Here is a 71833-nt window from a genome sequence, read left to right as displayed (position 1 = left end):
GTTTCTAGTATCTCCTGGGGAGTCCGTGGTGGAGACATGTATTCCGTTGTGTGCTTGAGGTGGAGCTCTGACACTAGCTTCAGAGGGGGGATGGCGGTGCATATTTCAATGAGACTGATAGTCGTATATCATGTCCACAATGGTGTTGATGGTGTCACGGTCCAGATGGTACGGGGTGTGGTTGTGCTGCGAGTTTGGGTTGGAGGGACTGGCTCTGATGTTTGGGATTGGGGGCTGCATGCGTGGTTAAGCTGGCTGCACTGGTGGGGCATGCAGGGCCTGTCTCATCATCCTTCTCCTGCTGCGTCCCCTCTGTGGTGCCTGCTGTTGTCGTTGGTGTTGTTGCTGGTGTTGCAACGCATGCATGTCCTCCAGCTGAAGTGTTGATGCTGCTATTGTATTGATCTTGGTGTGGTGAGGGGTGTGGTGTGTGGGTGTGCTCATTTTGTAGTGGGGCAAACTCCCTTGCCTCCACCTGTGCTGATTGTGTGCACCTGTGGCATGTGGGATCACTGCACATGGCATTTTACGGTAGGTTTGCGATGCCGGTATTTACGACATGCCGGTAGGCCCTTTTAACGCCTTCATGAAGCCGTAATTTGCATGTCTGCTTACCTTGTGATCTACTCCAGTTTATGGCATGCCGCTATTGCCGGCATGATGGGTCGCATGTCCGCGCCCAGACCGCTATTAACGGCACTGTACTTTACAATGCCGTTAATAGCGGTCGGGCTGGTCAGAATAGCCTGTAGCGGTATTCGATGCTGGTATTCCTTTACCGGCATCGTTGTTCCCTTAGCACCAACCTCGGAATGACCCCCTTTGTGTTCTGGTTACACAGGTGCTGTATATTGTATGAACATACAGCATTTCTCATGAGTCCTGGGCCCATGATATTGTCTGGGATTGTATAGAAAGTGAAATGCTAATTTCATACCAGAATGCGACATCCAAGGAAAGCCTGAATGGAACATTTGGGATACTAAACATGCATGTGTATCTTTGGCTGATCAGAGGGTGCATATACCTAGCTATAAATGTAGGAGGGCTAAAGAAGCCATTGATAATGATGGAGCCACACACCTACCCGGCCTCCTGGGAGGGCTGAAGAAGCCATTGATACTGGTGCAGCCTGACACCTACCCTGCCTCCTGGGAGGGCTGAAGAAGCCATTGATACTGATGGAGCCTCACACCTACCCGGCCTCCTGGGAGGGCTGAAGAAGCCATTGATACTGGTGCAGCCTCACACCTACCCGGCCTCCTGAGAGGGCTGAAGAAGCCATTGATACTGATGGAGCCGCACACCTACCCGGCCTCCTGGGAGGGCTGAAGAAGCCATTGATACTGATGCAGCCTCACACCTATCCTGCCTCCTGGGAGGGCTGAAGAAGCCATTGATACTGATGGAGCCTCACACCTAACCTGCCTCCTGGGAGGGCTGAAGAAGCCATTGATACTGGTGCAGCCTGACACCTACCCGGCCTCCTGGGAGGGCTGAAGAAGGCATTAGGACTGATGGAGCCGCACACCAACCCGGCCTCCTGGGAGGGCTGAAGAAGCCATTTGGACTGATGGAGCCTCACACCTACCCGGCCTCCTGGGAGGGCTGAAGAAGCCATTTGGACTGATGGAGCCGCACACCTACCCGGCCTTCTGGGAGTGCTGAAGAAGCCATTGAGACTGATGGAGCCTGACACCTACCCGGCCTCCTGGGAGGGCTGAAGAAGCCATTGATACTGGTGCAGCCTCACACCTACCCGGCCTCCTGGGAGGGCTGAAGAAGCCATTGATACTGATGGAACCTCACACCTACCCCGCCTCCTGGGAGGGCGGAAGAAGCAATTAATACTGATGGAGCCCCACACCTACCCGGCCTCCTGGGAGGGCCGAAGAAGCCATTAATACTGATGGAACCTCACACCTACCCGGCCTCCTGGGAGGCCGGAAGAAGCTATTAGGACTGATGGAGCCCCACACCTACCCGGCCTCCTGGGAGGGCTGAAGAAGCCATTGAGACTGATGGAGCCTCACACCTATCCGGCCTCCTGGGAGGGCTGAAGAAGCCATTGAGACTGCTGGAACCTCACACCTACCGGGCCTCCTGGGAGGGCCGAAGAAGCCATTAGGACTGATGGACCCGCACACCTGCCCTGCCTCCTGGGAGGACTGAAGAACCCATTGATACTGATGGAGCCTCACACCTACCCGGCCTCCTGGGAGGGCTGAAGAAGCCATTGATACTGGGGCAGCCTGACACCTACCCGGCCTCCTGGGAGGGCTGAAGAAGCCATTGATACGGGTGCAACCTCACACCTACCCGGCCTCCTGGGAGGGCTGAAGAAGCCATTGATACGGGTGCAACCTCACACCTATCCTGCCTCCTGGGAGGGCGGAAGAAGCCATTGAGACTGATGGAGCCTCACACCTACCCTGCCTCCTGGGAGGGCTGAAGAAGCCATTGATACTGGTGCAGCCTGACACCTACCCGGCCTCCTGGGAGGGCTGAAGAAGCCATTAGGACTGATGGAGCCTCACACCTACCCGGCCTCCTGGGAGGGCTGAAGAAGCCATTGAGACTGATGGAACCTCACACCTACCCGGCCTCCTGGGAGGGCCGAAGAAGCCATTGAGACTGATGGAACCTCACACCTACCCGGCCTCCTGGGAGGGCCGAACAAGCCATTGAGACTGCTGGAACCTCACACCTACCGGGCCTCCTGGGAGGGCCGAAGAAGCCATTAGGACTGATGGACCCGCACACCTGCCCTGCCTCCTGGGAGGACTGAAGAAGCCATTGATACTGATGGAGCCTCACACCTACCCGGCCTCCTGGGAGGGCTGAAGAAGCCATTGATACTGGGGCAGCCTGACACCTACCCGGCCTCCTGGGAGGGCTGAAGAAGCCATTGATACGGGTGCAACCTCACACCTACCCGGCCTCCTGGGAGGGCTGAAGAAGCCATTGATACGGGTGCAACCTCACACCTATCCTGCCTCCTGGGAGGGCGGAAGAAGCCATTGAGACTGATGGAGCCTCACACCTACCCTGCCTCCTAGGAGGGCTGAAGAAGCCATTGATACTGGTGCAGCCTGACACCTACCCGGCCTCCTGGGAGGGCTGAAGAAGCCATTAGGACTGATGGAGCCTCACACCTACCCGGCCTCCTGGGAGGGCTGAAGAAGCCATTGAGACTGATGGAACCTCACACCTATCCTGCCTCCTGGGAGGGCTGAAGAAGCCATTGAGACTGATGGAGCCTCACTGTCACACCGCGGCCGTGGAAACTCTGGGCAAGATGGAGGCGGTATCGAGCCTCTGTGCCGGTCCGCTTGACGCGCTAGTCGTCTTGGACCGGCAGGTATAACAAGAGACCACGCCCCCTGCAACTCGCGTTGCAACTCGCTTTCGTTAGTCTCTTGGCTTTCGCCCGCGCAGCAGTGCCCCGTCCAGGGTCCTTTATTTCTCTTGCTCCCTCTGGCCCTTTGCCTTCCTGACCGCTCCGACTGAGTATTTCTTATGCTCGTATTCCCTGTCACCCGGTCGCGGTGTGTTCTGTGTCCGCGACTCCTTACTACATTCGTGTCTTTCACTCTTTCTCTCTCTCCCGCTCGCTCTCTCTCTCTCTCTCTCTTTCTCTCTCGCTCTCCCTCTCTCTCTCGCACTCGCACTCTCTCTTTTCTCTCTCTCTCTCTTTCTCTCTCGCTCTTCCTCTCTCTCGCACTCGCACTCTCTCTTTTCTCTCTCTCTCTCGTGCTCGCACTCTCTCTCTCTCTCTCCCTCACGATCTCTTCCTCTTTCATCGTTCACTCTTCTCTTACCTTCCTCCAGAGTTCTATTGTGGCAATCCTTCCTCTTTTAAGCCTCCCGTCTGGAACAGTTCCTCACTTCCAGTGATAGGGCGAACCCCATTCTCTACCAGAGCTTCGCTTGGAACAAATCAGACCTTCTGTTTACTTACGGTATCCGCCGATACAGGACAACGCCAGCCTCTCCAGTCTCCTATCTCCAATCTCCAGTCTTCAGTCTCCAGTCTCCACATCGGATTTGCCAATACCATCAATTGACACACAGGGTTTTTTCTGCCATAACAGGCTTTTTCCCTGTTTGAGGAGCGGACTCCCCTGGGTTCACCTGACTGCCAGATCCATCGGCGGGCAAGGTGGCCTCGGGGGGAGACCGTCCCTATCTCTTCGAACGGAAGAAGGGAAGAAGGACTAACCAGTCAAACGACGAAAGAGGGAGTTCCCAGACAGAAAGAAGAAGGAGACCAAAGTCACCAAACCCTGCTGAAGTACCAGGTGAGGAGTCTCAGGGGGACGGAACTTTTACACACTCTGACAGATTGCAACGCCCAACTACCGGTATGGCCTCACTGGAACAATACCAAGAGATGGTGACAGCAATTCAGGGCCTTCAAGCCGAGGTTCTGAATCTCCGAACCGAGAACACTAACCTACGCCAACAAGTAGGAACACGAGAAGAATCCCGAGGCGACTTACCTCCCCTGGCTTTTTCTTTTGGGAAGTATGATGGCAATCCGAAACTCCTAAAGGAATTCCTGAACGCCTGTATGGTTTATTTCACATTTCGACCAAGGGCATATGAACTAGATAGAACTAAGGTAGGATTTCTTGTTTCCAACCTTGCTGGTAACGCACTGGCTTGGGCAACTCCACTGATAGCCCTCGCAGATCCTGCCTTAACGGATTACTCTCAGTTTACTCAACTGCTGCGTACCAGATTTGAGAGACCAGAGGTCCAATATTCTTCTTATGAAACCCTTCTAGATCTCCGTCAAGGTTATCATGATGTACAGACTTATGCTTCTACTTTTACCAGATTGGCCACAGACTCTGGATGGCCAGATACGGCCCAGCAGACCCTATTTCGCCGAGGCTTACAGGATGAGCTCAAGGACGAGCTAGCCAGGATGGCGCGTCCCACCTCCTTTCAGGAGTTGGTTACTTTATCCCTGCAATTGGAGTACAGATTGCAGGAACGAAGGTCAGAAAGAAGGAGATTCAAACACCATCCTCCAGGAGGGATTCCCACTGCAGGTTCTCCTAACCGACCACAACAGGAGGAGCCTATGCAAATAGGAACAACCCGAGGCCCGTTGACCCCCGACGAACGCAAGAGACGCAGAGACCTAGGTCTTTGCATGTACTGCGGATCCTCGAAACATTTGCTCCGGAATTGTCCAGAAGTACCCCCGAGACGTCCGGGAAACGCGCCTCCCCGGTCTTGAGCAGGGAAAAGAACCGGGCAGAGTCGAAGAATCCCTGCAATTCCACCCACCAGGATCCTTCTGCGGACAATAACAGCCTTATGGTGTTTTCTGTGCACCTTACATTTGAATCCTCTCCTTCTGTAGAAGTCCTAGCAATGCTGGACTGTGGTGCGGCCGGAAACTTTATTGATATCCAGTGGGCTAAAGAACAAGGTATACCCCTACGCCGGAAGGCCTGCCCTTTGCCTGTAGAAGGGGTAGATGGAGCTCCCCTTTCATCCGGTCCCATCATTAAGGAGACAGTCCCGGCTAACATGTCCTTGTCTCAGCACCAAGAACGGATTGTCTTTGATGTTATAAGAGCAGCCCATTTCCCAATCATCCTGGGCATACCCTGGCTACGTAAACATAATCCCAGGATTGATTGGTCAGCTAATACCGTCTGTTTCTTGTCACAGTACTGCACGAAGGAATGTCTACCACAACCCTCTCCTTTGATGAGGAAGGGGATCACACTCTCGACATCCACCACAGTGATCCAAACGATTCCACCGCATTATCAGGAGTATGCTGGAATCTTTGAAGATAGGCTACCTCGTACTCTACCCCCACACCGCGCCGAGGACTGCGGTATCGAGCTAAAACCCGAGGCATCGGTACCTTTTGGTCGTATGTACCCTATGTCTCTCCCAGAAAGAAGAGCCTTGAAGGAGTACTTGGATGCCAATCTGCAAAACGGCTTAATACAAGAATCCCGTTCTCCGGCCGGAGCCTCAATGTTCTTCATTCCCAAGAAGGGGACTACGGAATTAAGACCGTGTATAGACTACCGTGGGCTTAACAGCCTGACCATCAGAGACAGGTACCCTATGCCCCTCATTAAGGAGGTACTGGAAGCAGTGGAAGGAGCCTCAATCTTTACAAAGCTAGACCTGCGAGGAGCCTATCATTTGTTGAGAATAAAGGAGGGAGACGAGTGGAAAACGGCATTTAGAACTCCCTTGGGACATTTTGAGTATAGGGTAATGCCCTTCGGACTTGTGAATGCTCCTGCCGTGTTCCAACGTTTTGTAGATAAAATCTTCTCAGATATGCTATACATCTCAGTGGTGGTCTATTTAGATGACATTTTGATCTTCTCTTCCTCCCTCTCTGAACATCGAAGACACGTCACGCAAGTCCTTCAAAGGTTGAGTGAACACCAACTACTGGTTAAACCCGAGAAATGTGTTTTTGAAGCCTCCTCAGTATCATATTTAGGATTCATTCTTTCTAAGGAGGGGGTACAGATGGATTCGGAGAAGGTTACCGCAGTTCTTCTATGGCCTACTCCCAAGAATCCCAAGGATATACAGAGATTTCTGGGATTATCTAACTTTTACAGAAGATTTATTCCTAGCTTCTCGGATATCGTTCTACCAATCACCCGTTTGCTTAAGAAGGGTCAGAAGTTCGAATGGGATAAGGAGGCGGATCAGGCTTTTCTTTTACTTAAGAGGACTTTCACCACCGCTCCTATCCTAGTGCAACCAAATCAGTCTCTTCCTTTTGTGGTAGAGACGGATGCTTCAGGAGGTGCCATAGGAGCTGCTCTCCTACAATCAGGCAAAGATGGAGCAGAACATCCGGTAGCATACTATTCCAGAACTCTTACACCTAGTGAGCGGAACTACTCCGTGTTGGAACGAGAATTACTAGCGATTCGTCAGGCATGCATTGAGTGGAGGCATTTACTGCAGGGGGCGGCTCATCCTTTCCTGGTTCGCACAGACCACCGGAATCTTAAGGTATTACAACAGATGGAATGCCGCAATTCTCGCCACGCCCGCTGGGCGTATTTTTTTTCCCAATTCGACTTTGAAATAACCTACCTTCCAGGAAAGGAGAACACCCTAGCTGACGCTCTGTCCCGCAGTCTGGAGCCCAAGGAAGAACAGGGCCTGGGTGAGATACTCTCGGGTAAGAAGATCCTAGGAATGATCAACTCCTTCCTACAAGAAGTAGAGTGCTCGACCAGACCCTCTGAAGTCTCTCCCGACCACATGACCCTCATGGAAAGGAGAGGGAAGCTATTCTTTCATCAAGGATCACTGTATTTACCATCTGAGAAACTCCAGACGCAAGCCTTGTTCTGGTGCCATGACCTTCCCTCGGCTGGACATAAGGGCCAAGAGGAAACACTCCATCTGATATCCAGATACTTCTGGTGGCCAACTATGGATCAGGACGTCAGAACTTATGTGAAGGCATGCCCGATATGTGCGGCTAATAAACCCATTACTCATCGACCCATGGGGTTGCTCCAGCAAGAACCTCTACCATCACAACCCTGGGAACACATTTCCACTGATTTCATCGTGGATCTCCCTCTCTCTATGGGATCCACCGCAATTATGGTTACGGTGGATACATTGAGCAAGATGGCTCACTTCTCTCCCTTGCCTGGTTTGCCTTCTGCATCCGAAACCGCCGAAGTGTTCCTGAGTGAAATAGTCAGGTTGCATGGTCTACCTCGGACCATAGTTTCCGATAGGGGTTCCCAATTCACATCCCGATTCTGGTCAGCCTTATGTAGCACTTTGGGTATAAGGAGAGCCTTATCCTCTGGTTATCATCCCCAAAGCAACGGACAAACAGAACGCCTCAATTCCACCCTCGAACAATATCTCCGTTGTTTTTGTCATCAGGAACAAGAGAAGTGGAAATCCTTTCTAACATTAGCAGAATTCACCTACAACAACACCAAACATTCGGCAACGGGCTGCAGCCCCTTCTACTTCACCTACGGTTATCATCCGAGGCATATACCTCTCTTTGGGGTTCCTCCAACTTCAGTCCCTTCGGTAGACCAGCGCCTGTTTGATCTTCGATCCATCCAGAAGGAAGCAACTCAGAAGCTGGAGGCAAGTAGAACTCGATACAAGAAGTATGCCGATAAGAAGAGATCTCCAAACCCCGAATGGGAGGTGGGAACTAAGGTCTGGTTATCTACCAAATATCTCCCACGTTGGGTTCATCCAGGTAAATTCTCAGCCCGCTTTATAGGCCCTTTTCCCATTCTATCTCAAGTGAACCCAGTGGCCTTTCGACTACGTCTGCCATCCAGTCTGAGAAGGATACACCCTGTTTTTCATACCTCTCTCTTGAAGGCTTATTTCCCAGATCCCAGGGGCCGTCGTGTACCCTTTTCTATACTCCAAGATCCTGAACCGGAAGAATATGAGGTGGAGAGGCTGGTGGATTCACGCTACAGGCATGGAACTATACAATATCTAGTTCAATGGAAGGGATATTCTGTCGCTGAACAGTCCTGGGAGCCTAGAAGTCATATCCACGCCCCAAGACTTCTAAGACAGTTCCATCGCCTACATCCGGGGAAACCTGGGGGAGAGTTGATGAAGAGAGGGCATACTGTCACACCGCGGCCGTGGAAACTCTGGGCAAGATGGAGGCGGTATCGAGCCTCTGTGCCGGTCCGCTTGACGCACTAGTCGTCTTGGACCGGCAGGTATAACAAGAGACCACGCCCCCTGCAACTCGCGTTGCAACTCGCTTTCGTTAGTCTCTTGGCTTTCGCCCGCGCAGCAGTGCCCCGTCCAGGGTCCTTTATTTCTCTTGCTCCCTCTGGCCCTTTGCCTTCCTGACCGCTCCGACTGAGTATTTCTTATGCTCGTATTCCCTGTCACCCGGTCGCGGTGTGTTCTGTGTCCGCGACTCCTTACTACATTCGTGTCTTTCACTCTTTCTCTCTCTCCCGCTCGCTCTCTCTCTCTCTCTTTCTCTCTCGCTCTCCCTCTCTCTCTCGCACTCGCACTCTCTCTTTTCTCTCTCTCTCTCTTTCTCTCTCGCTCTCCCTCTCTCTCTCGCACTCGCACTCTCTCTTGTCTCTCTCTCTCTCGCGCTCGCACTCTCTCTCTCTCTCTCCCTCACAATCTCTTCCTCTTTCATCGTTCACTCTTCTCTTACCTTCCTCCAGAGTTCTATTGTGGCAATCCTTCCTCTTTTAAGCCTCCCGTCTGGAACAGTTCCTCGCTTCCAGTGATAGGGCGAACCCCATTCTCTACCAGAGCTTCGCTTGGAACAAATCAGACCTTCTGTTTACTTACGGTATCCGCCGATACAGGACAACGCCAGCCTCTCCAGTCTCCTATCTCCAATCTCCAATCTTCAGTCTCCAGTCTCCACATCGGATTTGCCAATACCATCAATTGACACACAGGGTTTTTTCTGCCATAACAGGCTTTTTCCCTGTTTGAGGAGCGGACTCCCCTGGGTTCACCTGACTGCCAGATCCATCGGCGGGCAAGGTGGCCTCGGGGGGAGACCGTCCCTATCTCTTCGAACGGAAGAAGGGAAGAAGGACTAACCAGTCAAACGACGAAAGAGGGAGTTCCCAGACAGAAAGAAGAAGGAGACCAAAGTCACCAAACCCTGCTGAAGTACCAGGTGAGGAGTCTCAGGGGGACGGAACTTTTACACACTCTGACACTCACACCTACCCTGCCTCCTGGGAGGGCTGAAGAAGCCATTGATACTGGTGCAGCCTCACACCTACCCGGCCTCCTGGGAGGGCTGAAGAAGCCATTAGGACTGATGGAGCCGCACACCTACCCGGCCTCCTGGAAGGGCTGAAGAAGCCATTGAGACTGATGGAGCCTCACACCTACCCGGCTTCCTGGGGGGGCTGAAGAAGCCATTAATACTGGTGCAGCCTCACACCTATCCTGCCTCCTGAGAGGGCTGAAGAAGCCATTGATACTGATGGAGCCGCACACCTACCCGGCCTCCTGGGAGGGCTGAAGAAGCCATTGAGACTGATGGAGCCTCACACCTACCTGGCCTCCTGGCAGGGCGGAAGACGCCATTGAGACTGATGGAGCCTCACACCTACCCGGCCTCCTGGGAGGGCTGAAGAAGCCATTGAGACTGATGAAGCCTCACACCTACCCGGCCTCCTGGGAGGACTGAAGAAGCCATTGAGACTGATGGAGCCTCACACCTACCCGGCCTCCTGGGAGGGCGGTAGAAGCCATTGATACTGATGGAACCTCACACCTTCCCGGCCTCCTGGGAGGGCAGAAGAAGCCATCAGACTGATGGAGCCGCACACCTAACCGGCCTCCTGGGAGAGCTGAAGAAGCCATTGAGACTGATGAAGCCTCACACCTACCCGGCCTCCTGGGAGGACTGAAGAAGCCATTGAGACTGATGGAGCCTCACACCTACCCTGCCTCCTGGGAGGGCTGAAGAAGCCATTGAGACTGATGGAGCCTCACACCTACCCGGCCTCCTGGGAGGGCGGAAGAAGCCATTGATACTGATGGAACCTCACACCTACCCGGCCTCCTGGGAGGGCAGAAGAAGCCATCAGACTGATGGAGCCGCACACCTAACCGGCCTCCTGGGAGGGCTGAAGAAGCCATTGAGACTGATGAAGCCTCACACCTACCCGGCCTCCTGGGAGGGCCGAAGAAGCCATTAAGACTGATGGAACCTCTCACCTACCCGGCCTCCTGGGAGGGCCGAAGAAGCCATTGAGACTGTTGGAACCTCACACCTGCCCTGCCTCCTGGGAGGGCCGAAGAAGCCATTGATACTGGTGCAGCCTCACACCTACCCGGCCTCCTGGGAGGGCTGAAGAAGCCATTGACACTGGTGCAGCCTCACACCTACCCGGCCTCCTGGGAGGGCGGAAGAAGCCATTAGGACTGATGGAGCCGCACACCTACCCGGCCTCCTGGGAGGGCGGAAGAAGCCATTGAGACTGATGGAACCTCACACCTACACGGCCTCCTGGGAGGGTTGAAGAAGCCATTGAGACTGATGGAGCCTCACACCTACCCTGCCTCCTGGGAGGCCGGAAGAAGCCATTGAGACTGATGGAGCCTCACACCTACCCGGCTTCCTGGGAGGGCTGAAGAAGCCATCGAGACTGATGGAACCTCACACCTACCCGGCCTCCTGGAAGGGCTGAAGAAGCCATCGAGACTGATGGAGCCGCACACCTACCCGGCCTCCTGGGAGGGCCGAAGAAGCCATCGAGACTGATGGAACCTCACACCTACCCTGCCTCCTGGGAGGGCCGAAGAAGCCATTGAGACTGATGGAACCTCACACCTACCCTGCCTCCTGGGAGGGCCAAAGAAGCCATTGAGACTGATGGAACCTCACACCTACCCGGCCTCCTGGGAGGGCCGAAGAAGCCATTGAGACTGATGGAACCTCACACCTACCCGGCCTCCTGGGAGGGCTGAAGAAGCCATTGAGACTGATGGAGCCTCACACCTACCCAGCCTCCTGGGAGGGCTGAAGAAGCCATTGAGACTGATGGAACCTCACACCTACCCTGCCTCCTGGGAGGACCGAAGAAGCCATTGAGACTGATGGAACCTCACACCTACCCGGCCTCCTGGGAGGGCCGAAGAAGCCATTGAGACTGATGGAACCTCACACCTACCCGGCCTCCTGGGAGGGCCGAAGAAGCCATTAGGACTGATGGACCCGCACACCTGCCCTGCCTCCTGGGAGGACTGAAGAAGCCATTGATACTGATGGAGCCTCACACCTACCCGGCCTCCTGGGAGGGCTGAAGAAGCCATTGAGACTGATGGAGCCTCACACCTACCCGGCCTCCTGGGAGGGAGGAAGAAGCCATTCAGACTGATGGAACCTCACACCTATCCTGCCTCCTGGGAGGGCTGAAGAAGCCATTGAGACTGATGGAGCCTCACACCTACCCTGCCTCCTGGGAGGGCTGAAGAAGCCATTGATACTGGTGCAGCCTGACACCTACCCGGCCTCCTGGGAGGGCTGAAGAAGCCATTAGGACTGATGGAGCCTCACACCTACCCGGCCTCCTGGGAGGGCTGAAGAAGCCATTAGGACTGATGGAGCCGCACACCTACCCGGCCTCCTCGGAGGGCTGAAGAAGCCATTGAGACTGATGGAGCCTCACACCTACCCGGCCTCCTGGGAGGGCTGAAGAAGCCATTGATACTGTTGGAGCCTCACACCTATCCTGCCTCCTGGGAAGGCTGAAGAGGCCATTGATACTGATGGAGCCTCACACCTACCCGGCTTCCTGGGAGGGCTGAAGAAGCCATTGAGACTGATGGAGCCTCACACCTACCCAGCCTCCTGGGAGGGCGGAAGAAGCCATTGAGACTGATGGAGCCTCACACATACCCGGCCTCCTGGGAGGGCTGAAGAAGCCATTAGGACTGATGGACCCGCACACCTACCCGGCCTCCTGGAAGGGTTGAAGAAGCCATTGATACTGATGCAGCCTGACACCTACCCTGCCTCCTGGGAGGGCTGAAGAAGCCATTGAGACTGATGGAGCCTCACCCCTATCCTGCCTCCTGGGAGGTCTGAAGAAGCCATTGATACTGGTGCAGCCTGACACCTACCTGGCTTCCTGGGAGGGCTGAAGAAGCCATTAGGACTGATGGAGCCGCACACCTACCCGGCCTCCTGGAAGGGCTGAAGAAGCCATTAGGACTGATGGAGCCTCACACCTACCCGGCCTCCTGGGAGGGCTGAAGAAGCCATTGAGACTGATAGAACCTCACAGCCTCCCATCACTACTGCTGAACTCACTGGGATTTTGTCCATTGACTTTGAAGGTGATTGAGACTTCTTTCATCTCAAACACATCCTGCCTTCACTTTGTTTTGGGGACACTGGGCCCTCATTTTGAAGTTCCAGTGAGGGGGGGGGATCTCATGGATTTGGTATCCGTGCTTTCTTATGGCAGCCCACCACCCACTCTATGGGGTGTGCTGCAAGTAGCCGTTAGGGTCCCTTTTGCAATGTTTTTCTGGGGGCACTTGGCAGCCCATGTTCCCACCAGTACCCTGCAGTGGTCTTGGCCGGAGAAAAGGGCTGGGGCTTTGCCCTGTATTTGAAATCTTTTGTGTCTGTAACACATTCTGGGCGTGGGAGATAGGGTCTAAATGGTTAGGGTTCGAACATCAATCGCGTCTTATTGGTTAGGGTTAGAACATCAATCAGGAAACAAGGAATACCATCTCCAAGACCATCTGGGCGGGGCCAGCGCTAAACAAAAATGAAAATAAAATAAACTAGGATAAAAGAGGAATCAGGAAGGTGTGTTTTAGTCTGGTGAGGTTAGAGGTGGTGGCAATTCAAGACCCCAGCAGGAGGAAGGATAATTAATAATAAGTAGCAGCGTTGGCCATTAAATGAACACAGGAGGTTTATTAAGTTAAATCCTTCAGACAACAGCTGGAAAATAACCATTGAAACTCAATAACAGCACATATGTTGCAGCGAGAATAGACCCTTGCATGGCTGGTCTTGGCAGGAATGGGCCACAAGTGGCCTGAAAAAGATTGCCTTTAATCATGCACATGGGTGAGCACCATATTGATCAACACACTTGATATTCATGGGAGACTCACAATTTTTTAACCCAAAAGTTGCTATTATACAACTATTTGTTTACTTTCTCCCACCAAAAATGTGCTTTCCTCCAAATCATTGTAGAAAAAGCAAAGCTCCCCATTCCTGGTGCTGAATCTCCCGCCCACTTAACAGATCATGAATGTTGAATGGTATAACAAGTACTGGGTGGGGACACCTTCAGGCTGTGTGTTCCTCGTAGCATTCTAACTACCTCCTAGTTTCTCTTCCTAACTCAATAGTTTTGGTTTATATTGGACACTATAGGGCTAGCACTAGCCAAAACTAAAAACATGCATGGACTATTATGTGCACTGTGTCTTATACTTAAACGTCATCAGAATCCCAGACCTGTATTCTTACCTCGTAGGTAAGACTCTAGGTGCTTTGTGCGTGTTAACATCACTGCATCCATTTTTGCTTTGAATCTAGGTGATTACGCTTTACATCATTCACCCTTTATCTGTACTGCATTCACTGTGATCCTTTTTGAAAACATACCTGGCACCTCCATCTATTGCCCTGCATTTGTGCCCTCCTTACCCACTAGTCCTCCTTCGTGTCCTGACCAGGACAGTGCAGTACAGCCAACCCCCCTTCTTTTGACCTTCCTTTTTCACCTATCCTCTGCCAGCGTGATGGCACTCACCATCTCTCCTATCTTCTCTAACTGCTATTCTATCACCTATCCTCCATCTCTCTCCAAGTCCGGAAGAAAAAAGCACAAAAAATACATCCAAGTGCAATCCCTGGCCTTCCCATCGAAGACACCGATATCAGTGCATCTTCCAGAGAGGTCTTCACCAACATCCTCTTCTCTGTCCTCTCTTCAGATCTATGGACTCATCTCATCTCCACTCTGTCCCCTTTCACATCCTCTCTCATTAACGGTGGCACCAAGTGGCCGACTTCTTTTCATCACGTCGCATCATTAATGTCTACCACACAGGCACTATCCTGGTTCAGGGTCCTCAGGCCAATCTCCTTCTCTTTGACTGGATCCTGCCATCCCTCATTAACTTTCTTCCCTCTCCTGACTCCACTCCCTATGCCCCCGCTCTGACTGAATTACCACGCACCACACTCATGTACTCCACCTCAGAAAACCTTCAAAGGGAGGGACTGGCTCTGGTGACTTTGAACGCCCGCTCAGCCAACAAACATTCTGCAGACATCTGTCTCCTTCTTGAAGACACTGACCTCAAAACTCTCGCTCTTACAGAGACATGGTTCAGTGCCAGTTCAGTCACTGCTTTTGACTCCCTCCTCCCTGACAGCTTCAAATCATCTCCAAGCCTCGACCTTACCGTGCTGGGGTTGTCTTAATCTTCCCTGAGTGGGTTCCCGCTTCCATCTTACCCACTCAGCCCTACTCATCCTTTGAGAGCCTGGTATGCATGTTGGTCATCTGGCCCTCATCAACTCTGACCTCATTCTCTCATCTCCACTTGTCAACCCTCTCTCCTGGTCAGACCACTCTCTTCTCTCCTCCCACCTGGGTCCCTAAGGCCTTGTGACCGCACCTCCAAAGTCCCTGCCAAACTTGTTCATGAACATCTGCCCGATGAAATGAGTGTCAGCTGCTGCCTTCACTTCCACCTTTATCCCCCTTTGCTCCCCAACTCACACTCTACCACTGACACTGCTCTGAGCAGCTTCCACATGTCCATCACCAACACCCTTGACATTCTTTCCCCAGACATGAGGATCCGCCTGAAACCCAACTCTAAGCGCAGCACCTGGTACAACTCCGAACTTGCAGAGCTGATACAAAAGTGCCAAGCTGCGGAACAGAAGTGGCTAACTTCAGGCTCACCCTCTGATAAACGGGCCTGCCACCTGCTCCAAAGGCAATACAGACTCTCTATCTGTGCCAACAAAAGGGCCCACATTCAGGCACGGGTATCTGGTGCATCCAACAACAAGGATGAACTTTTCGAAATCTGTAGGGAACTAGCCAACCCTTCTGCAGTCTACTCCTCCCCTATTCCTTCTCAGGCCCTCTGCAACGCACTCCCCACTACTCACTTCACCACCAAAATACAGGACATCCTAAACAGCCTTGTTACTCACCCTCCCAACCCATCCCTCACCCCCTTACCTTCCTTGGCCACTCACCCTCCTCCTTCCTCCTTGTCACACCTGAAAATGTCACCAGAGTTGTCCGCTGCATGGAGGTCTCTTCCAAACAGGTTTCCCCTTGCTCACTCAGGGCCATTAAGGACATTGACTCTCTTGCCCCTGCACTCAATGATCTCTCCAACCCCTCCTTTACTACTGGTTCTTTGCCCTGCTCCCTCTAGCAGTCCCTTGAGCGCCCCCTCCTTAAAAAACTGGCAGCAGACCCTACCTGTTCAGCCAACTACCACCCTATCTCCATCACCCCCTTCCTGTGCAAACTGCTGGAGAAATGTGCCCTGCCCCAACTCAACTCTCACACTGAACTTGTTGGTGGTCTCCATGAACATCAATCTGGATTCCGAGCATCCAGAGGCACGGAAACTGTTCTACTGAACACATGTGAAAAAATGCTTGCATCCCTGGATTCCAACTCCCCAGCTGTCCTCATCCTTTTTGATCTCTCCTCTGCATTTGACACGGTCAACCACTCCATCCTCATACAAAGGCTCCATGACACCGTTGGTATCTCGGAGTGGGCAACGGACTGCTCCTCCCAAATCATCCTGGCCACATTCTCCTCTCCTACTTTCTTCTCCACCTGTGGCGTCCCCCAGAGTTCTATCCTCGCCCCTTGGCTCTTTAACATCTACCTTGCTCAGCTGGCACTCCTCATCTCATCCATCTCCCCCAATTTACAGTGTTATGCAAACTACACTCAAAGCTTTTTCCTTGCCCTTATGTCCAGGGACTGCATCTCTTCTGCCCTAAAAAGTCTTCTCTGGCTCCCGGTTGCTGCACGGATCAAATTCAAATCCCTCTGCATCATCCACAAGGCTGTCTTGGGCCGGGGACCACACTATCTGCAACTCTCTCTAACTAGATACTCTCCCTCTATACCTCTCTGTTCCACTGGCACCAACTTTCTGTGTCTAAAGCGTTTCGCTAAACAGATGGTTGGCAGTCAATCTTTTTCCTCAGCTGGCTCCCTTCTATGGAACAGTCTCCCTCCCCCTCTGCGTCTTGAACAGAACTTTCTTAAATTCTGGAAGCTCCTCAAGACTTTCTTTAGCTCCTCCTTCCCTTCTTCTCTCCTCTGCTAATCTCACAGCTGCTGTGATTGGTGTACAGGGCCCTTATACATGTTCGGGGCCCTTTACCTCGCACTCCCAATCGCCTAGCTTCTGCTAGCCTCCAGCACTTACTTCTGCACACCCTCTGCCCTGGAGGCTCGCACTTTGCTATCCAACTCAGCTCCATGCCGTGTAGCACTTTCCATACCTGATGCTTCTTATTTGTCTCACCCTCGAACACGGACACCCCAGCACCTACCCCCACTGCCGTCATCCTTGCTGCACTTGCACGATCTGAATACTCACAAGGCATTGTATGTTCGTCCATTGTTCCGCCCTCACTGTACTTTATGTTTCTTTATATAGTATTGTGTTTCTTTCCCATATTCCCTCCATGTTGCCCTGTGGACGCTTTGAAACAGTATTCACCTCCTGTATAAGCGCCTAACAAGCGAACAATAAATAAATAGAATTCACTTCTACCAGCCCAATCGGCCTCTGCGAATGCAAGCATACAGAAAGTGGAGGGAGCTCCCAGCTCCTCTAATGATAGACACTGCTCTGCTGTTTTAAAGGGAAAAGCTTAAAACCTTCCTTTTTAACGCACATTGTGTTTACTTTCCGTAGAAGTACCCTGCCAGTGGCACTTTGGTATGGTTGCGGCGCCTCTCCTCCTCGATAGCGCCAAGATGCCTCTGCGCCCCTTTTGGGCGCTATAACATCTCCATATACATACATACACATTGACACCACTCCCAAGTGGCATGGGGGCAGGTGGTCAGGAATGAAAGCTCCAAGAGGGCATGCAGCTATCAGACGCAGCTTATATACAACACAAGATATCCTCACCTGGCATCGCTTTTAGTAACTATGGTGCAGTGTGCTCTCAGGTAGACTTACAGTGAAGTATGACACCGGCAGGGATGGGGTGCTGGGGGACAGCTTGAGGGGCTCTGGGTCTGCAGTGGGGCGGGTTTAGTGGATTGGGGGACTGAAGAACCCCTAGTCCTGAGGGCACTGGGCTATAGGTGGCGTCTGGTTCCCATGGGAACAGCGCACTGGCGTGCACAGACACAAAAGAAGGACGTCAGCTCCTAATGACATTTAGAAAACAGAACGATTTTCATGAAACATGGCTTCTGCTCATTCTTATCCATTTTGCAGTAAAGTATATACTTCCATAAATGTTTAAAAAGGATGGACCCATCAAAGCAGTGTTTTAGGGCACGTCTCTTGTAGAACTGTCTCCATTCCAACATGGCGGCCAAACACAGTGGCATGTATTTGAGGGGCCTTGCGCGTGTCCGTTGTTTGTGTTTATGGCGGCCACTTTATGCTTTCCCCAGCTGCAGCTTTGTACCTGTCAGTTCCTCCTCCGTAACCAAGGTAAACAGAGCAGCTGTTCCGGAAGTGTTTACTGGTGACCTTTCTAGAGAAATTCTTATATCCGTAATTCTGGGGTCCGTCGCATGGTTTGCAAGTCCTTACGAATTGCAAATGACTAAAATAAATCCTTTCTGCATGGCGCAACCAAAAAAAAGCACTGCTTGGTAGCTGTCACTGTCAAGTGTTACAGCCAATCAGAGGCAGCCACGCTCCCGGGGCAGGAAGCCGTACACGGAAGGCTTTCATTGGTTCACGTCGGCAGCGACACCCCGCCGGAGAGCTTGCGGATTGGTCGGCCGGTTTGCGTGGTGGGAGAGGATTGGCCGCTTCGTGTTGTTCTTGCCCCCGGCCTGCCTCGATCTATATTAAAGAAAGTGAAGTGGGCGCTGAGGCTCTTCTGACTCAAGACATCGAAGTCCCGGGAGCCGGAGACTGACGGGCCGCTCACTCGCTTCCAGCCGCCGCCGCCGCCGCCGCGTGAGGGACCATGAGGAAGGCGTGGGCGATCGCGCTGTGCTGCGCCCTGCTGGCGTTCGGTGAGTGTCGCGCGGGACTGGAGCTGGCGCGCGCGCGCCGCCAGGTGAGGTGAGGTGCGCTCGCGCTGTCCCCGCCAGGTGATCTCGCGCTCAGGGAGGCGCGCGCCTGACAGTTGCTGACAGTTGGCGGCGCGCGCAGCCCTCCTGGGAGCGGGGGTCCCCTCGCGCCGCTTCAGGAAGGTTCTGTCAGCGGCGGCCCCCGGTGACGGGGCCACTGGGGGCCGCGACCCCTTCTCATGGAGTAATAAAGCATACCCCCCCACACACCTCTCATTACGGGAGGGTTGTGAAGTGCGTAGACCCCCCCCCCTTCCCGTGTGTTCACTAGTTGAGTGTCGGGCGCTGGCGCTCTCCGGCCCCCGCCCCCTGAGAGGCCTCGGAGCCGAGTGTCCGGTGGGAGACTCCTGGGGAGGGGGCAGTGCCCTGGCCCCGCGGGCCCTGTCCCCCTCTGGCGGGCTGCCAGGGCCGCCTCACAGTCCCTTCCCCACCTCAGCTGAAGAGGGCGCTGTGCCCTGCCTCCTGTCGCCCCCTGGGAAGGCTCCGCACGAGCGGGGCGAGGGCAGAGGTCGCCGCCCCCCTTCATTCAGCAGTATGGAGGGGCAAAGATGACCTGTGCCACATAGAGCCCCCGCCCCCTCCAAGGAATCGCGAGGCCGGGCTTTGGGGCTCTGCAGTGGGAGCGAAGGGGGTTCTGCCCCCGCCAGCTGGAGGCTTGAGGGAGGGGGGGGGGCTTGCATCGCAGCCTTCCTCTGCATGGCCACGCTTGCCTGCCCGAGGCTGGGGGCCCTGGAGGCCCCCCCACTTTCAGGGGAAAGGCTGCTTTATCATTCTGATCCCAAGGGCTAAAGCTCCCTGCCATGTGCACGGCTCGTCCGTCCCCACCTCTTCACTCCCTGAGACTGGGGAGTGTGGTGAGCCCCCGCCCCCCGGGCAGCTGGGGTGCACGGGCCGCTTCCTGGCGCGTGTGTCTGTCCGTGTGTGTTGGGGAGCCGGAGCGGCCCGGCCCCCGCGCAGGGCGCTGCTCTTGCCCCCGGGACTGGGCTCAGCGGCCGGCAGTGGGGTGCACTCCTCGGGGGGTGGGGGTGCCGGTTCCTCTCTGCACCTGCCCTGCTGACACTCGGGCCTGCCTTCTGGCACACTGCTTTACTCTGCACAGGCAGCAGGCGCCCCCCCCCCCCCAGCATTGGGCAAAAGCCCCGTCCACTCATGGCCAAGACGGCTCTCCAAAGGAGGGCTCCAAAGTGAGCTGCTGCGATGGTGGGGGGGGGGGGAGCCTGCACCTCCCGCGGAGGCGCCCGCGGCTTACCCCCTAACCCGCACTATGCTTCTATTCACGCATGCCAGCCTGGCCTGCCTATGAGAAGGGCAGCGCCTGCCCACTTTCACATGTTCCTCAAGACGTGTCGGCTCTGTACAGGACTCGTGTGATGCTATTCATTGGGCTCGCACTGGATGTGCGAGCCCACCCTAGCATTGAAACTGGGCACAAGGGGGTTCAAGGTCTCTGCACGCGCTTACACTGGGGCTGCCAGATCTCTCACACACACAACAAGGTGTCCCTCGCCATTAGAGAGTAGAAACCTGAAACATACTGCCACAGCCCCGAGCCTGCTCTCACCTGCAACCATGAGTGTGTCATTTCATTCTAGAAATCCGCGGGGGGGGGGGGGGCATGAGGGGTCTGCGCAGCCGGCCTGATATAACTCAGGGCCCGTGTGCTTTTGCTCAGGGTGCAACCAGTGGCAGTTGTACTTCCTGTACCTACAGGAAGTAACGGCCTGACCAATGGCACCAGCTTTAAAGTGTCTTCAGTCTAATGAGGCAGATATGCATTGGGGATTGCCCCGTTTTACAACGTGCTCTTTGGGGGCTACTTTTCCCTTCACTTGCATCCTCTTCAGGGGTGCTGCAGTACAGTTCCCTTGGGCCCCTTCAAGCCCCCCAGACTAGTCCCTGGAGCGTAGTTTCTTGTCGCACCTCCCTCTTGTGCACGGTCAGTGGACCATAGGCGCCCCCCTAATCCCCACAAGGAGGTCTGTGTGATGATGAATGAGTGGCTTGCGTTTAGCACTGATCTGCTGTGAGCATTGATGCAGAATACCACGCCTCCTACAGCAGGAGTTTAACTTTCTCTGTTGCTTTAGCATCTGTTCGCGCTGAAGATGACTCGGATGCCGATGGTACTGTGGAAGATGACCTTGGCAAGAGCAGGGATGGGTCCAGGACAGACGATGAAGTTGTGAGCAGGTTAGTACTATACTCTGTACTACGGGAATGTGTTTACAAATGTCGATTCCGGGTTTTCGAATGTGCCGCAATCTCAGTCTCGAGGTGGAGTGGGTGATGCAGCGATTGCATGTCTGCCCACCCCTCCCCGTGACTATGATGGCTCTGTGTAGCATGCACTCTCGCAGGGATTGTATTACCTCGGGGCCTTTTGCCAGTCACCCTTGTTAGACAGCTTGGGACACTGGAAGGTGCCTCTGCTACCAGGCACAGGACTTCGTACGTTCTGCCGTTCCTCGGAGGTAGTTCAGCAGCCACCCTAGGACTGATTGCATAACTAAATGCATCCCTTTTGGTGTCTCTGGGGCCTTTCGTTTTAGGGAATGACTTGCACCTGTCTAGCTACAGAAAATTATTTTGTGGAGACCCTTTACGTGCGTTGTGACGAATGGCATATGCACGGGTAGGCAATCCCAGGTTTTATTAAATATAACCGAAAACTATGCTGGTAATTCTGCCTCTAGGGAGCTCTACTAATCTGGCTAACATCGGTCTGAAAAGCATAGTGTAAACGTGTATTGCTGATGAGTCTGCAGACTATAGTTTGGCTTCATGGAAGCCAGAGTAGCATGTGCATTCCTGTAGACGGCCTACTGGAATCCTACTTCTAAGCACTGGCTTCCTTGTACACTGGGCACCTGTGAACCAGCATCGTAGAATTAAGCATCCGTGGGGCTTAGTAGTAGCTTGAGAAATCTAATCCATGTCTGGTTCGACATGGCAGCTGCTGATTAATGGAGGACCAAAATGCTGCTTGTCGCAAGCCAGGACTGGACATGTGCACGAGTCTTGGAATGGATCAATTTGCTGTGGCCATCTGGCAATAAAAAGTACTTCAGACTCCTCCAGCCCCCCACGCCCCCCTTGGAAAAATCATATTTAATCGTATTTGAAACTTGTTAGGGAGAATTCTAATTTATGTACTAATTCCCTTCAACCTTGGAGATCCCCAGCTTTTTTTGCTGGACTTTAGACTCTTGAATTTTAACCCCCCTGGAGTGAGACCCCTTTTCTCACTCTCATAAATTATGACCTGAATTGGATTAGGTTGCCTGTTATAGGCTAGGGGTGTCACGGTATTAGTTTTATGACAGTACAATAACCTTCTTGCCAAATGATGGTATATCATGGTTATCGCGATATAGCAGGTGGAGTTAACTAATCTTAACAAATATTTTCTAAAAGGTCATAAATTGTCAGATTTATCATCGCAAACAAAACCAGGCACCCAGGGCCAGAATTGGGCTTTTCAACATACTTTCCACTGAAATGCCACCCCTTGCTTCCACCAAACACAAACACACACGTGTGGAGAGGAGGAGGGAGGGGAGCCCTGGTGCAACTGGCAAAGCAAACTGAATAGCTTTTCTTAGTTTATCATTTTTAGGCTTTTAGCTCCCCCACTGGCTACTAGTGAAGATGAACATGGTGCCATCTTGATAACCTGCATGCCACAGATCAATGGATTCTGATGGTAGTATACGCTTGTGCACATAGACGCACACATACACACACATGCACACGCACTCTCTCTTTACTTTGCAGCCTTTAGTTTACTTCCGGGCCAAAAAGTGTTCAGTAATCATGGACATGTTACCCTTTGGTATGGCAGCAGGGAATACCCACAGAGATGAGTACATTTCGTAGTGTGACTTATTATATGTAAATTCAGTGATAGAACCAGGGAAATCCCCCATTGTCATATGTTTAGAAAACACCCATTATAAATATATAAACCCCAAAGCCGCCAACCCAAAGTCCCAGGAGGATAGCTCAGCGGCAACGTGCGTGCATTGGAAGCAAGACGACACAAAGCAACACAGGTTCGATCCCCGGGTCCACGCTTAGAAACCTCTGGGTGTTTAAGCGCGTTATAAATACGCAACTAAGACGAAAACAAATTCCTTAACGGTGCCTCGATGCCCGCGGGCTGTGTGAGCGCTTTAAAAGAAAAATGTAAATAAAAAAAAAAGTAAACCCTTTTCCTTCTTGGCACTGTATTTATTCTTCCTGTTGCTAACATACTGATTTTGTGTCAGGCACGTGTGGTTTTATGGAATGGCATTAAAAACCACTGAAACTACTTGGCAGACGGCACATCCAACAGTGCCTTACCAAGACTGTACAGCACTTGCTTACTGCAGCCTTTCCAAATCAGATTGAAAAGCACACTTAACGGTATGAACGGTATACCGCTATAAACAATGTGACGGTTATTATTGTTCAATTAAGTGGTTCACGGTATCTTTAACGGTATACCGTAATACCGTTACATTCCTATTATAGGCATCTACTTTTTGTATGGTGACACATTCAGTGAATTGTCACAGAGAAATCCTTTAGATTTCTCAAAAGATTTAAATACCTTTTCTTGTGTTAACTACTGTTCCCAAGAATTGTAAAGTGAAATTGACTTTACTTTTTCTCTGTGGGTCCCGCGCACACCATCTTATGTGGAGTGCTGGAGGATTACTTAATAACCCCTCAGCCTACATTCTCGTGTAACATTTTTTTTGTTACCCTCAGTTCTTTTAATGACTTGTGGCAGTGGAATAATTTTCCTACCATTGTGCTTTTCTAACAGTTTCCTCGGCTGCATTTTAGCAGCAGCCATGAGTGACCATTTTGTCAAAATGGCCCAGTCTTCTTTTTTCGTCATTTTCTGTTTGAGTTCGGTCTTAGGTTTTACTCTGTGCGCTGAGCCAAGTTTCAGCCCTTTGTTCGTTTTGCCTTTGTCGTGCTTCAGTCCTGAAACCCACCTCAGGCTCCAGTGTCTGGCAAGGCAGGATGTGAGGAAGGTTCCCTAAACTCCCCTGTCCTTTGTCTCTAGGAGTGCATGAATGCAACCAGTCCTGCTTGGCTGGCTGTTCAGGACAGCCACACTGCTGTTTGACAGCCTAGGCTGTGCATGACTGGGAGAGACCTGCTTATCCTATATATGCCTGTAACACACGTTTTCCAGCGGCCAGTTACCTAGGGGTTTGGTGCGCGATACAAATAAAAGTGAGGGTTTTTGAACTGGTCAGTCGACCACGGAGAGAAACGCCCGACGAAGAAACCGCAATAAGCCTGCTGCATCCTCCTGGACCTTATTCCCAGTGATGCTGTGCTGAAACTCCTTTTTCTAATGGACAAGAGAAGCTCAGGAAGGGATAATTTCTTCCCTTCGGTTAGTGGGGCCAACTAACCCCCAGATGAACTCCACAGGACCACCTTCCCCGACTGGTTGTACTTTGCTGCTGCAAGAACCGAATGCCAGGAGTCGAGAAATCTAGTCTAGTGCAACGTCTGCAATCTGGCCAGAAGCTCCAGGAGTCTCCTAAGGACTCTTAAGAAGCAGGACGACCAGAGCTTGAGTCCCCTTAAGAGTGCAGGACTCAAGGAAGCCCATCTGAGATCTGCAGTTTACTGCGCGCTGAAACCACAAGTGCCGCTGATCCAAAAAGAGCCTGTAGCTGCCGACTACCTCCAAATTTGCTCTTATTGACTAAGTGCCTCAGCTCCATAAACTGTGCTTCAATTCACTTTGGCTGTCCCGGCTCTCTGCAGACTCTAGCCTATTGACTGATATTGCTGTCCCTCTTAGGTGGTAACTTGTTTTAAGAATGTTATTGCTGGGAAAGTTTTGTCTAGACTTCATTGGCAGATTTAAGTATACTCGCATGCCCTGATACCTGTTTAACCTTTTTTCCTCAGTTAACCTTCTATGCAACCTCCATCTATATAACTAGTAATATATAAATGCCATTATTGTCCTTGTGAATGAAGTTGCCTCAGGGTGTAGGAAGTGTGTAAAAAGAGTATCCACTGACTTGTGCTGATTCTGGAAAAGTATTGTTATATATCTTGCCCATTTAAAAATTGATAAATTAGAACTAAAACCTTGATGTGTTACTTGGCTACTTGTATTGGCGAATTTAATTGCTACAGCTCACATTTACCCCTCTTGAGATCTTAACAACTTGTGTAGTACAGACCTATACCAAGCAGGTAAGTGTCATGCTGTCTGGCCAAGACCTGCTGAGACCACTGGTACCCAGGGACTTGCGCTGACAGCCCCTACTAGTGCTCTTTGGCCATTGCATAACAATGGGCCACCGTGCCAGACAAGGTTCCCTAGCAACCAGAAGTCCAACGGCTCAGAATACTGGTTGCCTGGTTTGATCTGCTTTTGAACCGCATTTTCTAACACGTCATTATTTGTCCATATGCTGCGGGCGCCAGAACTTGCGTGACGCACCACTTTTCGATTTACTCTAGAGTCGCGAACTCAATCCCAGCCTGCCTGGGGTCCAGCTGTTGGGAGATACATCCACTGCTCCTCATTGCACTCTGGCAGAGCAGTACTAGTTAGCGTTTGGCATGTCTCTATTGAAAGAAATAAACACTTGGGAGTGCTGAACCAAAACTAAAAGGCTGCAGTGTGAGGGCCACTACTTTGCTGGAAGCATGTAAGAAGGGTTGTTGCATTGCTGCACGCCCAGGGCCAGTATTGCTGCTTGCGTGTGCAGTGTTCCTGTGTGGACTGTGTTCCTTTTGACAGTTTTTCACTATCTTTCATCATCGGCGCTCGCTTGGATCAGGACTGCTCATCACTTGAGGGATCTGACTGCAGCTAAATGAGTGCACCTGCCTTTAGATTTTCTAGTAAGTCTGGACGAGGAGCTTGCATGCTTACCATTCCTCTGGGGTGGGAATGAAGCGGGCAGCTTTTCGCTCACCGACTGCCCCTGCGACGTGCATGTAATGCAGGAGAACTGGGTAGACTGGCTGATACCAAGAATACAGTAAATGCATGACTGGAGGCAATTCTCTGCATTGTCAGCTAGGTCTGTAGCATTTCAAAATACCCATTAGAGCCGAGGCAACTAGAAGTAACTCAAACTCCCATGTGTCTGCCCCACTGGGGCCGTGCTCAACCGGACACTGCTGTGTCCTGTCTGAATTGCTTCCATGCTAAATTTGGCACTTTATCGCACACATTAGACTGATTTTTTTTTTTATGGTTTCAAGCTATGCCAAGCTTGAACTATAATTTGTCTGAAGGGCGTTTAATGCTTTGTACTAAAGCAGACTAGTCTGTTGCCCTGGCGCAGTGCATTTGGGATGGAGCCAGTTTGGCTTTTAAGCAGCTTAATCTCTGCATAAGTAACTTCTTTGCCAATAGTACTTTATCTTCATTCTTTTGCCAATAGTACTTTATCTTCATTCTTGGCGCAACCAGAAGTCCTTTTAACAACTAAGGCAATAGGACCGTGCACATTCAAGATAATATGAACACAAACAACTCCTTACTCCCTCACCCATTACCACTAATGCATGAACGTACCTCCATTAGCCCACTATAAACCTTGTAGCTGTTCTCTGCAGCGCCCAATAGCCATCCTCCGCTCGGAAGATAATGCACTTATTCACATGGCGATTAATTTGGAACAAGAGGTTTCAAATATTAGCTCTGCTTAGCCTCGTCTTGGAATGCATGATCAGAGCTCTAAAAATTCCCTTGTCCATATTTGAGACCACCTTTTTTCTCCCTTTGGATTCTGGGACTTTTGATTCATTTATTTCAAATGGTGGGGGAGTCCCAGAGAGGAGGGTCCGCCGGATTTAATTTTAATTTTGTTTAAAAGAAAATTCGCCCCACGTAGCGGATTTCTGCTTGGTGTGCACGGCTTTGTGGCGATTGAAGGTTCAGGATACCAGGCTAGAGCACCTTATATTCTGAATCTGCCAAGGCTTGTGGCTTTTCTTGAATGATTTTTTTATTTTACTTTGTAACTTTTTTGGACTCCCGACGCTCCTCCCCGAAATGTCTGATCTGGCCCAATGACCTCCAACCACCTAAACCTCAGGACTTTCATGCAAGTGGTTTTTGTTGTGTGATGCATATTTTAACGGAACGTTCAAGTCCTGCTTGCTGTTTCTGCTACAGATATTTAAGCAGTACTACATTTCCCTGAACGTTATGCATAATCCAACCCTTTGAAATGGATCCTTTCCAGATCTTTCAAGGATTTAAACACGTGATTGGATGTGTTTGATGGTCCCTGCTCCCACTGAACATATTCAACTTTGAGCATTGTGGTGTCGAATTAGCAAAGCGACTTTATTTTAAGACCTTCCTTGAGTGTCTTCAATTATAAGAAAAGGTGAGGGGCTGCCAGTGTCCTCCCTTGCTACATGACTACATGCTAATTGGCAACACGCTCATCTTGGAAACAAGACCACGCAGAGCAACACAGAATCGAATCCCAGGTCCGCGCTTAGAAACTCCCAGTATTAATCGCGCTATAAAAAAAAAACAATTATACATTTTGGGGTTTGTTATCCGTTCAGATTGTAGTGCGGTGGCAGGCATGCTGGAGCTCCAAGCAGTAGACTGCCATCTTTCGGTTCAGTTTGCCAAATAGTATTTAAATTGTAATGGCAAACTATTGCACTGCAGAAAAGACCCACGCGCTCATACACACTAATGCTAAACTTAATTTTAGGCGTACATTAAGTTCTAGACAGGTCGCAGCAGTGTATGAAGTGGGTATACCTCCCAATACTCCACATTAAGAAACATGAACATATAATTTGAGTTCCAGGTCAGCCTGACACGTCTTTCGAACTGCTTCTGAGGCTGAATTGATACATCACATATAATTGACAAAAGCATCAATACTTTTGCATGAAACGGCAACACAAACCAGTTGCAAAAGGTTTGTATGTCAACTAATTAACACATTCATTAAGGGATTGAGTCACTCAATTGGTTGGAATAGAATTAAATGAGTGTCAAGTTTTCAAATAAAATAGTCCTACTCAATTGATCAGATCGAGTCCAATATTAAAGTCCATAATGGACGAATACAGTAAATGTACAAACATACAGAGAGAAAAGGGAACCATAAAGTATGCAGCATGGCCAGAGTTCCTACTACCACCACACAGCATAATACATGGACTTCTTATAAGATGCAATGCAGACGGTCAAGAGATTTATACTGTTAAGTCATTGGCACCTACTCCAGCTGGACAAAGACTTGCGCAGGTGGTTAGACCCCAATACAAGTATTCTATATAGCAAAGCATGTATATTGAAGAACATATTGTGTCCCTCTCATGTCCAACCCCAAGAGTTGTGAAACGTGGTTAAATCAATTAAAGAACATTGGTTTTACAAATGGGGAAAACCCACAGAGGGAAGTGGTGGGGATTAAGTTGCAAGCAGCGGCAGCGATCACTTGGTAACAGTGGTCCACTGCCAATAAATAGTGCAGGCTTGTGATGGCACAGGCCGGTGTGCACAAGGCAAGTGCTGGGAGCGGGCATAGGCTGGGGGTGGAAGGCCAGGACCCAGGTGGACACATGGGCCCTGGTCACCAATCTGACTGTGGGGTTTGGCGAAAGGAGGAGGTGAAAAGGAAAATCTTGTGGAGATCGGCTCAAGAGGAAGGGGAGGCTGTTGCAGAAGCAGGAGCAAGCCGAGGAAAGAATCGTCCACCAGCTCGCTGTTTAGCGAAGCGCTTTACAGTGCAGAGGAACATAAATATCTGGAGGGGTGGTATTTAGTGAGAGCCAGTTGTACATGGCGTGGTGCCTGGCCCCAGACAGCCTTATGGATGATGCAGAGGGATTTGAATTTGATCCTTGCAGCAACCGGGAGCCAGTGTAGGGATTTTAGGCTGGAGAGGGGGCGGTCCTTGAGGTTAAGGCCAAGGATAAGTCTTGCAGCCCTTTTCTGGATTAGCTGGAGGGTTCGTAGAGAGGACGGTAGATTATGGAGGCTATTGTAGTAGTCTAGCCTAGAGAGAACCAGAGCTCTAGAGACATTGAGTTTCTGGGGCAAAGTGAGGAAAGGAAGGATTCCTTTGAGGTGGTGGACTTGAAGGTGTGCCGCCTTGGCAAGGTCCAGGATGTGAGAAAGGAAGGAAAGGGAGGAGTCGAAGAGGACTCCAAGGTTTTTGGCTTCAGATGAAGGAGATTGGGGAGAGCCCATGGAGGGTCCGAGTGAGGAAGAAAGAGGGAGTAAGAGTCTCAATGGTAAGGCTCTCAATCTTGTTGGCATTGAGGCTGAGATCATTGGAGGCACAACAGGACTGGATAGCAGATAGGCAGTCAGGAATGATGGAGGAAGTAAGGGGATCGGAGGGAATGATGGAGGGTTACTTCTGCATAACACGAAGTAAGGGGAGAAGGTGGAAATTGGGTGTGCAAGCCGAGCAAGCTAATGTTAAAGAGCCAGGGGTGTAGGCTGGAGCCCTGCGGGATGCTGCGGGTGGAGGTCGGAGGAAGAGCCCAGGAATAACCTAGGAGGGATGGTGATTGAGCAAGGCCAGCCAGTCCAGTGCCCGTTCCGAGATACCTAGGGTATTGTGGAGCCGTTTTATGAGGATGGAGTGGTTGACCATATCAAATGCTGAGGAGCGATCAAGTAGAATGAGAACAGCTGCAGAGTTAGATTCAAGAGATTTGAGCAGTTCTTCACAGCTGTTCAGAAGAGCAGTTTCTGTGCCTCTGGATGCTCGTAATACAGATCGAGGGTCGTGGAGGCAACCGGGTAAGTTGGGGGGGGGGGGGGGGGGGGTACCCAACTTCTTCAGAATCTTCTCAAGGAAGGGAGTGAAAGACAGGGCGGTAGTTAGCAGGACAAGACGGGTGTGATGCTTTTTTTTCGGGGGGGGGGGCACACGAGTGCTTGAGGGAAGAGGAGTGTGGGGGGGAGATCCAGTAGCAAAAGTGATTGCAGAAATCAGCAAGTGCCGGGTCAAGAGAGCCAATGTTGTCCTTAATGGTTCTGGAAGAACAGGGGGAGACTTTGGAGGAGAGCATCATAGAGCAGACTACTCTAGTGAGCTCATCAGGAGAGCGAGGTGGGGGGGTGGGAGGCCCTAGGAGGCAAGAGGGGTATGGGAATGCGAGGGGTAAAGGGAAGCAAGGGTGCTCAGGATGTCCTGAGTTTTTGCAGTGAAGTGAAATTACCCTTGCATACGACAAGGCATGGTGCCCAACACCATAGTCCACATTGGCAGTGATCTGCCCTCAATGGTTTATTTCACTTGAGGGTAAAACCCCAGTTGGTAGGGCTTGCCATTAAAGGGCAGCACTCTGTGCCATGTATAGGGCTTCTATTGGCAGATCACTGGTGCTGACCCACCTCCTGAAGCACCACCCCATTGCCATTTCCTATGAAAGCTATGCGGACCCACCAAGAAAAAAGTACTGATGGAACAGTTTGAATGGCTGGTCTGGTCTTTTGTCAGCTACTCGGTGTATGGATTCACTGCATTGATATTCCTGTTTCCTTTTCATGCAGGGAGGAAGAGGCGATTCAGTTAGATGGCCTAAATGCTGCCCAAATCAAAGAAATACGGGAGAAATCTGAGAAGTTTGCGTTCCAGGCTGAAGTCAACAGAATGATGAAGCTTATTATCAACTCTCTGTACAAAAATAAAGAGGTGAGACTCTTGAGTAATGCCTAAAATTCGTGCCGTCTGTAAAGCTCTTCTCTAAAGCAGCTCTTCTATTTTGCACTTAGATCTTTTTGAGGGAGCTCATCTCCAACGCTTCTGATGCGCTTGATAAGATCAGACTCATTTCACTGACTGATGAGAATGCCATGTCCGGCAACGAAGAGTTGACCATTAAAATCAAGGTGAGTTTAAAGAAGGTATTGTAGCTAAATCTACCTGCAGATTTATTTTCAAACCTTTACTAGGATAACTAATCCATTTAAGTACAAAAGCACAATACAACTATACTAACATACACTTGGGGATGAGTCATAGACGTGTACGTGGAGGGAGAGGAACCATTGATATCTTGTATTGCCTCACTTCAAATGTTTTTTTTACCATACGTGCAAAATAGTCCCAACTTGATGTACAAAGATTCCTTCTCATTTGGAAATAATTCACTATCTTATACAATGGCACAAAACGACATTTGTGAGTTTAAAAAGCTGATGAGCTGGAGGAAAAATGTTGTACTCTACAACCCCAATTTTTAGTATTGGAGCAGTTCTTTCCCATGATGTCTGAATACTGGACAAAAGAACATACGTTTTGCCTTCAATTGAATCCTATTCCATGTAGCCTCTTGCAGCAGAACATGGGTGTGTTTTCCAGAGGGAAGAGTCTGAAATCCAACAAATGTCAGCGCTATGAAACCGGGGTAGCTGTTGCTTGGGGGCAGTGGGATGGAGCCAAGGACTCCTACGAGGTTCATGTAGCTTCTGTGTGATGTGGCAGTTGGCGGGGAAAGGAGCAGAGTTTGCGATTGGTAATGTCATCCTTTTTGGCGTGTAGTACTAGACTTCTTGTCCTTGTCAGGGTTTCCATTTGAATTCTTACAGCACCAGGTTCTGTTTAAGGGAACCGTAGGCAGTGCAAAATAGCTGGGAGTGATTTAGCGCCTGCTTAAAGCCTAGCAGGACCTGCTTAGCTTGAAACCGACAGCTACCAGGAGCTGCGTTTGGCTCCCCAGGCCAACTGGTACTGTACAAACATACATTGTGATATTAACTTATAAAGTTATTGGGGCACATCTAGTATACATGAAAGCATAATGGACCATTTTTAGATTTGAAGTGTGCTGGGTACTCTCGCTTGTGCCTACTTGGTGTTGCAGGACACCCAGGATCTGATTTTAGCTCCTGGTCCTTATTTCGAGCCCCGTGGAGGGGAGAATGACCCTGACTGCCAGATCTCTAGTTCGATGGTGATGCGTGGTAACCTATGGTGTGCGTGTGGCGATTCCCTATAGGAACTGCTTTATAAAGGGATTCAAGTCTTCTTTCTTGCTGCAGTTTGAACCCTATGCCGCACTAATGGGCTCAGTGCAGCCCTTTCATACAATGTTGTGTAACTGTCTTTGTAGCGGTGGTTTTGCTGACCTGCACATGTTTGTTCTTGCTCTAGTGTGATAAAGAAAAGAACATGCTACATGTCACTGATACAGGTGTTGGCATGACAAAGGAAGAGTTGATCAAGAACCTGGGTACCATTGCCAAGTCCGGTACAAGTGAATTCTTGAACAAAATCACGGAAGTGCAGGATGATAGCCAGTCCTCCTCGGAGCTAATCGGGCAGTTTGGTGTCGGCTTCTACTCGGCCTTCCTAGTAGCAGACAGTGTCATTGTCACATCCAAGCATAACAACGACACCCAGCACATCTGGGAGTCCAACTCGAACGAGTTTTCTGTGATTGAAGATCCCCGCGGTGACACTTTAGGCCGAGGCACCACCATCACGTAAGTGTCCGTGTGGGAGTGGCTTTATAATCTTGTGCTGAAGCTCCTGTGGCGCTCTGCTTTCCCAAGCATCGTGTCAGGACTGGTAATGCTCGGCACAGACGTGGCATGTGATGCAGTCCTAGTCATTAACATTGGCAGGGGGGTTCGGGGGGGGGGGGGCTGAAATAAACTGAATAAGCGCCACGGCCAAATTGCTTCACGCGCACATTTTCATCAGACCTATTTTGCAAATATCAAAATACCTGGTCCATTCTTGTAACCAAAATGCTGTCTATGCAAAGCCTGCTGGAATCCTCACTGGTGCTATATGTATAATATATATAATTTGAAAGTTGTGTACGACCACATTTCCAAAATGATTTATTCACCCCCTCTCCCGTTTACTTTTCTCTGGTGTGCTGCTGTCATCCCTAGCAAAGGTGCATCTGCCTTTCCCGCTGCAAGGAGTGAGTGCTAGATTGGTGTGATGCGCCGTTAATAGCGTGTAGTGAAGGCGCAGCTGCCTTTTCTGCTGCAGAATGAGGGGTTACAAATGGCAGCAAAGGAGGCAGTGGTAGTATGAATTGTGAGGGAGCGGGAAGGAGATTAAGAGGACAATATATCAATATGCATTCCTCAAATTCACATACACAGAATTCCCTTGGTGGCTGCATAGTGCCCCCAAGTCTTCAACTTCTTCGCTCACCCTCTATTCCATGCTGTAAATTGACTGTGATTGGTTCATGATTGGTCCTAATTTCTTTCCCGCTTTACCCGTGACACTTGTACAGTCTTGTTCTGAAGGAGGAGGCCTCTGACTATCTGGAACTAGAGACCGTGAAGAACCTGGTGAAGAAATATTCCCAGTTTATCAACTTCCCCATCTACGTATGGAGCAGCAAGGTACAATCGAAAGTTGATTTTATACTTTTAATTGCAGGCGTTTCCACCGCCTTATGTTGCCCTCTGGGCTTTGGTAACCATACCAAGTTTAGCTTGCGATGGACTGTCTGATCCATAGGGCTGGGGTGCAAATGCATGCAATTCTGGGCAGACCTGCTTGGGTTTTAATGAGAAACTGAAAATACCAATGAAGCCCAAATGTAGGAGTACTGAAGACAAGCAGATTGTAGCAAATTTAGAAGGGACAGTGTGGAAGATCAGGCTGGCCTCCGTAAAATGAAGGGTTGCTACATCTGAGCATCCCAGGAGCAGTTTGTCCTTGCGGGCAGAGGCTGCTCTATTCTGAAGTGTCCCGATTGTATCATCCTGTTTTAGACTGAGACCGTGGAAGAACCGATTGATGAAGAGGAAGACGCTAAAGATGAGGCTGACGAAGAAGCTGCAGTGGAAGAGGAGGACGAGGAGAAGAAGCCCAAAACTAAAAAGGTAAACGCTGATTCCATACTATGAATGGCAGGTTGGTTTTATCCCTGCCAACACCCACCTTGTCACGCATCTGTTTGGAGGATGGGCCAAACAGATGCTGTTAAGGCATGTTATATGGGTAGGGAGGGTGAGAAATTCACGGCACTGATTTTTCTGCAAAAAAATATTTCGATTTTATATATTGTATACTCCTCTGCAGACTCTGTATTTCTAGATCAGGGGTCTGTAACCTTTGGCTTGCAGATGTGTTCGACTAACTCCCCATCAGCCCAGCCTGCATAGTCCAGGTTGGGGATCGTGGCAGTCAGCCCAAATCACCTGGAGAGCCAACAGATGTTTTAATGGGTGGGCAAGGGGCACGGGTGGGTGGGGGGGTGTTTGTGGCTCATGGCTGCCTGATGGCGCACGTCATAATATTTTATGACTTGCTGCTGAGGCTCTAAACCTATTGCCTGTTGAAGGCAAGCATCCCCAACCAGCACGATCCTCCCCGCAATGAGACAATAATGGACTCTCCCAGGATGGGAATAAGGCCAAAACAAAGTGCGGGTGAGCATAAATGGGAGTTTATCAATCAGAATAGAGCATGCAAAGAACTCTGCAAACTCCGAGAGCGCTCTGTCTGACAATAGCAAAGACAGGCGTACATATTTACAAAAAGTCATCAGAACCTACATACTATAGGGGGCACAAGTTCAGTGGGATTGGGTGGCGACGAGTAGGTATATGTGCTTCTGTGATGTGGTTGGCCGCGGCTGGAGGACGTCACTGGTCAGCCTCGTGGGTTGGGCTGGGCCTGGCGGGTCAGCTGGATTCATCCGGGCGGTGTCGTTGTGCCACTGTGGCCAGTGTCAGAGATGAATGTCTTTTCCTGACTTCTTTGCCCTAGGCCATGCACACCGCAGTCATTTAGTCATTTGCAATATTATCTTCTTTAGTAAATCTTCCAATAGGTTATTCTACAGGTTAATGCAACACAGGAGGAATGCACCTAGAGCGTGGTTTGATGGTGATTCATCAGTACATGGTTACCAGTGTCCTGTTGACTGGGTACCATAGGTCGTGGGGTTGGGTCTCAGGGCATGGGACAGGCGGTGCATGTCATCATGTCTTGTTAGAAGTCATTATGGTTGTGTTGCTGTAATGTTGCCATAATATTGGGTGTCCTAATTTTACAGGGGCCATTAACCTAAGGTGAGCCGGTGGGTTGTGGAGCCTAAGAAAGGGCGCCTTTTGGATCTGTGTTTTCAGGCTGAGGTTTACTGCTGGGTTGTAAATGATACAGGTGGCGGGCCGTGGCCTTGGATGCTGCAGAGGGAACTACAAATCTTTGAAGCGGCTCCAGCCGAGTTGGGGGAGGTGGAGATGTGCAGAGCGGGCCTCTGCTCTCTCGTCTGGCAGGCTTCTCAGGGAGGGAGGGGGAATGGCCTTGCATATGCTCACAAAGGTATCTTCCTCGTGTGTTGCCGATTTTAGGTGAAAGTAGCATAAACATTCAAATATACAATACTAATTGGGTCATTCCAAAGCTCCCGTTTTAACATTGCTAATGCCTCTGATATAGTCAATCCGAGCACATTACTTGTACACTGATTTTAACTACAACATTTTGTTATATGCTTATACATTCGTAGTAAGTGAGGTAGTAGTGAGGTTGGTGGAGCGCATAGAAACTACTCGCTACTACAACTGACGGCAGTGGCACATAATGGGCTTGGACATACACACATGAAGGGTGCATTTTCATGCACCCTTCACACAAGCCCTCAATATGGTTGCATTTGTCTTTCTTTGCACTCTAGCAGCATTAGTTTGGTTATGGCGCGGGACCGTGGGGTGTAATCTTTTCAATGATACGCATAACAAATAACCCCCCGGGACGCTTTTACTATTTGTACATAACTGCAGTGGTGTGGGTGCTTCATTGCTAATGCCATATGAGCACGCATTCTGTCATATCTATACATTTTACAGGTTTTTTTAGTCAAAGAGGTTGTGGAGAGAACGCTTCCATCGTAGGTAGTTTTGTCATTAGTATTTGGGAACTTTTGCTTTTATCAAAGGACCATTTTACAGTTCTTTTTCCACCCAGGCTCTGCTGGCCGGGTCATGCTGGGAGCAGTGATACAATGCGGAAGGTGAAATGTTAGTGTTGGTATCTTACACTAGCTCATGTCTGTCTTGTTCGTGGGAACGGGCTCACAGCGGATCTGCCAGGGAGCTGCGGCCATAGGGATAATTGAAACTCTCCAAAGGTGGGGGCCGCGCTGCGGTGTGCCGGGCTCACACCATCTTCGTTTAGACAAAATGGTTTCCGAGGCCTAGCTAAATTCAGCAGGTTTGGTCAATGTCTTCGGCAGGTGAGCCATCCACCACCTGGGCCCTGGTGGTAAGGAGGGAACCCTGACAAGCCATGGCCCTCACCGGGGGAGGGGATGTAGGCGAGGGGGGGGGGGTCTTTTGGACCAATACTCCCCTACACTGTCTCTGCTTTGATCAATTTATCATGTAGTGCTTTCTGTGTTAACTCTGGTATACATAATTTGGCAACTCGTGTAGCATTCGTTCCTTCCTGTGAGAATTACGTTCGTCATGTGCAATAGCCAAAGTTGAAATGCATATTGATTGAGTACTGCGATGGTTCTGAAGTTAGCTCAATGTGCTAAGCACTCAAAGGCTGGTTGAGCCTTTACGATGTCGTAAGTTTATAAACCTGCCTGCATATATACTTGGTTTTGCAGCACAACCGGTGCTAATATCGGCAATGTACTTGTACCAGATGGGGTTTGCTATTAAAGGCATGGTCTAGTAAAAATGTTTATTTAAAAAATAGATAGGCAACATAAAAAAAATACTAGAATTCTTTTTTAAAACTTCCTATGTAAAATTTTGAGCTATTCAAGCTCAAAATTCGCAAAAGCAAGCACATGGGCGCATCCATTTTGTGAAATGGAGGCCCTCCTGTGCTGGCTTTTGCAGCACTAATGAAGGAAAAGTCAGCCAGCTGTACTAAACCAAAGCTACCGCTGGGTGGCTTTCCCTTCATTAGTGCTCTACGCGGAGGACGGGGACCGGAGACCAGAGCAGGAAAGCTGCAGCTGAATCTCGGTAAGTGCTATTTTATTTTTTTTTTATTTTTTTTTTTTTATTTTTTTTTTTAAACTAGCTGGAGGAGCCCGGAAAACTTAGAAATAAAACTGCAGCTTTAAAAATGTATGTTTGCGGTCGTTTTTGAAGTGACCGCAAACATAAATACAATGTTATTGTGTTGGAAAACGATGCGGTTTTTCTTTCCAAGTTTCTCGGGCTCCTCCGGTTCGGAGGAGCCCAAGAACCGCGTTGTTTCTGCCTTCCCATTTAGGGCTCTAGGGCTCCCCACGGGGAGCCCCAGAGCCCCAAATGGGAAATCGGCTGTAGGTAGAAACACTACGCGGCATGTAAACACAACCGCGTTGTGTTTCTGCCTGCTGTGGCTTTCACTTTGGGTCTCCGGTGCTCCCCTGGGAGCACCGGAGACCCAAAGTGATAGCCACAGCAGGCAGAAACACAACGCGGTTGTGTTGGAAAACGCTGCGTTTTTCTTTCCGAGTTTCTCAGGCTCCTCCGAGCCGGAGGAGCCTGAGAAACTTGGAAAGAAAAACCGCAGCGTTTTCCAACACAATAACGTTGTATTTATGTTTGCGGTCGCTTGAAAAGCGACCACAAACATAAATGCAACGTTTTTAAAGCTGCGGTTTTATTTCTAAGTTTTCCGGGCTCCTCCAGCCCGGAAAACGTAGAAAAAAACGCAGCTAGTGCTTATTTTAAAAAAAATAAATAAATAGCACTTACCGAGATTCAGCTGCAGCTTTCCTGCTCTGGTCTCCGGTCCCCGTCCTCCGCGTAGAGCACTAATGAAGGGAAAGCCACCCAGCGGTAGCTTTGGTTTAGTACAGCTGGCTGACTTTTCCTTCATTAGTGCCGCAAAAGCCAGCACAGGAGAGCCTCCATTTCACAAAATGGATGCGCCCATGTGCTTGCTTTTGCGAATTTTGAGCTTGAATAGCTCAATTTTACATAGGAAGTTTTAAAAAAGAGAATGCTAGTGTTTTTTTTTTTTTTGTTTTTATGTTGCCTATCTATTTTTTAAATAACATTTTTTACTAGACCATGCCTTCAAAACTAACATGTCATCCGACTAGTGAAGGTCGAGAAATTGGTTGGTTCAGATGGGGGTATTGTGAAACCTAGGCAATCGCCTCCAACGATTAGCATAAACTTGAAGTAAAAGAGGTGAATAAGTATCCAAATTCAAGACACTGGAACCAAATCGTTCATACTTGTATCCTGGCTTTGCCAGCAGACGATGGAGATCCTGGTCAGATAATCTAATATATCTTACATTACTGGCTTCTGTTAAGTTTGCCTTCACGCATGCTAGTAGCATCGTTTAGCCCATTGCTTCATCTTTCTTCTTATGTAGGCCATTTGAGTGGAAGGGGTGGTAGACGGAAGAGAGCAGACATATGTAGCAGGCCTCGGGAAGCATATTTTAAGGCCTGCTTGTTTGACACAAAAATGGTTTGCTTTTTGATGAGTTAATAGGTTTTTCTGCACGTTTAGAAACTCTTGTGACATTGTTATTTAGAAGTATGTAAATGATGGCATACGCGGACAATCTGGTGATCTTCAATCATACTTTTAGTGGGTTATTTAGATTGCCAGAACGGCTATGGGAATAAACCAAATTAAACTAACTGACAATCAAAACAAGACTGAAATAATATTGTATACATGTGGTAAGATTGCTCGTCCAAGTATGTATATAACATCTATTGAAATTCAGTATACCCACTCTTTCGAATTCGATAGTGGGGTGGGGGGGGGGACTATGATGTTTGCATGTAAATCCGTAAAGTAAGGGTCGCACAACTAACGCCCATGATCTGTCAATTCACATGTACCCAGAGTGGATGTTCTGTTTGGGGGGTTCGTCATTTGTACATTCAGTGTCTTGTGCTAATGATAATTAATGGTCTTGAGGCGTTGACCAACATGAATTTAGAATGGCTTCAGATAATAGAGGGGAAGTTCTGGAGGAAGCTTTTGGGGCTCCCCCAGGGCATACCCATGGCCATCCTTGGGTTAGAATTGGGGATACTAGCATTGAAATCTGTCTGTTATATTAAGAGGGCAGAATTGTTTGTTAAAATTCGTAATGACTCCACTAATCCTCTATTGGCTTGTATTGAGGATAGAAGTGGTAAAAACAAACCAAATTAACAGCAGATATGGCTATATTGTTTAAAGCAATATCTTGGACTCCGAAATGGGGCAATCATGAACATCTGAAATACCAACTCGGAAAACTCCTGAATATTTGGGACTGGCAAAATTATTTTGTACACGGCACACAAATATCTAAATCTTTGTCCCTCAGACAATCTAAGGCTGTGCATAATGTTACTGCCTATCCATCTACCTCTGTTGGTGTTAACTGGTCCCGTGCGATCAGTGCCTAAAACAGAACGTTACTGCCGAATCTGCAAAATACGGCTAAACCTATATCCACGGCATGTATTGAGATGGGTCCTGTCTATATTAAACATTATGATGGATATGTTCACAGTTTAGATCATATTAAAGAGGATGGGTTCTGGTATTCATGTTTAGATACCCTTAATGCTAGACTCCACTTGTCACTGTACAGAGTATGGACTTATGCTGATAAAATCTTGAACAATGCAGCAAATTTGGAATCTCCTAACCTGCCGCAGTAGGGACACTAGCGCTTTGTAGAGTTACCCATTTTGTTTTCTTTCTTTTGGAATGAAGCATTGTCGGATGTAAATTTAATTAACTGTGTTCAGAAACATAGATGAATTTTTATCTTGTTTGGTATTCCAACTTTGGACTTAAATTTGGTTTTTATATGTATGAATTCACCTATATATTTTCTTCTGATATATCATGTATAGTTCACAGATATATGCGCATATGAATTTATTAATTTTGATTTTTGTATTAAGTATGTAAAGATTGTTAAATCACATAAATTGGTATGATGGTACTTGCATACTTCCCTTGATGGCTAGAACCATTCCCATTTTGCATACTTTCCATACATTTTTTATTTTTTTAAATTGTCATGTTTGGTAATGTGATTTGTGCACTTTCGAAGTCGGTTTTTATAAAAATGTAATTATTTTATTTCATGTTAAGCACTGGAAAGTAAAGTGTTCAAATGCAGAAATTTCAGAGTTTGCACAAATCCCAGCTTCACCCCTTAACAAATGTGATATGTGCATCTCATTTAATCTTGTACTGCCTAACCTCTCATAATTGCCAGTCCCTAAACCTTTCAAAATTATCAGCCCTTCAAAGTAATCTCCTTATCTGGGTACGAGCTTCGAAAAAGCCTGACTCGTGGTTTCACTGGCTATAGTGCTGCTCTCACTATTATAGTGAGCATTGATATATTGCACACCACAAGCACTTGTTCATTTGCTCTCCTAATTGCAACACTATTTTAAAACCCTGTCCCACTTGTAATCTGTCTGGATACAGATACTTTCCTGTTGGCTTCTAATCTGCAGCCACTATCCGTGCTTTCTGTCGCCTCTGCATTCTGTGAGGCAGCTAATCTTGAGTTCTGTCGATTCTGGGTTACCGTATCTTTTACACACTGTCCTGCATTAATACTACAGGCTGCATACCTCCCTGGACGCTATTGGTGGTCTCCTACGAGAATAGAAGTAACCTCTTCGTAAACTGCAAATTTTGGCCTTTAAATGCTACTTAGTTATCATTCTTATTAAAGCAAGAATGAAGAGGGTAAGCAGACTTGGGTTGTGATCGCGACGAGGTGGGGGGGGGGGGGGTGGTGACGATCTTAATTCGCTTAATTCTATTGGTTTGGGGAGCCCAAAATGCCCGTGTCCAGGGCCACAGAAGTGCTATAAACGAACGCTAGCAACCTAGAAGTCCCATGCCTTTCCGCAGTGAGGAATGGTGTAGCTTACTGTCGGCGCTAAATGATGGTGGCTGCCTGAGATGTGTAGCCTTTACCTCACACTCCTGCCCCTGCCCCATGAGCCTTGCATCTTATTTGCTTATGGCTTCTGTGCGTTGGTCCTCTTAGGTGAGCACAAGTCTATTTTTCAAGTGAATGAGATACACTATTGTATGGGCAAAGGAACCCAGAATACACGATTTGTAGATGCGTTCACTCTACACCCCGCACCCCTCACCCCCCCCCCCCTTGCAATCAGAGGGAGTAGCCAGGAAGGTTAACCTGCATCCAGTAGGCTGGATGTGGAGGGTGGGCAGGGTTTCAGCAGCGAGCGTGCTGTGACCCTCTGAGGCATACACGTCGACTTGCTAACTTCTATTTCATGCAATGAAACTTGGAGCTGTTGCTAAATAAGCACTCATTTATGCTAAACATACATCCCAGGTCTTAAGGCGCACAACGCGGAAATGGCTGCAGTAGCCAATCGAAAACACTGGGAAGTCTACCTAGCTCATGGGTTCTGAGAAGTAGGAACTGGGAATGTTTCCTGAGCGGTCAGCTGGTGTCTTGTTTGCTAGCATGTTGGTGGAGAAATGGTTACAACTTGGCCATACATGCCTGTAAATTATGCGCAAATGATGAAGCGAAAATAACGAATGGAGAAATGACTGACTTTATTTACAGACTTAGTGCGAAATTAGGTGTGGGTTAGGGTATTGGTTATAAAAAGAATTCCGTCCTTACTCATTCGGTTATTTCATGGTAATCCTAATTGCATTGCAGGATTGTTTGCATGTACAATGTGTGCCAAAAAATCTACTTGTGGCCATGAATTCTTGGCCTTGAATGTCAAAGCAGGACTAGAAGTCATTGGCATTCGTCGCACAGTGTCATTGTGTGCCATGAGCAGCAGTGTTTTTTGTTCTTTCACACAGGTTGAGAAGACTGTCTGGGACTGGGAACTTATGAATGACATCAAACCAATTTGGCAGCGACCGGCTAAGGAGGTAGAAGAGGATGAGTACACAGCCTTCTACAAGTCCTTTTCCAAGGTACATAGAATCCATTATCAGAAATGCTTTTAAGCGATGGTTGGGAAAATGTGCTCGTTAACTAGGTCTAAGCTAGTTGTCGACGACAGCGAGTGTGCATTAAGACACTAGTGCAAATGAATACAATGTAACAATCCCATCCTTTGTAGGAAAGTGACGATCCTTTGGGGCATATCCACTTCACTGCTGAAGGAGAGGTCACCTTCAAATCTATCCTCTTCATTCCCAGCTCTGCGCCCCGTGGCCTCTTTGATGAATATGGCTCTAAAAAGAGTGATTTTATTAAGGTATGTGACTGTGCTGATTGCTAGTAAGTTCCTGACTGAATTGTATTTAGATTTATGCAGTTTACACACCTATACGTGTTTTGTAGTTTGCCTATGTTTGCTTGGACAGACGCAGAGTGGAAGCGTGATTTTTTTTCCAAAGAGGAGATCTAGGCTTATATCGTCAAAGCTAAATATTCCCACGTGCTGGGTCCGGATGGCATACCCATGACCTCGCTGTGGTCCAGAATACTCTTCGATCTATTTACCCACATTACCACAAAATGTTCTTGTAAGAAGCCTGGTGCCGATCTTCATAAAAGCCATCCTACTACAGGCCGATGGCCCTCCTTGATGTGACCGCAAGATTTCTTTTCGGCCATACATCTAAATAACTGGGTTCTTGAGACTCATGCCAATCCGGTTTTTATAAAGGGGTTGGACTGAACCGCAAACGACTTATGCTTCAGCAGTTCATCAAGTTACAGCAGCCGTTGTGGATGTGACTGAAGTGTATGATCGCGTCGCCAGAGATTTTGGGCTACGCTTTTTGAGTTGGAATGTCTCCGATTATCAACAAACTGCATCGCTTGCATTTAGAAACCATGGTCCAGATCCGTCTGGACCTCCAGGGTGCCCCCTCCTGCCCCCCCCCCCAATGGGGGCTCAATTCGTTGCAATGGTGGATTGTAAATGTCTCCGTGTACAGCAAAGTATTAAATCGCCCGCCCGTTTTTTTACTGTTAGCCGGCCCTCAATAACTTCAAGAAGCTGGTGTGGAATCTACTCGTGAGACTAGATGTGGCAAACCGGTTTGAGTGGGAAAAAAAAGTGAAACCATGACTATTTTTAAAAATCCCTGAATTTGAAATGCAAATTATCTTGTCAAGAAGAAAAACATCTTGGTAACCTTCCAACCTACTAATGTTAAATCTCCCAATTGAAGATGGTGACTCAATTCTTAGTTTTAGGTTTAATGTACATCTAATGAAATTATTGCAATTGGAAGTAAGGGTAGCCTATTCTCTACCGACGAGTTATCAAACTTGGGAACATTGTTCATGTTTTGCCCAGCACTTTAATCGAAATGGGTGTTCTACTTAGCAGAGACTTGTAAAGATATCTTCTCTGAATCAATCTGGAACCTCATTGCTAGTGATGGTTATCCTTTGTGTATAGCCACGTTGAGGGTTTTACCTGGTCTATTAGATCAATAGAAATAGTTATGTCTTACTGAATGCACCTATTTAAATTTATGAAAAACTTTTCTTTGTCTTACATGTTGTCTGTATACTTGCACATGTGTTACAAAGTTTATTTTTTAAACAAAAATGCAAATATAATTTGGATTGCTTGATAATTGTCCTACTTCTGCAGCTGTACGTCCGCAGAGTGTTTATCACAGATGATTTCCACGACATGATGCCAAAGTACCTCAACTTCGTCAAAGGCGTGGTAAGTTTGTTTGGTCGACAACTTGGAAACTTCATGTTATTGGTTTTCTGTGCTTTTCTAACACGGTTTTTTCTTGATAGGTGGATTCTGACGACCTGCCATTGAACGTGTCCCGAGAGACGCTCCAGCAGCATAAATTGCTTAAGGTAACAGTTGAACTTGTTTTGAGGATGGTTGCTACAGTGAGCGTGTCATGCTATGCAGGACTGCCCTACAGGGCAATGAATTACCGAAGTGCCAGCCCATGATTCAATTATGTTCCAATTTTTGGCTGACAGTGGGCAAGTAACTACTTTTCGTTCGTTTTAACCAATATTACTAACATTTGCAAGATATTTGCCCAAACTACCCTATTGGGCTAGTAGTGGATTGGGGGCCACTTCATTGGTGCCTGTGTCCAACCCTGAAGGCTGGAGGATTACATTTCCACTTTTATTCTGAGCTCCACCCACTAAAACTCGTTTCGAATGAAACCGTTTCAGTCGGGTTGGTTTGTTAATCGCCTATTGAATGATACGTTTGTACACCTGATTAAAATAGGACCGGGCTTTTTAGATTATTGCTTCAACCACCTAAAAGGCAAAGCAAATTTGTTTGTTCCATCCCATCATGAGCGTACTACCCTTAAGCCTGCACACCGTATTCTGCATTTTCAGAACTACATGCTTCGTCTGGTAGTGGTTCCCTCAAAGGGGATTGGGGTATGGGAGGGGCTTTTAACACATCCAGCCAGATCTGTGGAAAGTGTTTGGTGAAATGGAAATCTTTCTTGGATACCATGTCTTCAAAGGCCCTTTTTGATAGCTGGCATTTGCAGTTAATGGGTGACTTCCTTAGTCTTGGGAGAACCTGCTCTGAGGTGTTGAAACCCTACTGTATGGCTCGTTTTTTTGGGCTCTGAATCAAACCAGAAGCCCGAACAGCAGGAATGACGGCTGTAGAATCGCGTAATCTGCAGGGCCCTGGTTCCAAATCTCCTGTATCTTGGGCCAGCCGGAGGACTCCTTTTCTTGGGTGGAGGAGGTCATTGACTGACCCAGTCACTCCCGGTGCCCTATTCGCAGAACTTTTGCCATGGCTGTCGAGCTGGTGCTAGGCTCCTGTTGGAACCATTTTGGATTGCTCCTTACAGGGCCCTGTAGCACTACTGTGAGCATACTTTAAATCGGGATTTATTGAGGTGCTGTGTGCCTTTCACGTGTGTTGCGACCTGCTGCAATTCCAGTGTGAAGGGGGCTATGAAGGTGGTGTAACAGCTCCAAAGTAAGGGAGCGTGTAGTTTGCCAGTCAGGATTATCACACCATATTTGAATGCACATAGAGACACAGAGAGTCAGTCTGTGGTGATTGCATTCAGTTAGTCTCAGTGCTCCTATTTTTACCCCCCATTGAGTTGGTAGGTACTGTATGACCTAGCCTCCTCCTGATGGCACTTTTTCTGCACCGCCAAGCGGCACTGACACGAGGGTTGGTGGATCTGCTGGCTTAGCCGGTTGTTTGAACACTGCAGCTTGCTTTTTCGTTTGTTTTTTTTGTACTTTTTTTACTTAAAGGCACTTTGTTTCTAATCTTAGGTTATTAGAAAGAAACTGGTGCGTAAAACCCTTGACATGATCAAGAAGATAGCTGAAGACCAATACAATGACAAGTTCTGGAAAGAGTTTGGTACAAACGTGAAGCTTGGAGTAATTGAAGACCACTCCAACCGGACCCGCCTGGCTAAGCTGCTACGCTTCCAGTCCTCCCATTCTAGTGAACTGACCAGCCTGGAGCAGTATGTGGAGCGCATGAAGGAGAAGCAGGATAAAATCTATTTTATGGCTGGAACCAGTCGCAAGGAGGTAAGGGCCTAAAGCCTGTATTGGACAATATTGCTGCAAGTCTTGAGGTCGCTTTCCTACACATTTAGATGTTTTCATAATCCTGGGTGATGGTTTTGGCTTTATTCCCTGCAGCCTCCACTTTACTGTGGTTCTGGTTGGGAAGTGTATCTATTTGGAAGTGGGGAAGCGTTTAAGCATGTCCACTGTCAGTGTGGGTTGCCCCCCAAGGTTTGCCATTAATGGGTAGTCCTGCTGAGGGGTCTAGTTTAGAGTCTTGCTCACTTTCCATACAGTTCCTTGACTTGTTTTAATAAATTCAAATGGCCACCTTTTCCGGTTTGCTCTTGTAGCAAGGTAGCCTGGTGCCACTGTCCATACCTGACTTAAGTTCTCTCCATACAGGTGGAATCCTCTCCCTTTGTTGAACGCCTTCTGAAGAAGGGTTATGAAGTGGTCTTTCTGATTGAGCCCGTGGATGAATATTGCATCCAGGCTCTGCCAGAATTTGATGGCAAGAGATTCCAGAATGTGGCCAAAGAAGGTGTGAAATTTGATGAAAGCGAGAAAACTAAGGAGGCTCGTGAAGCTTTGGAGAAGGAGTACGAACCACTGCTGAACTGGATGAAGGACAAGGCTCTGAAAGACAAGGTAAGGCTGGCATAGGCTGTACTGTCGCACAGAACTAAATCACCAGCCTTTTTGGATATGGAACACGGGTGGGGGGGTGAGGGGGGTGGGCAGGCAGATGGTGGCAGGTGTTGCGGGTGAAGAGTAGTAGAAGGTAATGTCTCCTGTAAATTGCAGCGGGCGACCATTGAGAAACGGAGATTCTCTATGGCAGCGTACATTCCTTGCTGAAATTAATTTCTTTCTATTTTTTAGATTGAGAAGGCCATAGTTTCCCAGCGATTAACGGACTCCCCTTGTGCACTTGTGGCAAGTCAGTATGGGTGGTCTGGAAATATGGAAAGGATCATGAAGGCTCAGGCGTACCAGACTGGCAAAGACATCTCCACCAAGTAGGTCTATCTTGCCACAATGGCTCACCTTCTCAATGTAAACCTTTGCGCCCTTTTTTCCGCTTCCACCTTAAATCTTCTTAACCTATAGTAGTTGTCCAGTTCCCTACTGGACAACTACTATAGAAGGGATTGCAAGAAGGGATTGCTGTCGTATGATTTCCCTGGTGGAAGCAGAAAACTCAGCTGCTCTCTTTGATAAACCAGGAAAACTGAACGATGACCAGAACTGCTCCAGACCAATAGTGATGAAAAGATGGTGGCCCGAACCCTTGGAACCTACCCTCCTGAGACCATGTGACCAAAAAGCCGAAATTGCAAGGGAATAAGGGTGACCAAGACCAATAGATGAGGAAGGCAGGACAAGTCTTGGGTTGAACCTTCTATGGCGCCCAACCCAGAGCTATTAGAAGAGAAAGACACAACATAGAAGAAACACGGTATAGCTGCTGTAGCTTGGAGAAGAGATAGTCAGAGCGCTGTGCAGGATGTACACGGACGTGCTTTACATGGTTTCAGACGAACCAGAGCTATGCCTTTGGAGGAAATGTGCAGAAAAATATTCAGAAAGTCTAGAGGGAATTCAGGGGACTGCATTGCCAGGGTCGGGGATGCTGGCACCACTGCAGTGGGGATTCAGAGCTGGCGACCAGTGCGATGAGACTGCACCAGTGTGGTGAAGTACAGGGACCTAATAGGTCTAGGAGGCTAAGTGTTGGGCCCATCTCTGCATATTGGGAGAAAATACTTTGCTTTTCTTTGTCCACTTCATGGGTACCAGATCCATGTTGCAGTCCTGAAAAATACCCTCCCCTTGTTTGAGTGGAAACCTCTGCCTGGGGATATTGGTACTTGTCTCTAGGTGCTGTTGTTTTAAAGGTTCCCCTCTGTGCAGGATGTTTCAGGGCTTGCTCCTTAGCTATCCACCTAAAGATAGCCTGTCGCAGCCTGATCTTGGGACGCCTGCCATTCTGCTTTCTTCATGTCCTTGGTCTTCTGTTGAAGCATGCATATTTGTGCCAAGGGTGTACAGCTGTCCATTCTGCAGAATCTTATTACTGTAGTCTGAACCGTGTACTAGCCAGAACCAATCCAGATGCTGAAACTGCAAGAGGGCACAGTGGATCTAGGAACCCCTGGGGTGGTTCTGAAGAATCTGAGTTTGGGAGTTGGGGGGGGGGGGGGGGGGGGGGGGGAGTAGGGGGAGTCAGTTACACTACCTATTCCTACTGCCACACGCCCCCCTCCCAAACCCCCAATAAAATTATGTGACCATAAAGTCCTGGCCCTATACCTCCCTCGCCTCAGTGATGGCATGATGAAGGCTCCGCCTCACTGGGCCTTCCCTAGCATGGTGGGACTGGGAGAGACTTGCAACGACTGCTCAAATCCAATAGTAGACGTGACTTGGGCACTAGGCCCCATTTCATATCTCGGCTGGACCCAAATAGGATTGGGATCAAACTCTAGGACTGCTCAGTGTTCTATATTTTGTCTACTCATTTTGTAAACTGTTTCAAGCTCTTCACTTGTTTTACTGCTCAGTTATTGAAAGCATTGCTTACGATTATGGCGAAAGGTTCATGAAATATCTCAAAGGTAAAGTATAGGGGTTCTACTCGGAACCCTCTCCCCAACAATAAAAGTATATATTTAGTCTGGTGACCATACTTTTTTGAGTGTTCAAAGGGCCTGATAATATATACAATTATGTCCCCATATGTATAACTGGAATTATGACATTGTGGTCCTAGACCACTCTGGTCTGAGCATTGCTGCTCCAATACTCTACCATGACTTTCCGGTTTGCTATGATGGGTTGGCCTCAGAATCTGCGTCCAGGGTTTGCTTCTGGAAATCCAGCTTCATACCTAGCATTCACAATTCAACAGTTGTAGGAGTATACACATAAATAAAATGGGGATTGTGTGGTAGAGGAGTTGGTGTAGGTTGCCAGGAGCCAGTATAGCATAAAAGTATGTCTGGTAAGCGACAGGTTTTTGTGAAAGGTCGCTGAGGTTGGTACCTCCAGCTACTATCAGTTTCCAGGCCGTAGGTGATGAAAGAGAGGACTCCATGCCCAGTTTTCACTTCTTTTGGCCCAGTTATGTAGATACTTTTAACTTGAGAGCTTTATGCCCAATGCAATGGGGATAGGGGTGTGCAATGTGGCGTGTCATGTTTGCAGACACTCTGTAGACATTGGTCTGGTCCCACGGCGACAGTTGTTTGTAGGGTCTGGGTGTATATATACATATCATTGCAGAGAATGGAGATGAGCCCAAGCCAATATGGAGTGTTGGCGTCTGGGCATTTATTATAATTTTTTTCTTTCTGACTAGGATCAGGTGATTTTAGAATTTTGCAGAATTCTTTAACTGCCTTTCATCTAAAAGTTTGCGCAAGCCAGTCATGTTTTAATGAAGATCCTTTTTTTAAAGCAAGATTTGCACTGAAAAGAAAATACTCAACGCTGAAAGGAGATTCCAGGGTGTCAGGATTATCAGATTGAACAGTCAGAAGCCAATGGTGGGAGGATGAGTGGTTGCCAAAACACAGTTGCGCTTTCATGTGGAAGCAGTGTTTTAGTATGACGAGGAAGCCATTCTTCTTGGCGTTTCGCTAGTCTCCCGCTTAAGGTATGTTGCAAAAGCCGACTGCAAAGTAGCCAGAGTCCTTTCCAATTGCGCGTGCGCACTAGATTTCAGTCTGAGACACTACGCAGGGGCAGTAATGACTTCACTGCTACTCGGAAGTTGTGAAGAGAGGAACAAAGGGCTGCAAATCATAGCTGTAGGTCACTGTATATATGTAAAAAGACGCAAGTTCTACTTTAGTGTGTAACAGCATATAACTGATCAGAACCGTCACATGCATATGGAGTAATAGAAACTGTGTTCTGAGCTTTTTGCAGCTCAGAACCTGGAAACGGATAATTAAAGGGACGGTCTAGTAAAATTTGTTTTTAAAAAAAAATAGATAGGCAACATAAAAATACTAGCATTCTCCGTTTTAAAACTTCCTATGTAACATTTTGAGCTATTAAAGCTCAAAATTCGCAAAAGCAAGCACATGGGCGCATCCATTTTGTGAAATGGAGGCCCTCCTGTGCTGGCTTTTGCGGCACAAATGAAGGAAAAGCCAGCCAGCTGTAGTAACAAAGGCTACCGCTGGGTGGCTTTCCCTTCATTAGTGCTGTAGGCGGAGGACGGGGACCGGAGACCAGAGCAGGAAAGCTGCAGCTGAATCTCGGTAAGTGCTATTATTATTATTTTTTTTAAATAAGCACTAGCTGCAGTTTTTTTTTCTACGTTTTCCGGGCTGGAGGAGCCCGGAAAACTTAGAAATAAAACCGCAACTTTAAAAATGTATTTATGTTTGCGGTCGCTTTTGAAGCGACCGCAAACATAAATACAACGTTATTGTGTTGGAAAACGCTCCGGTTTTTCTTTCCGCGTTTCTCAGGCTCCTCCGGCTCGGAGGAGCCTGAGAAACTTGGAAAGAAAAAACGCAGCGTTTTCCAACACAACCGCGTGTGTTTCTGCCTGCTGTGGCTATCACTTTGGGTCTCCGGTGCTCCCAGGGGAGCACCGGAGACCCAATGTGAAAGCCACAGTAGGCAGAAACGCACGCGGTTGTGTTTACATGCCGCGTAGTGTTTCTACCTACAGCTGATTTCCCATCTGGGGCTCTCGGGCTCCCCGTGGGGAGCCCGAGAGACCCAAATGGGAAATGCTAAATGCTGCGTTGTCTGCCTAAATCTGCTTTCCCATTTGGGGCTCTCGGGCTCCCCACAGGGAGCCCGAGAGCCCCAGATGGGAAATCAGCTGTAGGTAGAAACACTACGCGGCATGTAAACACAACCGCGTGTGTTTCTGCCTACTGTGGCTTTCACATTGGGTCTCCGGTGCTCCCCTGGGAGCACCGGAGACCCAAAGTGATAGCCACAGCAGGCAGAAACACACGCGGTTGTGTTGGAAAACGCTGCGTTTTTTCTTTCCAAGTTTCTCAGGCTCCTCCGAGCCGGAGGAGCCTGAGAAACTTGGAAAGAAAAAACGCAGCGTTTTCCAACACAATACGTTTTATTTGTTTGCGGTCGCTTCAAAAGCGACCGCAAACATAAATGCAACGTTTTTAAAGCTGCGGTTTTATTTCTAAGGTTTCCGGGCTCCTCCAGCCCGGAAAACTTAGATTAAAAAAAAAACGCAGCTAGTGCTTATTTAAAAAAAAATTAAATGGCACTTACCGAGATTCAACTGCAGCTTTACTGCTCTGGTCTCCGGTCCCCGTCCTCCGCCTACAGGACTAATGAAGGGAAAGCCACCCAGCGGTAGCCTTTGTTTACTACAGCTAGCTGGCTTTTCCTTCATTAGTGCTGCAAAAGCCAGCACAGGAGGGCCTCCATTTCACAAAATGGATGTGCCCATGTGCTTGCTTTTGCGAATTTTGAGCTTGAATAGCTCAATTTTACATGGGAAGTTTTAAAACGGAGAATGCTAGTATTTTTTTTTTGTTGCCTATCTATTTTTTAAATAACATTTTTTACTAGACCATCCCTTTAATTTTCAATAGGTAGATGGTAGTTTCTTTCTGAAAAGCAAGAAAAAGAATACAAGACCGAACCTCCTGTAAATATATTTGAACTTATTATTTCGGATGGAAGAAAACCCTAAACTACATTGTTATATTGGACACAAAACATAAAATCCTCTAAGCTCTAGCTGAGGATAGAACAGATTCCTGTGTCTCAAGAAGACTGAGGCAGCAGTCTTTTGTATTGTCTTCTAGAAGGAACAACTGAGGTAGTTCATCTTGAGGGTCTGTGGGGTTCCGCAAGAGCTCCTGTGGAAGTAGCGGTAAAAGGCGCCCATGGCTGTAATGAAAGGCCCATGTTCAATCTGGTGCCATATTTTTCAATATTTCAAATTTTTCTTCTACATAGGTAAATTATACCGTAACGGATCGTGAACTTTAGCAATTAAAGCTTCTTTTCAAGAATGGATACTATTTGCTTGGAGCAAAACGGACAGTAACTGTACTAACTGACCATCTGTAAGAACACTTGCACCCCATCAGCTCCATGTCTTTTACCACCTTTTTGCATTTTATGTTGTAACCTTTAAACTAGGAAGATTAAATGGGAAGGCTGCTCTCTACAGCAAGAATGACCTTGGATGGGCTCCATATGGAGATAAAAGCTAAAGCTACGCGAGGATTGTCATGAATGCTTATTGGCTGGATATCCAGGTTTTCGTAAGTCTAGAACTAGTGTGTAATTTATTGGTGGAAGACCAGAGTAGATATCCTCAATCATGTCTGGATGATCAATAGGGGACCCGGCTGGACTCCATGGCATTCTCTCGTTGGATTTCATTGTCGAATTACCTTTAGGTCAGGTAGGTACAGCGGTCTTGATGGTGGTTTTCTTAAATAAGTGAAGTCATTTTATTCCTAATGAAGGGAGAAATTTCAGCAGTAAATTTGGCAACGGTTCCACCAAGGAACCCTCTGTCCCTAGCACTATTCAAAGCAAACGAAGGCCAGGAGAATGACCATCTACTCCTGGTGAAGCTTTGTGAGTTTCAAGATTTTATTTTCAAATGGTCTCTAGCCACCTTCTGTGCCAGGACTTGCACATCTAGGATAAGGTTTTTGACTATTTCCGATCTGGTGGGATTTTCCCAGAACTTTTTCCTGAAGTTTGTTTGATCCCTGGAGCCACATGGTTTGGCTGTGTATGACCTTGTGATAACTTCCCTTGGTTGGGGTATCCTTTCAGGATTAATATTGCGTTACCTTCTTAGCGTAGAATTATCCTGGTCATCTTTCTCTTCGTATTTCAGAGTCTTACTATTTATCCCTCTTGAGGGTTGGGATCTGCTATCCTCTTCCAAGGGTAGTCTTCCCCACTGACTTTTTTTTTTCTTCTGTTTTAAATGTAATGTTTCCTCTTATATTGTTACAGCTCCAGGGGTCGAAATTAGGATTGGATAACAAGGAGCAAAACTCAGCACCTGGCTATCAGGCATCACCCTTTAGGCAGGAGCTAGTACGTAGTGTGAGATGCAAATATCCAATATGCTTTAGGTGTCTTTTACTCTTTTATACACATTCCCACAACTACACACAGTTAATAAATCTGTTTTTATGACACCACTTTCCTGGGAGTAACAAGTAGCTCTTGGGTTCAAACTAATCTGGCTACCCTTGGCTATAACAAGCAGCTAAATGGCTCCCTGCGCCTGGCAATTTCGAACCCTGCAGATCAGATTTTGTCAACTTGGTGTATCCACAATTTCACTGGAACGCATTTATTTCAATTTTGTCTCCTGTTCTCCTGGTTACCTCTCCATGGGGAGGGTGCGGGGGTGGAGGGGTTGTCTCTGAGGCTCGTGGTCACTCGGGACCTTCTTTTCTGCTTGGCTTCTTTCCATCTTCTCCGTTGCCATCTCCTCAACAGTTTCTCGCTTGTGAGTTGGTGTAGTTTGGGCTGCTTGCCCACCACAAACTACCTGTTCACACCACCAACTGGTTTTGGGTTCTCGGACTGTTTCTTGCTGCTTCAGTATGCTGTTCACCAGCGTCTGATACTCTAGCTCAGGCGTCATTCTAAATTCCACAGGAGCTGCCTCTTATTGGCTCTGCCTCCTGCTTGTTACACTACCAGGGGCCCCTCCCCTCCTGACATGTATTCTCATCTCATGGTGTCCTCCTTAGCACAGTGAAGTCGAGGTTTGTCCTTAAAGAGACTGCTTCTGTTTTCTAAAACTCGTGGTGCATAATAACAATTTAGCATTTATATAGCGCTACAAACCCTCCGGCATCTGAGCCTTGCTCATTACCCACGGTGTGTGGTACTCATTTATCGACCTCGGAAGGATGAAAGATTGAGTTTGGCCCTGCCGGAATTCGAACCTGCATCGGCAGGCTCTGCACAAATGTCAAAGCGAGCGCTCTACTCGCTGTGCTATCTAACTGGCTTTTTGACGTCTTCAGGCCAGTTCTGTTTTTGTTAAGCATCTGTCGTCTCATGTATGCCATGATGGGCAATGGATATGGGAGTCCTTTTCCCTTAAAGGGAGTCTCTCCCAGTGGGGTCCCCTTACCCAGACTGCTAGGGAAGGTCTTGCGTAGTGGGCTCACCTCCCTAGCATCAAAGGGGGAGGTTGCCCCTTGAATTCACTCTTGTTCACAGTAAATAGATGGTAGGAATCTTGCCCCTGACTTAATAACACTTCGGAATTCATGAACAGGCAATGTGGTTCACTATAAGCTTGGCAGTAGAAGATTCACAGGCTGCAGTTTCGTGGCTTACAGTCATTGTTCTGTCTGAAGCTGTTCTAACTCTGTTCAGGGATCTCTGCCTGAGATTGGTCCTGCGGCCCGAGCAACTGATGGGACTGAATCTGTGTGGCCCAGTACACGTCAGCGAGCCCGCTGGAGCAGTACAGTCAAGATTTTAGGTTCCAGCAGGCCCTTCCTCATGTTGAGATGGCAGTGCTGTGGATGTTCGCAAGTTTCCAGCGACTAGGCCCGGCCTCTGCAAAGCTACAGTTAGTAAATGCAAACCATTGAATGTGGTGGGTGCAGGGCTTCAGAGTGGTCCTGCCCGTTGAGGAAGAAGGCACCCAGTTCTGGTCTCCCAAATCCATTGGAAGGCTGATGGTCAACTCTGTTGGCTTGGTCAGTTCTGGTTGCAGCCACTGTCACATGGTACCTGGATTTGGTGCTCATGCTCTAAAGGTTACAGCCCACCTATGCAAGGGGCCTGTGATATTAGGCTGTCTCATCTGGTACTTACTGCTTGCCTCCTCCATTCAACTCAGGAAAAGCTGGCTGGAGAGAGGACTGAACCGGACAGTTTCATCCAACTGGCATATACAGCAAGCTCTGACCAGGAGTCCAGGGCTGGAGTACCCCAGAAGGGCATTTTCCATGTCAGGCGAAGGAAGAGGACTTGTACCACGAGGAGCAGGCAAAGGTGCACTGATGTTCCATGGAAACGAGTGAACCGTTCACTGCCACCAGCCCCTTAAGTGTACATCACAAACATAACGTGGGACGTTGGAGGCAATGTCCCTGCAACACCTCGCTGAAGGTGGCTTGTGCTACCCTGTAAAAATAATAAGGACTGTTTGCAAATGTGTCCAGGGGTTAGCTGGGGGCCAGGTTTGTATTTGTAGTTCACTCACTCTTAACCTTTTTATATTGTGTTGGAGGTTGTGGTCAACCACTGCTCCACTCATTTACTGTCAGTGATTCAAGAATGTGTATGTTCACTTGTCTGTCGCAATCTTTTCTCGCAACCCATTTACAATACCACCAGGTACAGGTGTTGGGGAAGGCCCTGCCCTAAGCCTTTTTCTGTTTTACTGTTATGCCTAACCAAAAGTACTAATATATATGAATAATACCTGCCTGATGTTTGACTAGAAGGGTTGTGCAAGCTTTGGAAACTTTCACATTTAAACTAGCTGATAACTGACTGGACTAGGCCATTGTTTTATATCTCCTCCCTGAGCTTTGTAGTGGAACAAATGCAGTGTATAGAATGATTGGCACTCTCATTCTATTGCATCACTGTTACAGTTCTGCTTTCATCATCCCCCAGAGAATCACTAGTGCTGCGTTGAGCCCAGCCTTCATTAAGAGACTAGCGCAGGGGCACCTGCTACGATAACAGGAGAAACCCTAGACTCAGGGTACCCAATAAGTAATGGGCTTTGGGGGTGGAGGGTGCTTTGCCGGTAGGAAGGGGTTCTATTTAACAAGTATGTGTACCTCCTTGGATTACTTGAACATGCAGAAACCCGTGTCATTTAAATTTGTCAGTGACTGGGACAGTTGCAGGGGTTTTGGCATCTTGGTAAGCTTTAAACACAAGTAGGGTTCCCCAGTGTTTCTAACTGCTGATTTACTGTTTTAGTACCCTTGTTAAAAAGTGAAAATGTTAAAGGCAAACCCCAGAGAACATAAAGATGATGAATGTAGCATTACAATGTGACTCCTCTGGGTTCCTTGCGCACAGTGACTCCTTACCATCTTCGTACTAAATAAATCCTGGGAAGGCAAAATTAATGAGGATTTTACAAGTGAAAGCCTTTTGAACTGATTCTTTAGCTCTCCCAATCTACTAAAATCCTACACATTGAAGCTGTTCGCTCCAGTGGTAGCATGACTAGGATAAAGCTTTGAAACCTCGGCACCAGAAGGAAAGCTGCATCCTACATCTCTGCAGTTAGACTGAGAGGAAGTTTTGCCAGCTTCTGTCCCCCTTTGTGCCTTTCTGCTGTGGTAGTGTTTCTTCCCATCATGGAGATTTGTAGCACAACACTTATCGCGTGAACAAACAGTTTTAGGTTTTAGTACTCTTGGACTGCTGCCCTCGCCCTACCTTTGATCCAATGGGCATGATCATTAAGGACCACCTTGCCTTTTCTGTTTCTAGTTACTATGCTAGCCAGAAGAAAACCTTTGAAGTGAACCCTAGACATCCGCTCATCAAGGACATGCTCCGCAGAGTCAAGGTGAGACAAAATCTAAGCTGAAAATGTAACCTCATCTGGTGCTTTTTACCCTAAGCACTTGTGATTTATTTAATTTGTTTATTCTCTGAATTTAGGAAAATGAAGATGATCAAACTGTGTCTGATCTTGCTGTGGTCCTCTTTGAAACTGCAACGATAAGATCGGGCTATCAGTTACAAGACACCAAGGAATACGGAGACCGAATAGAAAGAATGCTTCGGCTCAGCTTAAACATTGACGTTAACGCAAAGGTAAGTACTGAAGGGGTGGATAGAAGATGGGGATCCAACTGTGCTTTTAACACTAGTTGACAACATTGTGCAGTCTTGGATTACTTTGAATGCATAGGTTTACTTTCTTTTCCTTGGCTACTTGTTCTGTATGTACTTCTAGCATTTACTGCTGGTTGACTGCTTGAAATATCTTCAGTCGTAACCTCAATGATTGCTGTGTATGTTGTCCTTCAGTCACTTGATCACCTGTGATCTGTGCACCCATATGTAGGTTGAGGATGAGCCTGAAGAGGAGCCCGAACCAACTGATGACGGAGAGGAACCTGATGAAGAAGAATTGGACATGGAAGCCGAAGGTGATGAACAAACTGATGCAAAGACAGAACAGACAGGCGCACAGGTTAGTATTTCCTTCAGCCATTCCATCCAGCTCGCCTCCTGTTTTTGTGTGAAAGCAGAGCAATGAGTTGCAGGTGTTAAGAATATAGGTGGTCTTGTCTTTGCAACTATAAAATGAGGCAGTGGCTTTGCCTTTCCTGCAGGCAGAACACCTCTTAGTTTGGAGTTTCTTTTCAGTTACATTAAGCCACTTTAATCAACCCCATCATGTCAATCCTATTTTTAGGGTTTTGCTTCTATCTGGTTCAAATAATGGAGTTTCAAGATCACCCAACAACTTACATAAAGTTTCTTTTTGTCTTGGGAACAGATGTAATTTTGAACTGCAGGTCATCTCCCAAGGCAGGCAATTTGGATCCTCTGATGGCAAACTCAAAGCTGCACCACAGCAGCTGCAGCCATAATCCATCTATTCCTCAAGATTTCGCCATACCTGCCCCACCACTGCCAACATTGCTCCCCGCCCCCTTCCCAGGACTACAGAAGGCCTGCCTACTCAATCACCCCCTCGCCCGCCTCCCTGCGACCTTACAGGTCCTTCCAAGACTAATTTAACCCTACGCTGGTTTGTTGCTATAAATACTGTCCCTTGGTCTAAAAGTATTTTTCTCTCGTACTTTGTCTGCCTCCCCATCCTCAAACCCTAGCCCAAACTTGATCACCACCCAGCTATTCATTATACTGTGTAAAGTGGCTACCTCTGCCGCTTGTTTACTCTCTGGTAAAAGTGACATTTTTATCTTTAGCAGAGAGCTTTGGAAGAACCCATCTACATGGTGTTTAGGCAAGGTACAAGCAGACTGGGGCCTGCAGGGGGGAAAAAAAGCTGAGGCCATATTAACTTCACTCAGTCCCAGACATGCCGGCACCTCTCGAAGGTCTTCCATCCTCTTTCTAGGCTATAATTTCATCCCTCCATGTACCTCACAGCACAAATCGCGTGACCCAGAAGTGAAGACAAAAGAGTTATACAGAAAATGTTCGGTGTACCCGTGGTGAGGAGTAGCAGACTAGGGTACAAAATACACTGATACACAGGAAATGGTACTGCTACTGGGAAGGCTTCATCATGATTGTGTCGTTGAATAAAGCTAGACTCAATTTGTAAAATCAAGGAGCCTTCCTGGTTTTTACTAATGGAATATATCATGAGTGAGATATTTGGCCCAGAAAGAAGTTAAGTCCAGAAGGAAAAAATACCATATACTCACTAGGGGTTTGTGTGATTAAATAGCTTATATTTGAAACACATATTTACAGGCTTTTATGAACATAGAACAATGATAGTAAAACAAATTTCACCATAATGTTTGCGAAATAAAAGGAAAAGAAAAAAAGAGTCTGTGCACCTTAAACATAGTGTGATAAAGTGAAAAAGTTTTTTTGTATATTTTTAAAACAAGAAACAGAAAAAAAATGGTTAGTACTTAATCAACAATTGAAAGCTTAATCCGCATTGGAGTAAATTGATGCGTTTGATCCAGTGGTCTTTATCCATCTGGGTAAATTAAATATAATTCATGATGATTGAATATCATATACAAGAAAAATTAATATTGGGCGTAATTGTCCCAACTGGTTGAGTACCAGTCAATTCCAACTGGATATATGCCAACGTCGCAGGGGGTAGTGTGAGCGGAACTCCCGCTCATAGAGGTGTCACAATCTGTATTGTTTCACTCAGCAAAGTCCCCCTTGCTTGCAAAATGACGTTTCGGCGGCCTTGACGTCCATCGTGTATCAAAAATTGGAAGGACGTGGAAGCTGCTGCCTTCAGGGCGGTTGAATAACCCCACAGACACCTTGTGGACACTCTCTTGGTATTGCAGACTCTCCGGACTGGGTGTAGCAAGATGGGGGGATACACGATGGACGTCAAGGCCGCCGAAACGTCATTTTGCAAGCAAGGGGGACTTTGCTGAGTGAAACAATACAGATTGTGACACCTCTATGAGCGGGAGTTCCGCTCACACTACCCCCTGCGACGTTGGCATATATCCAGTTGGAATTGACTGGTACTCAACCAGTTGGGACAATTACGCCCAATATTAATTTTTCTTGTATATGATATTCAATCATCATGAATTATATTTAATTTACCCAGATGGATAAAGACCACTAGATCAAACGCATCAATTTACTCCAATGCGGATTAAGCTTTCAATTGTTGATTAAGTACTAACCATTTTTTTTCTGTTTCTTGTTTTAGAAATATACAAAAAAACTTTTTCACTTTATCACACTATGTTTAAGGTGCACAGACTCTTTTTTTCTTTTCCTTTTATTTCGCAAACATTATGGTGAAATTTGGATGTTCATAAAAGCCTGTAAATATGTGTTTCAAATATAAGCTATTTAATCACACAAACCCCTAGTGAGTATATGGTATTTTTTCCTTCTGGACTTAACTTCTTTCTGGGCCAAATATCTCACTCATGATATATTCCATTAGTAAAAACCAGGAAGGCTCCTTGATTTTACAAATTGAGTCTAGCTTTATTCAACGACACACAATCATGATGAAGCCTTCCCAGTAGCAGTACCATTTCCTGTGTATCAGTGAAGACAAAAGAGGCCTGCGTTCCGTTCTTGATCGGTCGGTGGTCTAACAGCTTTATGATCGGTGGTCTGGGGCTGGCTGGTACCTTGGAATTCAGAGGTTGGCTAAGACATTTGGGTACTATAACTTAGAATTGGGACAGGTGGGGGTTTGTGCCCTCCTCGTGGGATTGCATGGAGCAGCCCTCCTCCCATGCCAACATTCCCAGTGGGGGAAGGTTGGCAACATTTTTAGGACAATGAAGGGTTTATGGAAATGTGTAGCTCCTGGCCTTTCTCATCAGTGCCTGGGATGTAACCGATTGTGTTCACAGCCTAGGCCTGGGGTGCGGACTGTCGGGTTTACACTTTGTGACACTATATGGCTGCTAATATCGAAGATGGCTGCTATTCTCGCATATGTGCTGTGCCTATAAAGCATGGAATAATGTCCTCGTACAGAAGCCTTTAGGGCACCCCTTTTTCTGCCCCTGGTCAAGTCCACAAAAAAGGGACTTGCTCTATTGCCCAAGGCATCGTTTTATAAACTGACTTGGTACAGACCTGTACCAAGAGGTAGTTATGGCAGAGCAGCCAGGCCTACCTTAGAGGGAGAGAGGGCTGTTGGAAGGTACGAAACTTGTAGCATACATATGGTCTAAAGAAATACTTATATTTGACATGAAGGTTAATTTGATCTATGCAAACATAGTGAACTCTTTAGAATGCTAAGTACTGTAAGTCATAAAAACGAACAAATTAATTATGGTAAGAAAAATATAGAACACATTTAGAATGGCTGTATGCAATCCAAGGTAAGCAGACCCTAATTTATAGTCAACTGCCAATTATTTAGTTTCAGGAATAGTTCTACATTGCAAGTACACCCTAGCTTAGTATCAAGTACTTTGCAACACTTGCAAGAATCCCTCCAGAGGCCTCCTGCTTAAGCAGTCGTTGATCTAGGGCACAAGTGTTCTCAGAGGCAGATGGGGACCCTGGTGGTCCCGTGGCCAATAGTAGACGGAACCGGCAAATTGTAGGAAATCAAGAGTTCCAGAGGATATCATCTAGGAACATACAAGTACAGTACTTTAAGTTGGTAAAGGACTTCATAGTTTTGGGCCTGGCCGAACGCCCAACTACACGAATTGCCACACAAGAGCGACACAAAGGTTTTGGGTAAGTATTACCTCAAGCCACACAGTACCTCAGCAGTGAAGTGCTTGCAGAGGGACACTTTCATGATGCAGCAGCACAAGACCTGGTCTCTGAATTCTTGGTTGTGGTGACGAAAGAAAGGACACTGGATAGGGAATTGAAGCAGCAGTCGAGAGGAAAGGCTCCAGCAGAGCATTCTTTGGTGCTTCTCGCAGCTCTGTGGATTTGGTGCCATTTTTGGTACCAGATGAGGGGTCATCTGATCGCTTTCCTATCTCGGTCTAGCACACTCGTGAGGGGACTTCAAGGAGTGGAATATTGCTTCTTGAGGGCCAGCAAAAGTTTCTGCGAGATTCGTTGACGGGAAGTCCTTGCACATCACTCTGCCACAAGGTTCCAGGGTATTGGCGATTTCCAGCTCATCGTGGGATGGCTTGAAAATCAGGTAGTCTTAGGACCGATTGGTTTCACTAGTCAAAGTCTTCCTTCGAGAGACTGTTGCATGGAAGGGGTCAGCGCTAGCAGTGGTTACACAGCAGGCATCTCGGGTAGCTGTAATCTGCTATGGGTGTCTTCATCGGATTCAGCTCCAGTGGTCTACTTGTCTTTAGCTTCCAGAACCAGGCATCCAGCCAATCGGCACGCTCATTCAAACTTGGGAGGGGGGGGGGGGTGGCTGTTCTTGCAAAAAAAATGACTTCCATGGAAAGAGTAAAAGGGTGATGTGGGGGGGGGGGGGGGGGTGAGGTTCCCACTCGCTTAAAGAAAATGATCCTCCAGTCCAGCAAAATGTGCTGGGGTCTCACAGTTGAGGGATCTTTAGCATAGTTCTGAAAATCTAACCTAATGATGAACCATACTGCAGCTGTGAATTTGTCACCAAGTGTCGCCTTGTACCCCCTGATGGGGGTGATCTTCACTGTGGCCTGTCATGTCCTGGGGGCTTCCTGATATGGGACATATTTTAAAGGACTACTCAACACTGGAATTTGAAGTATGAAAATCAGACTATTTTAAACAAAACTGTCTGCACTGGTTGATTATTCAGATGGCCACTTTTTGTCCACTCCACGGTGATGCTGTTGCAAATCCACTCCACGGTTATGCTGTTGCGCACTGTCTTAACACTAATCTTTTTCTGGTGCTGCCAGATTGAAGTGTCTTCTCCTGATTCACAAATCTCTCCATGGCAAAGCATCACTACCTATCCAACTCTACAAGCCTTCTCATAATCTCCACTCTGCTTCCAACTACCCTTATGGCTCCTTGCCCTCCCTGTGCTTTCTCTAGCTTCCCCTTTCTCCACTTGCATGGAATTCTCTTCCCCCAGATACCTATACCACCTTGTTCTAAACCAAACTAAAAACCTATGTCTTCGCCTCAGCTACCCTCTTAACCTACCGCTCATCTGCGTTCTAGCTAACATTTTTCCTTTGCCTCTAACCTGCCCCTGTTCCTTCCACTGCCTCCACTCTAACACTTCATCCCTAACAGTTAGCTCTATCGTGGATCTGCACTTGTCCTTGATCTATGCATGTCCACCCATGTATTTGTCCCCAGTGACTGTTCAATTTACTCCGCCACATCCTGGTCAGAATATCACTCGAACTCACCCCATTGTAAATATATTAGCAGGCGCTCCTCTCCAGAAAGAACATGGCATGATAACCTGTTCTGAGATGAGTTTGCAGCACATGCTTTTTGCTCACTGTACCTTTCACAGATGGGAATTATCCATTTGCATATCAGTCTTTGTCCCGCCCACATGGGCAGGCCAGCACCAAATGCTATGGCAATTCCTCGCTGAACAAGAGTACCAACAGGAACCCCATACATGTGTTTCAGCCTTGTTGGGCCTCATCAGTGAGGTGAAGCTGTGCCTCTGAGCAGTGAGCCGGGAGTCCACGCCTGGTTGCCCCCCCAAATAACTTGGGGTGATCAACAGGTGCTCCTCTCCAGAGAGAACATGCGTGTGCTGCAAACTCTCATCTCAGAACAAGTTATCGTGCCATGTTCTTTCTGGAGAGGAGCGCCTGCTACCTTTTTATATTAGGACTGGCTTCCTAAGAACCACAAACACGAGTTGGGCAAAGAGTGGAGCAATGGGTTGGTTTTTTTTTTCTTTTGACTTTCCCTGCCAAAGAAGTCTGCTGCTAGGTTAAAAATGATTGTTAACATTTGCTGCATGCTGTACCACTTTGAGGCTTGTTTTAATGACCAATACTCAAAGTAGAACTGTGTGCAGCATGTACTAGTTTGTAATCTTTAAACTAGGCTGTGTGGTGCAGGAGAGGAACGGATGGAATTTGGGATTTTTCAGACTAGGATTGGTTTTATCCCAAGAAATGCCATGTGATTTAAATGTCATTCAAAGCTGTAAATATGGAATATATGTTCAGGTTGACATTAGTTACAAGTTAATGATGTGTTTAATCATTCTTTTTTGTTCTCGCATCCTTTAATGTGGCTTGGTTTTCGTGGAAAACTTGGTTTAATGTGGCCTCCCCGTTTGTCTTTCACAGGAATCCACAGATTTGAAGGATGAATTGTAAATGGGACCTCATCGTTTGGGTTTTTGAGTGTCTGGGTCGGAGGGGCCTATGGCTACTTGGTTCACTGTAAAATGTTGGAGGGGCAGATTGTTTTTTTTAATTTTTTTTTTTTACCATTCCTCCAATGTAAATTTGTACTATTTATGATGTAAAATCTTGTCATGTGAACAAATAAATGTTCCAAAAACAATTTTCGTTTCATCCTGTTCCACTACAACTATTTTGTGGGTTTTGCGGCCCCCTTCAGCAGAATTGCTCTAGTATTTTGAAGGAGATGGGAGCATTTTCTGTCATCAGTCGACTCCGGCAATAGGAATCCTGGGCACTGTGGGATTAGAACTTTCACATACGGTTTTAAGTATGAATGAAGTACAATGTAGGGGATTTGTCTGTGGCAAACTGTTAATGAACTTTACAGCAGTAATGCCAATTGATATTTTCAGAACCTTCAGCTGTATGATCTTTCAAGAAATAAAGTTTCTGGTTGGTTTTTGTACTGAAGTCAAGGAATTTCATTTGTCTCATCCAGTGTCTTGCATGCAGAGTGCATTCCAATGTGGCCAACGTTCACGATACATTTTAGATCCTTAGTAAAACCATGCTCACTTCTCCCAACTCATTGCAAGGGTCTTCGTGGGTGGTTTGAATTTTGGTAACCCATTGTATGTTAACAGTGGGAGCTTTCAGAGTGGCACCATTTTATTGGTAGGCTCCCCACCCCCACCCGGTTATGCCACACATCTTGCATAATGAACTGAATGGGTCCTGGCTAATCTAGGATTGTCATAGTGGGCTATAAAGCCCATCCATGTGCACCTTGCAATAATATCCTGCCAGTGCAGGCATTGGAGAGCAGGTAATTGTGTGGAGTGAGTTCTTTATTAAAAACAACCAGTGGAAGAGATCTTACTTTCCAAACCAACAAGTGCACACGTGGGCTGACCGTCGTGGGTGGAAGAGAATCGACATGGGCCCCAAGATGTCTGTCAAGGGGAACGTTGGGTGTGGAAAGGAGGGAGGCGGGTAAATGTCAGTGTGTCGGGTGGGCATGAGAACTGCTTCAATGAGGGTGGAGTGAATTCCCCCACCCCCTCCCAGTAGGGTGGTATTTCTGCTTTTAAAGGTCCGAATAAATCTTTGTTCATCCTTTATGAAGTGAAAATTTCACATAACTGACTGTTCACTTCAGGATCTACTCATGCACTCCGTAGGTAGGATTATCAACACTTACTATTGAAGGTGCCATCCAACACTCTTAAACACTCTCTCGGGAGGATAGCTCAGCAGCAGCGTTCTTGCCTTCTAAACAAGATGACACGGAGCAGCACAGGTTTGATTCCCCGGGTCCGCTCTTAGAAACCTCTGGGTATTAAGCACATTATAAATAAAATCTCATCACTGATATTATCAAATATCGTATCGTAGTAATCCAGCATGGGTGTTAACCGAGCTTCAGTGATTCGAAGGACTGGATTGAAGTTTAGTTTATTTTCTTGGCCAAATGTTGGGAAGGAACTAGGGTCCTCCCGAACCCCAAGAGCTTTACAGTCAGGCAAGACCTTTTTAAGGCACTATAATGGACACGTGGGGAGGAGGGGCACTGGGAAGGCTCTTGCATGACAACCTAATCCTCTACCCAGACATAGACAAGCACTGACGAAGCTAGTTATTGTCTAAATATAAGGTGCCATTAACTAGTAGTTGGACAGATTTGTAATGTCCACTCCCAGGCATTTTAAAAGCTTAACTAGTACTGTAGAGTCAAACTCCCTCCCCCTTCTTTCCCAGAAGGAATGTGGCCTGTTGGATTCAAAATAGACCGCAGGCTTATTTGCGGTGTCTGTCAATGGCCAGCACGTCACCAAGGCCAGCGCGAACTGACTCGCCAGCTGTCCGCTGTCCAAGAGTCCATGCATGTTAATAATAGGACTTGCATGTTTTTGTGAGGCAAAATGCAGAATGGGATAAAATGAGTATTAGTGTGGAGGAAACTACGGGACCCAGATAATGTTAGCAGGAAGAGTGAAGTATGGATAGAATGAATGAAAAATTGTTTGTACATAAAAATGTTTAATTTTTCCTTGGGCTAGGCCTCAAGGTTTGTAAAAGTCTGTAGAGCTGCAGTGTTTTTGCATAGCTCGCAAAATGTAGAACAGCATGCTCTGACAAAACCGCTGATGATGGGATGAAGCCATGACCCAGCTCCAGTGACGCCACCACCACAGCAAGCCAGGCCTAAATAAAACCACTTTAAAAGGAAGGAACGGGGAGAGGGACAAGAGAAGACCGTTCAGGCAGCAGTCTTCTGCTACCATCCTTATTTTGTAAAAATTAAACTTGTTATCCTTACAAGATCGCCTTTTTGCCTCATTTCCCTAAAGGGGTGTATTCATTCTGGTGAGAGTAATTGGGGACACCCTTACACAAGTTAAACCATAGTCTTGGATCTGCAGCCTTTGGCTAGGGATGGGAATTATAGTCCAAGGTGTCTGCAAAGCCTGCTTGTCAATGGTATGGGATCATGGGATTCAAAATAGAGGGTGGTCTTTATATATATCTTGGGGGAGCGGGTTTGAGGCGAGCACTCAAGCTTTTGAGTGTTTGTGACTGAACCTAAGAGAAAATGACAAACTCGGACACTGGATCCCCTGAACTACTTCGGGTATCTGCATGGATGAGATTCATAGAATGTCAATTTAATTCATTAATATTCACTTCTCATACATTATCCACAAAATAAATACCAGATCAATTACCTGATAACTCCTCTGCTACTGCCTAGAAGATTGCAAGGATTTCTTGTCTCAAAACACATTACTTCTAGTATTAACAGATGAGAAATGTACTATTCTCTACTTGAACCATTCCTTGAAATATAATTTAGGGTAAATTCACACACTGGCTCCTGAATGTGTATAAATTGCTTGGCATGAAATGTGGTTTGGTTGAACTGGAATAAAGTGTTCTTGAGAACTTGGATTTGTCCTCTTAAATCTTTTTACTGCTACGGGGGAAAAGGTTTTAAAATAATTTTACCAATAAGACAACAGGCACTTGAGGAACGGTGTCCTTGCTGATCAGAGGCAATTAGCTTATTTGCTCATTCAGTCACAATACAAGAGTTCTTCTCCTAGCTCATGTCAATGGAAAAAAACACTTTGGAACAAAGTTCTCCCTTCCTTATTAAACTGGGAAAATGATGAACTTGGCTTTAGTTGAAGAGTATATTCATGAAAAGTGTGAACTACAATCCCATGCACACTTTTTTTTTCTTCAAAATTATTTTTAAACTTTAGTTTTTATAAGCGTTTTGATATAACAAACAAAAAGAACTTAAACACCCTTGCGCCACCCCCACCCACCCCCGTGTCCAGTTCAGTGCATTCGTCATGGGAGACTCCCAGTGTTGTCTCCGTCTCCTGAGCCTCGGAGATGATGCGATTCGTGACCATGTCACCAGCTGACTTGTTGCCGCTGTTCCCCAGGTCGTGGGGTCCCAACTTGGGTTGTCCTGCATTTCGGGGCTACTCCCGTCCCCTTCGGGGCGGGAACCTTTCCTTGGTTTCAGTGAATGTCCCATCCCCAGGATTGCTGCGCTCCATACCAGTTCGTGAGGAATGAACTAGTGTCATTATTCACCATGGCAGTTAGTTTGTCCATCAAGAACATGTTTTTCACTTTTTTCAGCCAGCCCTCCTTGGAGGGGGCCTCCGGACTCTTCCATTTCTGGGCCAGAGCTATCCTGCCCGCCCTCAGGATGGTTTCCCACATCCTTGGATATCGGTACAGCTCCGTTTCTTCAAGGGGGAGGCCCAGCAACATCGTTGGGGGATGAAGTGGCAAACGGTCCTCTGTTACTTCAGCTATCCAGTCCCTCACTTGACTCCCATAGGTCTGACTTTCGGGCAGAGCCACCACATGTGGCCTCTGGATCCTATCTGCCCACATCCTCTCGGGCACCTTGGTGACACCCCCGGGAACATCTTTGACAGTTTTACGGAATCTCTGTGCCACCCCTGTAACATCTTAAAGTTGTGCTCCATGTCGGAGGTGAATAGGTTCCCATGAAATGCTATTTTGAATATTCTGGCCCAGGCGTCCTCAGATCTCTTCGCCTGTCAGGTCGTTCCAGAACGAGCGGAAGCTCCTTCTTCCTTGAAGGTTGTAGGTATTTAAAACTTTATACATACTTGATACCGCCCCCTTCCTGGAGGTCGCCGAGGAGCTTCTCAACTGTCTCCTCAGATATGGGCCCCATGATTGGTCGCAGAGGATGCCCTTCAGGTGGAGGTATTCGAAGATGGATAGTGACCCTCGTCCGAGAGCCTCCCTCAGGTCCTCGTATGATAGAAATTTGCCCTCTCTGAACATCTGCCCAGCCCACTCCATTCCCATGTCTGACCAGTTCTGGGAGTGCCTGAACCCTTTCCTTCCCAGGTTAATGGGATGGCCCCAGAGAGAGGACATCGGTGACGGCCATGTGGTGAGGTATGGGGTTCGAGGGCCCTCTTTTCAGATGTCCCAGAGGACTCCGTGTCGGGTGGGATCGTAGGTGTTTCGGGATAGTCCTGCGTGGTGCCCATAGGAGGTCTCGGACCTTTAGGGGGTGGGTGTCCATATCCTCCAGGTATGACCAATATGTTCCCAGGCCCTTCTTTCATGTGCTCCAGGAGGACGCGCAGTTGGGCAGTGCAGAAGTAAAGGTAAAAAGTCTGGCAACCCAAATCCTCCCTCCTCCCTTGGCAGAGTCAATGTGGCCCTTCCAGTTCTCAGGGTTTTCCCCTGCCATACAAAGTCGCAAACCCCATTTTGTAGATCTCTGAAGCTCTGTGCTGGGACTTTAGTCGGGAGCGCTTTGAAAAGGTACAGAAGCCGTGGCAATATGTTCATTTTAACTGCAGTCATCCGGCCATACCATGAGAGGATCATCTTCCCCCATCTCCTCAAATCAGAAGTGATCTCCGCAATCATGGGGTTGTAATTGGTGGTTCCCAGGTTCGATCTGTCCCTGGTGAGAAGTACCCCCAAGTACCTTATAGCGACCTTCCCCACCTTAATCCCGCAATACCTGTCCAGAGGATCTAGCACTGGGTCTATTCTCATTGGGAGCATGACAGATTTTGCAGTGTTTATTTTCAGGACAGAGAAATGCTGACACCAGGGCCAGGAAGGGGGGGAGCGAGGAGCCTGGGTCCACCAGGTAGGCCAGGACATCATACGCAAACAGGGAGAGCTTGAATTCGACTTCACCCCTTCTAATACCCTTGATGTCCGGGTGAGCTCTAACCGCTATTGCCAGTGCCTCCATCGTGAGGACATATCAGGGGGGAGAGTGGGCAGCCCTGCCTCGTCCCTCGGGAGAGGGGGAATGACTCAGACAATTTCCCGTTCACCTGTACCCTTGCCGTAGGGGCTCTGTAGAGTGCAGTTCCCCAACGCATGATGAAGCCCATTCTGTGGAGGAGTTCCATATAGCGCCACTCGACCCTGTCGAAGGCCTTCTCGTCCAGGGAGAGGACGCACACATCTAGCCCCGATGTTTGAGCGAAGTGGAGCAGGTCTATTGTTTTGCGGATGTTATCTGACCCCTGCCTTCTTCTAATGAAGCCCACCTGGTCCCCATGGACTAGTTTCGGAATTATCCCCTCAAGCTGCCTCCCCACCACCTTGGCCAAGATCTTAACGTCAATATTTAAGTGCTATGGGGCGATGGGAGGAACATTTCGCTGGATCCTTTCTTTCTTTGGGCAAAACCGCTATCACAGCCCCCATCATGGACTCGGGGAGGATGTCCCCCTCCAGCACAGCGTTGAAGACCCTTACTAGGTATGGGGCCAGGGCGGAGTGAAATCTCTTGTAAAAGAAAACTGTGAAGCCGTCCTCCCCAGGGGAAGTTCCCACCTTCATCCCACTAATCACCTTGTCCACCTCATCTTTGGTTACTGGGCTCTCCAACCCCTCTATACAGATCCCATCCCTCTCGGGGAGATGGCAGAGTTCCGTATGTTTTCTATCTGGGTGTCATCTCCATCGTATTCGGATGAGTAGAGGGTTTTGTAGTATTGGCGAAAAGCCTCTCCTATATGGGGAGAGTCGCAACCGAGGAGCCCCTGGGCGTCCCTCACCACCTTCACCCTCCTGCTTCTCTGAACCTCCCTCAACTTCCAGGCTAGGATCCTATCCGCCTTGTCCCCTTTCTCATAATATTTTAGTTTTACCATTTGAAGGCTCCTCTCCGTTTTGTGTAGGAGTAGATCTTTTAGCTGGAGCTTGTAGTTCTCCAGTGGGGCCACCCAGTCGCGCTCTAGGGGTTGCAACGGGGATCCCCCCGGTTGGAGACAGGCTTTTTTCTCGCAGCACTTTCTCCTGGGCCTCTCTCCCTTTTCTTCAAGGCACCTATTTTTATAAGGACCCCTCGTAGGGTTGCCTTGAAGCTGTCCCAACGCGTGTGCGTGGCCACCTCCCCGTTATCATTAAGCTCAAAGAACTCTGTTATGGAGTCCAAGACCTCCTGAGCAAGGACCTCATCTTTTAATAGGGCATCATTGCATTTCCAGCACCCTCTACGTTCCCTGCACCAACCCATCGCTACGGTGACTCGGACCATGTTTTGGTCTGACCAGGGGACTGGGTCGATCCTGCTACATACGGACGGAGGATCTCGTCCAAGATATAATCTATCCTAGAGAACGAATTATGTATGGCTGAGTAGTAGGTAAAGGAAGGGATCCCTGTTCTGGGGGATGTGATTGTATCCATCAGGCCCAGGTCCTCGTTCACCCTCTGAAAGTTCTGAACCATGGCTTCTTCCGTGGACCATATTGAAGTCACCCCCAACCACCAGCAGACCTTGCGTGAATAGCCTGAGCCTATGCCTTCTCCAGCAGGGGTCTGGCATGGATTCACATGCTCATGAATATTCCCCGTCGTCAGGCTGGGAATCCTCGGTAAAGAAAAAATCAGTATCAGTTTCGTTTCTGATCTGTCTTTCCTAGTAGTAACCAATCACTGATCTCTGCGTCATACTGACCACAGCCAATGATTGCCCTCTACCTAAGCCCCGCCTCTGGCAGCCATCTTCAGATTTATACCGCACGTTCAAGTGTTGGGAGTCCTCGTGCTTAGCTCTCAAGCTTTTACTGCGTGTTTCATGCTTTTTCAGGTGAATTTTCACATTTTTTCGGTTTATCGAGCCTCAAGCTCCACCGTTTCTACTCCCGTTAACGCCTACCCGTTGCAGGATTTTCCTACGCCCCTCAAGGGTGAAGATTTCGTCGCATCAACTTCTTGGAGGATTCCAGAAGATTCGCCGCCTACTTCGAGATGGCCCTGGATGCGAGTCCGTCGCCCGGACCCAAGCTGTTTCGCAGCTGCCCTGGATGCGGGCTGCAGAATGTGTTTAAGGAAGACGAACATTGACGATGCCTCTACTGTCTTCATGGGGACAAGACTCATTTAGAGAAGGACTGCCAGTTCTGCAAGAACTTGTTGGAGCGGACCATGAGGGACCGTCGATCCCGTCTCGCAAGCTGGTTGGAGAAGGGCTCGACGGGTGAGAAGAAGAAAGGGTCAGAGCGGGCTTCTAAGTCCTGTGCGGGCGCCCCGGCGACTGGGGCCCAACACCAGGCCAAGCGCCGCAAGTCCGCTGGCTCCGGGAGCGCCGAAAGGTCGGGCTCTTCGGTCGCCAGGCAGGGCGCACCTTCCCCGGCACCGTCAACCACGAGCCAACGCTCCGGTTCGGGGAAGAGAAAGTCCGAGACCCCGGGTAAGCTTCGGGAGAAGCCCTGTCCGATCTCAGAAGAGGGGAAGCGAGGTGTCGCCCCTCCCCCGAAGGAGAAGGCCCGGGACGCACCTAAGGTGGTGAAGGCCCCTACCCAGCAGACGAAGGCCTCTATCGAGGCTATTGCGGCAACTCTTGCCAAGCCGGCAGAGACACCGCCAGCGCAGACTGCCTCCGGAACTAGAGTTTCCCTGCCGCCAAGGAGGGAATCCTCTTTTCAGCTCATCGTTGTGGCCGCCATGATGGAAGAAGCGAGGGGGGGGGGCACGGTGCCCTCCTCGAGCTCGGAGTCCGCCTCGGAGGAGGAACTGACCGAGGCCGTGAGGAACCTCGAAGTCCAATTCGAGAAGGTTCGATCCCGTCAGGAAGATCCTCGGGAGATAACCGAGGAAGACGATGGTGAGGAAGAGCGGCCTCCCCTTCCGGCGCAGCCGGATCCTAGGCCTCAGGAGGGCTCGGCGGCCATTTTGTCTGCCGTCCAGTCCTTATGCTCTGAGAAGGATGAGATTCCCATGGCCTAGGCCGGAGGATCCGCAACCTGGCCCGTCGGGAAGTCCTCAGAACAAACGACGGAGGACCCAACCCTCTCCTCCGCTCGCCCCCCGTAAGGCCTACAGTTCCCTCCTCATCCTCCCACGAGTCGGGAGATGACGGTGCGTTGGGCTCGACGACGGGTTCTGAGGGCGACGACGATGGAACGGGTCTCCCGTCGCACGGGCCTCGCCGCCCGACGAGATTGGCTCATTCCATGCCATGATCGCCAGGGCGTCCGAATTGTTCCAACTCTGCCCGGAGGAGCAGAAAAAGGAAGGTTTCCTCTATCAGCGCCGGGAGGCCAAGAGGAAGACTGTCATAGCGGTGCCCCTAATCGATGACATCTGGGAGGAGGGCCTGTCGGTTCTCAAAAACCCCTCCACGGCACCAGCCAAACGGGATCGGTACGAGAAGAAGTCCCGGAAACCGCTCCCCTGTGCCTCAGGGCCCAGCCAACGCCAGACTCGGTCGTCTCGGCGGCGGCGAAGAAGAAAGCGACGGGGTCAGGAGCCTCGACGTCGAATTCCCCGCTGGACGGCGAGGGAAAGAAGTTGGACGCCATGGGGCGGCGGGTCATTTCGTCGGCGGCGACGACGATCAAAGCGGCCAACGCCCTGGCGATCGTGGCCCGTTAAGACAGGGAGCTCTGGTTTAAGCTGGCCCCCATATTGGACTTCCTGCCGGACGACAAGAGGTCCAAGGCCCTGGAAATACTGCAAGAGGGCGAGGTGGCGTCGGACCACGCCATAACGGTGGCAAAAGATATTGCCGATACCAAGTTCCGCCAGCTGGGCAACGGTGTTTGCCTACGGCGACGGGGTTGGCTCCGGGCGACCGACT

General features: G+C 48.3%; 1 protein-coding gene across 1 annotated transcript; it reads left to right on the top strand.

Annotated features, from left to right (window-relative positions):
* The first annotated feature begins 18513 nt into the window (after positions 1-18513).
* On the top strand, positions 18514-63180 carry HSP90B1 (heat shock protein 90 beta family member 1). Its single transcript, XM_069629919.1, has 18 exons — positions 18514-18770; positions 20915-21017; positions 30358-30499; positions 30580-30696; positions 31961-32292; positions 33066-33177; positions 33553-33663; positions 41590-41706; positions 41856-41993; positions 43350-43427; positions 43508-43573; positions 45002-45268; positions 45653-45898; positions 46133-46269; positions 55718-55796; positions 55892-56047; positions 56301-56429; positions 62650-63180. Exons 1-18 carry the CDS (start codon positions 18722-18724, stop codon positions 62677-62679), a joined length of 2409 nt encoding a protein of 802 aa, XP_069486020.1. The 5' UTR covers positions 18514-18721; the 3' UTR covers positions 62680-63180.
* Positions 63181-71833: the final 8653 nt, after the last annotated feature.

The sequence above is a fragment of the Ambystoma mexicanum genome, chromosome 12 (assembly GCF_040938575.1).
Source record: "Ambystoma mexicanum isolate Mex_15411 chromosome 12, UKY_AmexF1_1, whole genome shotgun sequence".
NCBI lineage: Eukaryota > Metazoa > Chordata > Amphibia > Caudata > Ambystomatidae > Ambystoma > Ambystoma mexicanum.
The sequence above is the reverse complement of the archived record's forward strand: the minus strand, read 5'-3'. Positions and strand labels throughout refer to the sequence as shown.

Bases quoted from the DNA above. Each gene is read 5' to 3' on its own strand.
- HSP90B1 (XM_069629919.1), top strand. From the start codon at position 18,722: ATGAGGAAGGCGTGGGCGATCGCGCTGTGCTGCGCCCTGCTGGCGTTC. The intron at 41,994-43,349 runs GTATGTGACTGT...CTACTTCTGCAG, and splicing joins AAAAGAGTGATTTTATTAAG to CTGTACGTCCGCAGAGTGTT. The intron at 43,574-45,001 runs GTAACAGTTGAA...TTCTAATCTTAG, and splicing joins AGCAGCATAAATTGCTTAAG to GTTATTAGAAAGAAACTGGT.